General features: G+C 44.2%; 1 protein-coding gene across 1 annotated transcript; it reads left to right on the top strand.

The window, feature by feature from the left end:
- The first annotated feature begins 15,637 nt into the window (after window positions 1-15,637).
- Window positions 15,638-62,999, top strand: LOC146871935 (translational activator of cytochrome c oxidase 1-like). The gene is made up of 3 exons (XM_085599797.1): window positions 15,638-15,957; window positions 26,407-26,513; window positions 62,862-62,999. Exons 1-3 carry the CDS (start codon window positions 15,657-15,659, stop codon window positions 62,997-62,999), a joined length of 546 nt encoding a protein of 181 aa, XP_085455923.1. The 5' UTR covers window positions 15,638-15,656.
- The last annotated feature ends 9,090 nt before the right edge of the window (window positions 63,000-72,089 follow it).

Raw genomic sequence — 72,089 nt, 5'->3', positions numbered from 1 at the left:
CATTGGGTAATAACTACGCAGATGAAGTTGTTCGATTTTGTGCGGAACAGGGATGCGTATTCACTGAAAAGGCATGTCGAGGGAGGTCAAGAAAGAACCGATCTCAACGTGATGTTAGCCATGGCTGATACATGGGAAGAACTGAAACGGTTGCAGGATGAAGTTTCCGATCAATAACGGGATAGTTGGGTGCGAGCTGGATGTGAGAAGGGAGATGTGGATGTATGGATTTCGCATGATGGAAGAGCTGTGTTACCGGAATGTCTGTTGAATCCAATGGCAAGATTGATACATGGTGCTGTACATCTTGTTAGAGATGCGATGGTGCGAGTGTTTCATCAAACATGGTACAATCCGAAGTTTCGTGAAGTAGCTGAGGCTGTGTGTCAGAGATGTGTTGCGTGTCAACAAATGAATGTAGGGAAAAGGACGGCTGTCACGCAGAGTCATATTGGGAGGTCAGGTTGGCCTTTCAACAGAATGCAGTTGGATTTCATTGAAATACCAAGGTGCAATGGGTTGAGGTACATATTAGTTGTAGTATGTGTCTTCTAGATGGGTGGAGGCTTACCCAACACGTAGGTGTGACACACTCAGAGTAGCCAAGTTACTACTGAGAGAGCTTATCCCAAGGTTAGGTTTCCCGACCTCTTTTGAGTCAGACAGAGGAACGCATTTCCATAGTGAGATCATGAAATTGCTTTGTGCTGCCCTGAATGTAGACCAAAGGTTGCATTGCAGTTATCGACCAGAGGCTTCTGGGATTGTGGAACAAGTTAATGGGACTTTAAAAGCCCGGATGGCAAAAGGGTGTTCTTCGACATCTTTGAAATGGCCAGACGCATTACCCTTGGTTCTCATGAGTCTCCGTAGTGTGCCTGATAGGAGGACTGGATTGTCGCCTCATGAGATCCTCAGGGGGAGAGCGATGCGTTAGCCAGCAATACCAGCCACTCCTTTGATTAACATCACTGATGATTTGATTCTCGACTACTGTAAAGGCCTGGCTGACGTCCGTTCTGTGTCTCAGCAGGTGCAAGCAGCAGCTGTTCCAGCTGCAAGTGACCTGTGCCACGACTTGTGCCCAGGGCATTGGGTACTTGTGCGTAAACACGTGAGGAAGAGTTGCCTGGATGCCCGTTGGCGTGGGCCGTACCAGATAATCTTGGTTACGAATACAGCAGTGAAGTGTGGGGGATTGCCGAACTGGGTGCATGCCTCCCATACCCGCAGAGTTCCAGCACCCTTGGAAGATACAGCCCCTCTCGTGAATGAAGATCCAGCTGAGGTGGCAGAGCCATCTGAGAGGGCAAGTCAAGCTGTGAGGGTTGCTGACGCAGTTGGTTGTGCACTAGACCGAGCTGAAAGGGGATGTGTAAGTCGAAGTCCCGAATTTGACTCAGACGAAGAAAGTGTTGCTGTGGGTGGAGTAGAGTCAAATTCTGCTGAAGAAGGAAGTAGTGCACAGAGTACTCAAAGGGAGAGCAGGAGTGCCACAGAAGCAAAAAGGGTTTGGCCCGTGAGTCATAGACGGGTAAACTTACGAGTGGCACCGGGACAAGATCTTGCCCCAGTTTCCGAAGCGTCTGAATCAGAGCAGAGTGACGAAGAGCAAGCTCAAGGTGGTCTGAGAAAGTCGAGGAGAGCAAGAGTGCCGTGTCGCAGGTACGCCTCACCAGAGTGGACATACGCTGTGACTGATGCCAGGCATACCGAGCACGGGGAGGCTGAAATCCTTGACACTGGTCAGCAGTTCTCCAAACCTGAAGAGAGAAGCGTTGCTGAAAATACCAGGATTGGAGATCGATGGGATATTGACCCTCAATATTCCGAGTCCACCGCTTCTGAGTAAAGTTTGTGAACTGATTTTGGAAACTTTAGTCTTTCCGACTTTTGTTGTTATACCAGAACCTCAGGAGTTGATGACACTTCGAATTGAAATCTTGCAGGGGGTCCTAGAGCTGTTGGGACCGAATCATGTCCTGGACTGATGGTGAACTTGTGTTGTATAAGTCTGAAAGAAGATAACCTAGGCCCGAGTGGAAGAAGAATAAATTTAGGGATTTTCCGTTGGAGAAAACGAAAGAGGGCTAGGGAAGTCTTTTCTGGACCGTGTAAATAGGGAACTGAAACTTGTTAGGGGTTTTCCAGCTTCAAAGTGGTGATTGAACTGGGTTGACAAGAAATTTTGGATGAGAAAGAGACTTTTACCTGTTGCCATCGAACTGAACTCTGAGAACTTTACGAAGATGGCAGAAGCTGGAAATACTCATCGTAGAGCTAAACTAATGATAGGTACACTTTTTGGGGTAGTGATAGCTGCTATAGTTGCGATAGTTGTAGCCTCATATATAGTGTCACACGAGCAGGAGGGGGAGGTACACGGGACACCTACACCTACCACTTCCAGCCAAAAAGGGGTTACTATAGGAGCTCAAAGAGCTTTGACACTTGAAGAGAGTCGTAGACTTCATGTAGACCTGTCTAGAGGTGATTTCAAGCTTAATGCTTATGTGAAGCTGTTGTATGAGTATGTTGACGCGATGGATGCGAAGGATTGCTATGTGTGTATGCAGTTGCCTTCTTCTGTAGACGAGGGTATTAGATACCATCACCTTCCACTAACATATGGGATTTCTTGCAGCTTATTGCTTAGCCTGTTCTATGAGAGGAAACAGTTCGAGTATTTCTTCTCAAACTATGATGCAGTACTTCCTGAAGTTCCGGCATATAAGCATTTGAATAAGTATGATTATTATAAGTCAGAGGACAGACTTCGGACTTATTTCATACTGACTACGAGTTTAGATACAGCTTATGCTCATTGACATAATTTGACGTGCTTATTGTCGGAAACTGAAAAGAAGTTTATTGGCCAGATTGAGGATAGATATAGAAAACTAACCCAGAAACGAAACACAGGAGAGAGTCCAGTAGATTGGACTGAGGAGGAGAGATTACACAGATCCAAGGGAAGCTATGGACCCATAGCATTAGATCAAGTACAGAAGGGGAATTTGTGCATAGGACGTCCTCAGACCTATTATGACAAAGTTCCAGTGGAACATAGTACGTGTGACCATACCTTTACTATGGAAGATTCTGCTAAGAACTTTTTGTAGGGCCCGATGCAAGTGATTCCAACAGTGTATTTTGTATGCGGAAAGAATGCTTGCGTGAGATTGCCTGTGAATTGGTATGGTACATACTACTTGGCTATCATTTTTCCGAAGGTATACCATACAGAAGATTTAAATTTGTTAGAGACCGGACATCATTCTAAAGTGCGAAGAGCTACGAGTGCAGATGCAGTGATTGGTGATGTCTTTGGAGCAATGATACCCAGTTTGGGCGTGGTCTTGAATGACGTGAAAATAAGAAAGCTGGCGACTGTGGTTGATGAATTGTCAATGAACACGGCGAGGTCATTGTTGTTGGTTGATGGAGAGATGTTATCGATAAGAACGATGGTTTTGCAAAATTGTCTTGCTTTAGACGTGTTATTGGCTAAAGAGGGCAGTCTCTGTAAATTGCTGAAGGTCCAGGAATGCTGTACGTATATTCCAGACAAAAGCAAGAATCTGGAGAAATATATAGACAACATTACAACGATTCACCAGGAGATTGTGGAGTTGACTGAAGAGAATGTGTGGGAAAAGATTGGTAAAGGATTTGGTCGTATTGGAAGTTGATTTGCAAACTTGGGAAAAGGGTTCCTCGGATTTGTGCTGAAGCCACTGGTTATCGTTGTGGTTTGTGTGATCTGTTTGTGGGGACTTATTAGAGCCTGTAAATGGTACAGGGGAAATAAGGTTGAGAGAGCTCTCAGGGTGAATGAGAGAAGAATGGCGAGACTGCAGGACAGTCAATATCAGATCCTTAAAAGGATGGAGGGGTTCCGACAGAGTAGAATGGCAACAAGCACTGTTTAGGTCGGTTCTTTCTCCAAAGGGAATGAAGTTGTGATGGTGTGATGATAATTGTCATCAAAGGGGGGAACTGATAGAGCGCCATGTGATTCTGAGATTTGTAGGGGTGCATCATATTCACTGTTAGTCGGCACCCGCATATAATCGATGTATGTCTAGAAGCGTCATAGAATTGTATTTGCTAAAATTATTTAACATAGAAGTGTTAGACATGTAATAACGTTTGCGAAGTTTAACGTTGCAAGTTATTGTGAATGTATTTGGAATAATGTAGATGATTAGGTTTCACAATCAATGTAATGGATTAAATGTGTGCTACATTGGAATTAAAAAGTAGGTTGCTTATTTACAAGATGATTATGTTGAATTAATGCTTAGAATGTGATTTTGTAGTATGTCTAAATTTGTTAGGCCTAACTGCATATGTAGAAGAGAAGGCCCGTTCATTTCTTATTTTAGCTATATTTTACAGGCTGACAGGGATTTTTTGGTTAAGGCTTGAGTTGCCGTGAAATGTAAAACTTCAAGATGTGAAGAGCTTTCCTTTTCGTTCCCATGTTTCTGTTGCAGGTGCAAGGACATTTAGCTCGTTGGTGAGAATAAGTCTTTGTTTTAGGAGTTGAGATACGGCGAGAAGCCTACAGGGGCGTGCATTGGAATGTGCAACTGTAACTCTTAGTATGGAAGGTGCCTGGGACCCAAGGTCAAGTTAACGGACGATGGAATATGGACAGCTCTGGATGGAAATTTACCGGAGGAAGACCTGGTTGAAGAGGTGTGCCGAAGGGTGTGTTCTGCGATTTTAGGGTTTTGTATTAGGGACAGACTCCCGTGGGTTGAGCAGATGAGGTTTAGGCGGGAAGCTAGAAGGAGCATCGAAGATCGAGCTCTCACTAAGTGAAGACTTCTTAGGAAGTTTCACTTCTGACACCTTTTCCATGATTCTCTTGTTTGGGAGGGAATGCTAAGTAGGGATGCCATTTTAGAATAGAGTAGGGACAGAAATGTTTTGCCTAATGATTCCTAAGATCGATATCAGCATAACTATTTTTTATTTGATGCTTTTAGAATCTGTAATTCTTTTTATTTTTAGTCTAATGCGAATTCTTTGTAGGCTAGCTTTTGTGTTAGTGCCCATTTATCTTTTGTGCCTCATATTGAGGTGCCTTTATGTTCAGAAGTTTTTGCTCATAATAAAATCTCTGAAATTTTAGATCCTGAGTCCTTTGTCCTTTAATGATGTCAACTTGCGGTTGTTACATCCTGATAATTGTGTTTACTCCCTCTACGCTATTTGGCAAGTAAAAAGATTCAGTCGACCTGAGAGGGTTCTTGTAGATAATTGGTTAGACAAGAATCCAGCCTTATCACATGCACTCTCCTGAGTCCTACCTCTGTGCATGATCAAACTCTTATTTTTATTTTTAATAGACCATTTCTGCAACAAAAAAATGCCTAAACACCAAAAACTGTGTTGAGAACTGACAATATGTAAGGAATGGTAGCACTTATTTCACATGTTTTGTCAGGGGCTATTCACATAATGCTTATGGGAGGGGTGTTTATAGAGACTTTGCTACTGGTCAGAACACGTGTGAGCAGTTTAATAATAATTATACATAAGGATGTGTTAGTAAAGACTCCTAAAAATTAAAGAGTACACAAGAAGTCTGTTGTGATTTCAATGGGTAAAGGGTATGTCCAGGGCTTTAAGTGGGTTGAAAAAGCAGGGGGGGGGGGGTGGGTGGTCACTCAAAGGGGCGAAACCAATGTAAAAAAGTGTGTGCTTAAAAAGGTGAAAATCTGTTGCCTAACTGGCATTTTGCTGCCTCTTTCTGTTATTGTACCCAAATAAGGAATAGAACTGGCATGCACTTAAAACAAGTCCAGACTATTGGCTTCATCAATGGTTGTTAGCTGCAATAGATGAATACGTAACACTGACTTTATGGTAAATAATGGTGAAAATGCTTCAGTTGTATAATTTTTATACTGTGAAATTACTATACCATGCCATTCGAAACGTTAAAAAAAACTATTTGTAAAATACTTACTTTTATTTGTTATGGGCTTGGGAAAATGTCTAGAAGCTGGTAATACTTGGCAGCAGCTGCCCATGCAGCAGCATTAATCACTGCAGACCTGTTAAATGTAGAGCCTACACTCTGCCCTTCACACCTCCTGCCCTGCTGTGGATCCCCATGGCCTACACTTTCAGATCACTGGCAGGTGATCGTATCTTCTGGCATCTGCATAGCAAAGTCTCTCCAGGCAGCCCTGCCAAGTTCCACGTATCAGGGGTGAGGCTAATGCATTTTAGTGTGGTGGCCTGCATTACCTCACTAAAATGCAAATTCGCACCTTTATAGCTCCTCTCACACCACTGGCGCTGACATGCAGACACAAGTGGGATGGAGCGCTGCCCAAGCGCTTCAGGAAGAGCAACTGTGCGCTGCTCTGACGCAGTGTGCGACTGCAGCACTAGTACTAAGGCTTGGATTGGGATTAAAAATCGGCCAGGGCACGCTAAGAAAAAGTGGCCCACATTTGCAAATTGCCTTTCCGCAAAACACTGCTTCATTGAAGTTTTATCAAAAGAAGTGGAGGGGGTCTTTGACAGAGGCATGTTTTCTTAACTTTACTTAGAAAAAATAATGCGCAAAAGAAAATGTCACTCATAATTTCAGTGAAATTATGAAAATGTCACACATAGCAATTTGAAGCTTTGGCAGCTGTGTCCAGGGTTACATCAAAGGCTGGTGATGGCTGGTAGTGCCGTCGAGTGAAGATTTATTTTCACTTGAAGTGTGATGGCAAAAATTAAGAGCTGCTTTTTAGAACTGCCGGTGCTTGGCACTGGCAGGACCCAGCCCACTTAAAGCCCTGGGTATCCCAACGAGGAGACTATCTTAATCTACATGTACTTTAAGAGGGCCCAGCTAATCCTGGAAAACTTGAGACCCACCCTCTGTCCAGCCTAGTTTTCTATTTCTGGGCAAGAGCTTCTGGATAGTAATTAAAAGAAAACTGCACTCCATACCATGAACAGAAATAGACTGGGGAGGATTGCAAAGGCAGTGATTACTTTGGGATATATCTTTTTATTTGAGAGGGCTCTTTTAAGCTCCTGCTTTTTTGAACTGCTTTCCCATCAGTTACATTATGTATGTGTTCTGACAGAGTCACAGTGGGAACTGGTCATCAAAATCAGTTTTATTAATAGAATTTAGGCATGATTGCAAAAGCCCATTGTTGCCCAGTGTACCTTCTCCTACTATATGTATATTAAATAGACTTTAGAATTATTTTTAAATGTTTTCTGACGGTTATTTTTGTAAAATTTGAGAGTTTCATCTTTGGGCTGGTTTTTGGGCTAATACTGCTCTGCGTTGGGCTTAATTTGGGCTTGAACTTGGGTAGGTTTGGGCTTGGGACGGGTCTCAAAATCTGGCAACACTGACGCTGATACACCGGAAGATAATGTCCTCGGAACTCCAGCACTCGGCCTGAGGCGAGCCCGGGTGTGCATGCAATGAACGCCAGGAATCCTGTAGCTTAGTTCCAATTTTGATTTCTGTTGGAAGGTGATTAAAGATAGTGAATCTCATCGCCCAACTGCTTAGTTCCCACCAAGAATCCCTCTACGAGGGGGTTTAAAGAGTAGGTTAGGTCTGTAGTAAAGGCGAAGGTCAGTTTCGCAGCGTAAGGTCATAAGTGATCATGCTCTGTGTTGCATAGTATTATCAGGACTTCGGGGGCATGGTGCAGATTAATTCAAGGGTGCGCTAGAAAGAGGGGAACACCTCGGGCGACACCTTGTAGGGGACATAACCATTGTCATTCTATCACCATGGTTTACAGATAGATCGCCAAAGAACCGAGCCGGAGGAGTGACGGAGGCCACCGGTCCGTGCAATTGTCTGGAGCAGTGAGTGTTGATGATGGGCCCAGCTGTGGGGGGGGGCAGGGTTGGGGGCCGGCGTGATGACAAGCCACTGTGGAATGTTTCCATTTTAAACGTTCTTCTTTCCAGGCAGTGGAACCGCCGCTAGTTAGACAGTCGTTCAGTGCAGGAGCAAGTCACGTGGATTCTTTGAGGTAAAGAAAACATGCCACTAACCCCCCCCCCACTCCGCCCTTACCCACCTCACCCGCAGTCAGCAATCCCTCCCAAATCCCCCCTGGTTAGGGACCACGCTGGGTGACATAACTGTGGTTTTATTCACAGCGAGGAGGCCCCGGGCGGGGATGCCTTGAGGCGGATACTCAGAGGTGACTTAATGGTTGTCCATTTTTATCACCAAGGTTCACCGACAGTTCACACACCACGATCAGGAGGACGATCAAGAGGCCAAGCTAACGCCGGAAGCAGTTAGTTGTTGGGCGGGGCTCAGCAGTGGCAGGGGAGGCAGGGCAAGGGTGATACCAAGCAACTTGGAAGGTTCGCACTAATAGTTGTTCTTTCCAGGAAAGGGGAACAGACGATCGCTAGACGGTCGCTCCAGCCAGGGGCAAGTCACAGCAGAATCGTTTGAGGTAAACAAAAACACCCCTCGTTTACACCGCCACCCCCGACTTTTGTCCTGACCACCAAGTCCCTCCACAATCGCATTGCCTCCGGGGAGTGACCGGTAAGGCGGATAAGTGCTTAACCTGTGTTTTTATTTACAGCATAGAGAAGCCACCCCCCTTCACTTGCCTGCAAACACAGACATCGCACCCCCCCACAAGGTCAACCGATAACAGACATCTGAAATCAACATTAGATGCGTTGACAGGCTAGGGTGAGCCAGGAAACAAAGACTGAAGTAAGTACAGGCGAGCGCAAGGGGGAGGGTCTCTGATAGAACAGAGCTGTGGGGAAGGGTTGAACCCGCGGGTCAGCGGTAAGGCCCAGGGGGTCATATATTCGTGATCCTTTTTCTCTGCAGGACCAGAGTAGAGGTTTCTGCACTACGAACCACAGGCATGGATAGCCAGGGATTCCTTCCCCTCCTGTTTTCCTAAATCACCACAGTGGAAGAGTCACAGCCGGCACGTCGCAGGAAGCCATCTGGGCAGACTTTTGGGAAATGACGAAGGCTAGAGGAGTCTCCTGGGCCTAAGAGATGCTTGACGCCCGTGAACAAGCAGACTCTGGTGTAGTGGAGGATGTGCCTGCTGCGGCTCGCTTTGTTCGCCCTAAGTTGGCAGGGTATGCCCAGACGTGGGTCCCTTGCTCACTTTGCCACTGGATTCAAGATAGCCTGGCTGATGAGGGTTATGAACCCAAAACCGGTCCCAGGATGCTTGTTTCTGGTCCAGGGAAGACATGGCTTGGCAGTTTGGGCTGGACTGTTACCATGAGCACAGGGTCAGACTGATTTGCATATGGCCATGTCTGAACTGGGGTGGTGGAGTGAGCTAAAGAATGATAATGGATTAAACCCAGATCAGTTGACTGGGGGTGAGTGTTTGCTTTGCTCAAACGCTCCGTCCATCATCCCCTTTGGTATCGCTTTGTTCACCATAAGTTGGCAGGGTATGCCCAGACGTGGGTCCCTTGCTCACTTTGCCACTGGATTCAAGATAGCCTGGCTGATGAGGGTTATGAACCCGAAACCGGTCCCAGGATGCTTGTTTCCGGTCCAGGGAAGACATGGCTTGGCAGTTCGGGCTGGACTGTTCCCATGAGGCACAGGGTCAGACTGATTTGCATATGGCCATGTCTGAACTGGGGTGGTGGAGTGAGCTAAAGAATGATGATGGATTAAACCCAGATCAGTTGACTGGGGTGAGTGTTTGATTTGCTCAAACTCTCCGTCCATCATCCCCTTTGGTATCGCTTTGCTGCGGCTACAGCAGGGCCAGTTGAGGCAGCAACCGGGAGGTTGAAGCGTGCCCGCCGGCCGACTAACAAGGAGTTTCCGGGAGAGCAGCCAGTCCAGAAGGTCAGGGTGATTTTTCCCCCCCATGAGCAGCAGTGCCTGCGGTCATCCCGGCTGGCCCGCCACCACCGATCACAGTTAGCGACACAAACTCTGATAAATTCGGTAAGATGATGGACTCTATGTTGAGCATCTTGGATGACTTTAAATCGCGCTTTGTGAATACAGTACATACACCCACGCCTGTGGCTGAGGCTCCTAAGGGGCAGAGTGCACCGTCCATTGTGCAAGTGTGGGGAGAAGTGGCTGGCAACGCGTGTGCTCAGGAATTACCGGGCTCAGCAGCCGCCGGAGCGGCAGCAGGGTTACAACAGGGATACACAGCGCAAACGGCTATAGAGCGCGACATAGTGAGGCCCCAGCCGGGAGCGGCAATACAACCACAAGCGCGCTACCACTGGCTGCACCCATCTTACAGCGACTAGCAGTCCCCCCCCCCCCCTCTCCCAGTCCCAGTCTGACAGACAAAGCTGCCCCGCCATCAGCTAAATCCTTAGACGCTCCCCAGCCAGCGGCACCGGCAGAGGCAGACAAGGTAGGCACAGTGACAGCTGTGCCGCTCGTCACAGTAGCACCGCTAAAATCTGGTCACTGCTCTCTGGCTTGGGCAGTACCGTTGGCGGCTAAGGAAGGTATCTGGAGACGGGAATTTGTGGACATCTTTACCTTGCTGATGCACGGGGTCGAGGGCCAAGACACTAGGAAAATGGGAGGGAAGGACGAAGATAAAAGGTAAAATTCCAGACGTGGCCAGAGAAGACAATTAAGAACTGGGGGGGATGCTTTCGCTATTTTGGCAGCAATGGTGTCTGAGAAATTTCCAGAACAGGCTCCTGCAATGTGGCAGTATTCTCGCATAATCCATGACAAAGCCGAATAAACAGGGGGCATCGGGTGGTACAACTACGATCGCGAATTCTGCAATAGAATGGCAATGTGTCCATACCTGAGCTGGGACCAAAAGGAAATCCAGCTCTGGGTGGAGCACATGGGGAAGTTTACGGCAGACATCAAGGAGGCCACAAAAAATCAGAAGGGCCAAGGAAATTATAAGGGACAGAAGCAAGTGGTGAAGCGTCCTTTCAAACAGTCCTTTCGTGGAGGCCGGGGGGGCGGCCATCAGGGAACGGGGGCAAATGATTTAACCCAAACTCTTGCAGATTGTACAACACAGGGTCCTGCTCATGGGGAAAGGCTTGCAAGTTTGGGCACATTTGCAGCAAGTGTGGCGCCGGTCACCCTGCAGCGTCATGCAGCAACAAGGCAGCTGCCAGTAAGCCAGACAAGTAACAAGAGTGATAGAGCGGTCCCCTCCCGTCCCACCCTACTGCCTCCAGTCCCTCTCTCCACCAGTGGCCCAGTTCCCCCCTCATCGTCAGCCACTACTCAAGTTAAGGTTTCCTCTGGAAAGGGCCCCTCACCGATTCGCATTGACACCCTCATCCCCATGCCCAGGGCGTACCCCAACACAAAGGACAGCAGGATTCTGGCATAGGGTTTCATAGATGGTTTCAAGATCCCATACCAAGGGCCACTAGTTTGCAGGGATGCAGACAACCTGAGGTCACCCAGGGAGCTTCCACACGTGGTGCATGATAAGATCATGAAGGAGAAGGTTTTGGGAAGGGTAGCAGGGCCATTTGACACCCCCCCTGGAAAATGTTCTGGGGTGGTCCCCAAAAAGCAACCCGGGTTTTTCCGCCTCATACATCACTTGTCTTACCCAGAAGGCAATTCAGTTAATCACTGGCTGGAGGACGGAACATGCTCCGTTTCGTACTGTTCATTTGACATGGCTGTGGTCATGGTCAGGAGAGCAGGGAAGGGGGGCATGGATGGCCAAGGCTGACATAGTCAGCCTTCCGCCTGCTCCCAGTACACCCAGAGAGTCACCATCTGCTGGCTTTAAGTGGCAGAGCACATTTTATTTTTACAAGTGCATGCCGATGGGTTGCGTGGTTTTCTGCGCTTACTTTGAGGCATTCAGCAGTTTCTTACAGTGGGCACTCATCTGGTCTTAAAACACAGGGGACGATTTCCTCTTCATTGGGAAAGCAGGGACCCAGGACTGCAGCATAGCACTGCATCACTTCCAGGAGCTGGCAGGGTGCTTGGGGGTTCCTTTGCGCTGGGGAAAACCGAGGGTCCGCACAGGTCCTCACTTTCCTGGGCCCTGGGCATCGAGATGGACACGGTCAAGGGCGTGTCCAGGCTCCCTGCTGGGAAGGTGCAGGCATTGCAGCTGGATATCCAGGCACTCCTGGGCAAGGACAAAGTCCCCCTGGGTGTCATTCGGAGCCTCTTGGGGAAGCTGAACTTTGCAGCCAGGGTAGTCCCAGCGGGCAGAGTCTTCGCAAGGAGACAAGCAAGGGCCACAGCCAATGTACGAAAAAAGCATCACATGGTGAGATTACTGAGGGGTTTAAAGGAGGACCTCCTCATGTGGCATGAGTTTCTACTGAGTTTCAATGGTACAGACATTTGGAGATCCCTCTGGGCTGGTAGCCCAGATATTTGTCTCTTCACAGATGCGTCCGGCAGGGAGGGCTTTGGCGCTATAATGGACTGCGAATAGTGCGCGCAAAAGTGGCCCAATGCTTGGTGTAAAAAGAACATAACAGCAAAAATAACGGTACTAGAACTGTTCCCCATCGTCATCGCACTTCATCTGTGGCCAGATGCACTGTCAGCCAGGAGGGTGGTATTCTGGTCTGACAACATGGCGGTGGTACAAGCCATCAATGGGCAGACAGCCAAATGCCCTCTGGTGCTGTGCCTGTTAAGAGAGCTGATCAGGGTCTGAATGCGCTGCAATGTAGAGTTTAGGGCAAGACGCATTGAGGGGGTAAAGAATGTAGTGGCTGACGCTCTCTCTCGATTTCAGTGGCTCCGTTTCCGGGAGGCCTGGCCACGAGCAACAGCGACGATGACCCCTTTCCCTGCGCAGCTATGGCGACTTCTGCAATGGAACAGGAACTAAGAACGATGGGCGAAAAGTCTCTGGCTCTAGGGACCAGGAAAAGATACAGAAATCAGCTCTCCACTTTCCAGAACATTTCACTGAAACTGGGCCAAGCAGCGCATCCCTTAGAGCAATGGGTGCAGGGCTTCGTACTCTGGGCTAAAAGGCAGGAGAAGAGTCATTCGTGGGTGCAGGGCATTTGTCTGTAGTAACCCATGACGCCAAGTTGAGAGGAGAGCAAGATCCCACTAAGTCCTTCTTGATCAGGGCGGCATTAAAAGGGTGGGCCAGGGAATTGGTGAAAGTCTCCGATACCAGGGCCCCCATTGATTTTCACACACTCCAGGCCATGCTGGATGTAGTAGAACAGGTTTCCCTTTTGCAGTTTGAGGCTCGACTCTTTGCGGCAGCGTTCTGCCTCGCGTTCTTTGGGGCATTCAGAATTAGCGAACTGGTGGCTAGGGCAAAAGCCGACCAGTCAGGAGACGCATTATGCAGCCACGATGTAAGAGTGTCACTTAGGCTGGTGATCCACCTCAGGAGGTCTAAAACTGACCAAGCTGGGAAGGGGACGGACATAGTACTAATGCCACTGGGGGACCACAGATACTGCCCCGATTCTAGAGTCAAAAATTACTTGGCGATCCGCCCCAATGTCCCGGGTTACTTTCTAATTCATGTGGATCAGGTGCCTCTCTCAAAATTTCAAATAGACAAGGTCATGTGTGCTTGCCTCATGCGTGCAGGCCTTGCCCGCCCTGACCAGAAGTATTCGAATCACTCATTTCGGATTGGGGCGGCCACTGCAGCGTTTAAGGCGGGCATGTGACAGGAAAGCATAAAGAAAGTGGGACGCTGGGAATCCTGTTGCTTTAAGCGCTACATTCGTCATTGAGTGGGATAGGTAATGTAAGCTGGACCTGCGCCCCACCCCCCCACCCCCTCTCCCCCCACGGTGACAAGGGGCAGTTGTAAATATTGTGTGCAGTGAATTACAGTGACATATCCAGGCATCATGTGTATAATATGTGTGCAGTGAAGATGAACAGCATAACATGTAGTGCATTGTGGAAGCACGAAAAAGTATTAAAATAAGTGTGTGAAAATGGCATCCGTTTATTTTGCCAGGATTCCAAGTGTGGGTGATCGGCCACTCGTTCGTCGCCAGACTGGCCCAGTGGGCTGCACGCAGGAAATGGATGCAAGGGTTCCCACACACCAAGTTGGTCTGGTGAGGTTTTCCCCGGCATGAGATGGACCAGCCTACTGAACAGGCTAGAACAGGGCATGTCTGGGTGGGAAGGCTTTCCCAACATCTTGATAATCCACTTGGGGGGGCAACGATCTCACCACTATGGGCAGGGGTGCTCTCCTACAGGCAATGAAGACTGACTTGGGGTAGATTAGCAAGCACATGGGCCAATGCGAGCTTTTTTGGTCTGAAATAGTGCCACGCTTGTCTTGGCACGGGGCCAAGTCTAATGAAGCAGTGGAGCATTCCTGCAAAAGGGTTAACAATGCGATGCGCAAGTTCACAGACCAAAGAGGTTTTTGGTTCATCAGACGAGCTGATCCAAATGAAGGTGAGAGGCTATTTTGATGCCGATAAGGTTCACTTGTCACAGGTTGGAATGGACCTGTTCCTCTTGGGCATGCAAGAGACACTGGAAGGAGCCGGGTGCAAGTGAAGAAAGTGCTGTTTGGTTGGTGGGGGGCTCTTTAGGCGACGGGGGCCGCCTCCAGAGCTGTGGCGGAGTTACAGGGCGATCTGGAAGCAGTTTGGGTACAGAAGGATACCTCTGCAAGAGCACAATAGGGGTGCCAGAATCAAATCCCAGGAGCCTCATGGGAGGGTCCTGGAACAATGACGTCGGCGCCCCGTTAGTCCTTCGGGTGGTTGTGGGCCTGAACAACCGGGGGCTTGCCTTGCTACGCTCTACCCTGAAAGGGCCGTGAGTAATAAGGGACCAATGTGTCATCGGATCCAGTAAGGGGATCACCCCTATAAGGGTAGCGCTGATTGGGTTTTCCACAGTGCTTGGCTCATCAGGCGGGCAGGGCAGCATAGTTTGGTACAGCTGCCTGCCCTTGGATCGCCCGTAAGATAACCCACCGTATTTGCATACTTTTGTATGGAATAAACCTGCAGCAATATTTTCTCCAAACTGTGTTGTGTATTTATTCATGTATGCCTATTCTGCTGTGGTGTGGGTGGGGTCTTGCGCCTATAATGGAACTAAGAGAGCCGAGTGTGAAGCGGTCTCCTAAAGAGTAGCAGATTATCTGTGTGGCTGTCAACGATAACATTTAGTTTGTGACTGAATACCAGCTAGCAACGCGTGGCAGTGAAGCAGGCTGTGCTGTGACACGTGGGAAGTAGACTCCGACTGTTGACACGCGATCCAATTCCATGTTTGGCTACCAATTTCAGCGTTATCTGTTTTTTAACCTGCGTTTATCCACGTGATGCAAATCGCAGGCCCTTGTGTACAAAGGGGGAATGTTAGCCTCAAAGTTAATAATGGAAGTGCGGGAATGAGAGACACCTACATCTGTGCGACAGTGAGAGAACTCTAGTCGTGTGTCTGTAGCTGAAGAGAGGCCGGTGTGTGACAGAGGGCTAGCTGTGTGATGTGGTTCAAGTGCTTGTTTTAGTCTGTGTATTATTAGACTAAACAGTCACTGGCAATGCAATTTCTTTGCAAATCATGGCATGGTCTTCAGCTTTTATTAGAATAACTACGAAGTAGTGAAATAAAATGGCATCCTTCGATTTACTGTTGACTGCCTTGAATATTACTTGTTCTTTTTCCAGAAGGAACATAAAATCTGATCAATATGGCTGCTGCTGTTGGCATCGCAATGCTTCGCTCACAATATAGAAGAATATTATTGGCCCGCGTCCTGGGCGTGCAGGAACCTCTCAGTATTTATGGCTCTAAACCCCTGTTCTGCCATGTATCAACTATCATCGTGGGTTCTTCCGAGTTTTCACCTTGTGCTTCCATCCACACAACCCCTGCCTTCCCTGCAGGACACAATAAGTGGTTGAAGGTGAAACATGTCAAGGGGACGAAAGATGAAGCAAGAGCAACCATGTTCGCTAAGCTTTCCATGAAGATTAAGTTTGCAGTGAAAGGTAGGAATACATCACGTGCATGGGTTGAGTCTCGGTGTGGGCCAAGAACCTAGGTTGTGCCCTGGGAGTTTGTGTGCCCTGGGAAATAACAGTAACAGAAGTAAGTGAGGTGGGCTATGTGAGCTGAGATATTGGTTGCCTTTGCACAGCATGTCAATAGTGAAGTTGTATTAAAATTGGTAATTGTCACGAGGTTCTCCTTGGTTTGGGTGGAAAGTGACTTACAACCAATACAATACAATGCCCTATTAAGGTTTGTTTGTGATTTTAAGGACTGAATCCAAGCAGTTCAATGATTTGAAAAGTCTGAAAATGTTTCACAGGCTAGTTTTTTTAGACATTTGTAAAGCACAAGACACCTAATAGATGAGTTGAGTGTGATGAACTAGTGGAGAGAAATGATGTAGGAAATAGGCAAAAACACAAAGATTCTAATGAAGCAGTTTCGTAGATGTCCCATAAGTCGTGAGGCACTGTGTTCCAGAGAAATGTACCTCTAACTGCAAATCTTCTACCACCATTGGAAGAGGATTTGATGGGCAAAGGAGTTTAAGAATGTATTTCCTGAGCAAACTTTTCTCATGCTCTTGTGGGGAGTGATGAAATCTGAAATACACAGAAGCTTGGTGGTGTATTGCTTTTACTCTGCTAATGGGAACTCTTAGCGAGAAACTCCATCCTACTGACAATTGGGCAGGACATGGTGTTATTTATTCAAGATTGGAAGACAAGTCGTAGTTAAGTTCTGAAGCTTTGTTGAACGTGAGGCCAATGTTGCAGTGACCGTTGTGAATGCAGATATGGAAGCCAGCACCTGAGACTTGAAGGCTGTCCTCCAGGATGTTGCGTGTAGATAGTAAGAGTGAAGGGAGAGCAGAAGCCTATGCTACAAAGCGTGTTCTTTAGCATAGTCTTGTAAAATGTCAGAGACTAGACTTCTTAGATTGAAAAGAACAGATAGAGCACAGTTTTGACTTGTAGTGAAGGTTGATATATTTTTTTTTTCCATGTTTATTATCTGAGGCTTATCAGTGTGAGGATTAATGTGCCCAGCTAAAGAAGTTGCAAATGTATTCTTTTACAGCCCTTAAAAAGGATGGAGTAAGATTTCAGGAATGACAAGTGAAGGATTGTGTTTTTGCCTGGTGGATGGCGGATAGTGGCAAAATTAAGGCGAGGTATTTTTAAGACGTGGTTTCTCAAGACTAGAAGATCTAATCAGCTATGAGTAGTGCCAGTGATGGCGTGTACGTGAATGGGATGATTTGATAAAATACTGCAAGGTCTGATCTAGATTAGTTTGTTCAGAGCTTATTACAGGTTTAGTTATCATGAGACGTTCAAGTTGGGGGCCATAGGCATTAGCAAACACAATGAGATGATGGACGGAGCGCTGAAACTTTTCAGACACTCACCCCCCTTCGCAGATCTGGGTTAAATCCAACATTGTTCTTTAGCTCACTTCGCCACCTCAGTTCGGACCCCAACTATAAGCAAATCAGTATTGACCTTGTGCCTCATGGGAACAGTCCACCCCGAACTGCCAAGCCAGGCACTCCCTGAACCAGAAAAAGCATCCTGGGACCGGTTTCGGGATAACACCCCTCATCAGCATGGTTAGCTTGAATCCAGTGGCAAAGTGAGCAAGGGACTCACGTCTGGGCATACCCTGCGAACTTAGGGCGAACAAAGCAAACACAAGGAGTTGATGAACGGAGCGCTGGAACTGCCAAGCCAGGTCCTCCCTGAACCGGAAACAAACATCCAGGGACCGGTTTCGGGGTAACACCCCTCATCAGCCAGGCTAGCTTGAATCCAGTGGCAAAGTGAGCAAGGGACCAGTCACAAATCTGGGTTGAATCCATAATCGTTCTTTAGCTCACTTCGCCACATCAGTTTGGACCCAACTATATGCAAATCCGTCTTGAGGTGGTGAAGCGAGCTGTGACTGGGGGTGAGTGTCTAAAAAGTTTCACCGCTCCGACCATCATCTCCTTGTGTTGACCAGAGGCATTATCTAACCAGTTATCAACTCCTGAGTAGCGCCTCCCCTCGGATTACCTAGTCACCTCTCCTAGAAACCTGGGGACTTGTCTCGAGTAACTATAAAATGCAAACTGTACATACGTGTCCTCTATCCTTTTATATATCCTGCACCCTGCCCCTCTTTACCTTTGTATATTATTGTGATTCCAAGGCTATTTTACATTTCTATGATTCCTGTAAAGTGCTCTGGTCAAGTTTGCGCTCTATAAAACACATAAATAAATCATAAATAAATAAAGGATCACTGTATTATAGGCCTTTCAAATGATAGATTGTGGATAAGTGTCTTGTGCTTTTAGCTGATCTGTTGCTGAGGTAAGCTAAGGTGAATGGGTTTGTTTTGAACTTAGGGGAAAGGAATAGAGGGAAAGGTAGAATGTTGATGGAGTCCAGGGTGTTGGTCTCCTAAGTGATTGATTATTTGTTGCGGTGTAAATGGAGGTGTTACATATATCCATATTTTTTGTGGACGGATCTCTGGACAAAGGATTGGTGGGCTGTGCACCTACCCGAGACCGGACCACCACTGCAAACAACATCCATGTAGGAACTTATCGGTAGACTATGTATCCGGCAAATAAGTTTTATTCAGAACATATTTTCCCAGAGCACAAGCACAGCAAAGATTCCACAGTCAAAGCCTTCTGCTTCAAAGACTACATTAAATTCAACCACCCCGTCCTCACGAAGCCACCATTAGGCGCTAAGCCCACTAGGGGTTCAAAACACATTGACCACCTTGAGAGGCACTGGACCATACAGAGCCAAAATACTAGTGATAAGTGAAGAACCTAAAAGAACAATTCATTGAAGGTCTCTCTATTAAAAACATATACATTTGAGATCACTAGTGTTCATGCCTCATAATGAAGAGAGTAAAAATAACTTTACTACACTGATAGCAAAGTTCCTTGTTCCGTAAAATCAGAAAAAAATTTTTTTAGATCTTTTCACAGAATCCAATTTATTCAGACCAAGTTTTGACAAAAGATTGTTTGACAGAACATAATGAGATAGTGTGACCTGGACAATAGATAGAATCTAATAGAAGTATGAAAAGATTCCATACTAGATGCATGAATAATGACTGATTATTGACAATTCAACTAGCAAAATATATAACAGGTGGATGAACCATACTAGTTTATATGCATATTGGATTTCCTTCCATGTTTTTAATGAGCCATTACTCTGATTGCTATATATGGACAAATAAAAAACAGCAAAAGACACACAATTTATGGGCGGAATGCAGAACAAATCAAAACATTCGCCCCCAGTCAAGAGATCTGGGTTAAATCCATCATTCTTTTGCTCACCATGCCACCCCAGTTTAGACCTCGCCATATGCAAATTGGTCTTGACCCTGTGCCTCATGGGAACAGTCCAGCCCGAACTGCCAAGCCAGGTACTCCGTGGACCGGAAACAAGCATCCTAGGACCGATTCCGGGGTTTCACCCCTCTTCAGCCAGGAGAGCTTGATTCCAGTGGCACAGTGAGCCCAGGAGCCACGTCTGGGCATACCTGGCGCACTTAGGGCGAGAAAGCAAAAGACACACAATTGATGGATGGAATGCAGAACAAATCAAAACATTCACCCCCAGTCAAGCGATCTGGGTTAAATCCATCATTCTTTTGCTCATCATGCCACCCCAGTTTAGGCCTGGCCATATGCAAATCAGTCTTGACCCTGTGCCTCATGGGAACAGTCAAGCCCGAACTGCCAAACCAGCTCCTCCCTGGACCGGAAACAACCATCTTAGGACCGGTTTCGGGGTTTCACCCCTCTACAATTGATGAACGGAATGCAGAACAAATCAAAACATTCACCCCCAGTCAAGAGATCTGGGTTAAATCCATCATTCTTTTGCTCACCATGCCACCCCAAAAAACAGGTCATTTGCCAATTCCATAAGCTAGGAGTATGCCAGAAGAGTGGGGCAATAGAATAGCTATCCCCAGTATATGAACATCTTCACAAGTGAATCGCCTCATTATTGCCATAAAAAATGAAGAATGCAGGTAAAAACTATGAACACGTATTTAAGCCGATAAACCAGACCCATCCACACCCTCCACAACGGGCTTAGTGTGCCACTTAATTCCACAGAAGGGTATATCTCCGAATATTGTGGGCAAAAATATTGATTTACCTAATTATGAAGTACCAAAATATCATGAACGTCCGTATATGTAGGTAAGTATAGATTTACTATTCTTAACTCCACATACCTCGACGATGTATGTATACGTATCATAGATATACACAATAGATATGTGGAGTTAAGTGAAGTAAACCTATACTACTTATATATACTTACCTTCATAATCTTTTGGAACTCGATATTTAGGTTACTATATTTTTGTATATCAATATTTTGCCTGTGAGATTCTGGTAGTATACCTGAACAGAGCCTTCAGCCCACCCCATAATTTCAGAATACCCATATTCCACACTAAACTTCTTGGCGACATTCCACTTAGGCCAGTCTGAGGATACGATTAACAACACTGTACATGTAGAAAATAAATATGTAATGCCCGCCAAGCGCCATAATTAAAATAACCTATTTATTTCAACAAGGATCAGCCCAGAAAGTATTGGTAACGTTATTTACTGTTTTTGCATTTATTTAAACAAAAGCAAACAGTCAACTGCTAAGGGAACACTCCATGTACAATTTAAAAAACAAATTGATCGTTTCAAGTCCTGGAGAGAAGGAGGATGCTAGTGCTTAATGATCTTTCATGGTGGTGATTGAAGGCATTACAAGGGAGTATAGGGTATCTTACAAGGAACTCTTTAAAAAAAATGTTTTATTAAGTCCGTGAATGTTGCAGCTGGGAGTAAAAGAGGCAGCAATAAGTTGAAACCGTCAGTCTTGAAACACTGAGGTCCTGATTGACAAACTGCATTTTGTAGTATGCAAGGTAGTTCCACTTATTACAAAATGCAATTCACAAACCTACGAGTGGAAATCTCCACCACTCCTATCTTTTCTATGGAGAGAGCCTCACACATGTATGTTTACTATTTAGTAGTAAGTGAGGGAGTAACAGGGGAAGTGGCTGGGAAATGGGAAATACTTATTCCCATACACAAAGCAGTAAGCCCATTGCAGTTCACAAACTGCACTTCTAAAGTTACAGCAGCCAAAAATGACCCAAAGCATTATTTTAATTTAATGTTACAAACGTTATATATAAATAAAGACAAATATTATGATACTTTATTTTAATTTAAAATACTGTTAGAAATGGGGATCTCTAGTTGGCAAGGGCTTGCACCTTTGTCCAAATAGGGACCCTTCTTCTTAGTCAGGATAAGGGAGTTACACTCCTAACATAACCCCTGCTCACCCCCTTGGTAGCTTGGCACGAGCAGTCTAGCTTATCTTAGAGACAGTGTGTGAAGCATTGCACATAACCCACAGTAATACAGTGTAAGCACTACAAAAGGACACCACACCAGTTTAGAAAAATAGCCAATATTTTTATATACATTAAGAGAAGACCAAAAACGATTAAAAATAACCACAATACAGTACCTAAAAATCTACAGTTGTCAAAATAAGCTTTAAAAACAGTTCCTTGATGTCGATAGCTCCGTCCGGGGCTATCAGGACATCGTGAGCAAACAAATCCAAACAGTTCTGGCTGACCGCGGCGTCGCGGGCCAGCTACGGTGTCGGGAAGACCCGCAAACAGTACCTTTCAGAAATGCAGGGCGCCGGCGACCTCTTCGTTGCGTTTCCGAAAACACGGCGTCCGCAGGCGTCGGTTCCGGAGGTCGGTGCAGGAGTCGTCGGGGGCCCTCGAAGTCACACATGTTGTAGGTTGATCTCCTCTCTGTTGGGATCAGGAACGCTGGCGTTGGCAGGCATCAGGTGCTGTGGTGCGAAGTGCAGTGGTGCGGCGTACGGTGCCCTCAGGTCGCAGTGTGAGCAGCGGCTCAGTGGTGGCATTGGATGGCGTCGTCGGTGAGACCAGGGTCGTGGTGCGAGATGAAGGGGGTGCTCATCACAGTGCTGGCAGTTCACGGTGCAAGCAGCGGCGTCGTCGTTGCTGAAGCACTGTTGTCGGCTGACGAACTGGAGTTGATGGCACTGGCGTCGGTAGGCTAAGGCTGCGGTGTGGGATGAGGGCGGTGCGTCATGTAATGTTGCGAGTGGTGCCCTCGAACCATGGTGCAAGCAGCGGCGTCTATTTCGGCGTGGAGCGTCGTCGTCGGGGATACCAAGGTGTCGTCGTGAAGCAGTGCGGAGTGTGGTGCCCACAGGCCACGGTGTGAGCAGCGGCTCGGTGGCGACATCAGCAGGCATCGTCAGTGAGACCAGGGTCGCGGTGCCCTCTGCATTGCCAAGGCATCGTCGTGAAGCGAGGCGGAGTGTGGTGTCCACCGGTCGCAGTGTGAGCAGCGGCTCCGTGGCAGTGTCAGCAGGCATTGCCGGTGAGACTAAGGTTGCGGCGGTGCCCTCTGCGGTGCCATCAGGACACGGAGTTGGCATCGGCATCATAGACGCCGTCGAGTTGCTTTTCCTCTGTTGCAGCACAAACCACACAGTCCCCAGTGCTGCAGGCAGAAGAGCTTGAAGTCTTTGTTGTTCCTGAGACTTCTTGAACAGGGGGCAAGCTCTACCTCAAGCCCTTGGAGAAACTCACAAAGCAGATTGCAGAAAGTTCAGTCCAGTCCTTTCACTGCCCAAGACAGAAGCTGCCACTGCAGGCCAACACAGCAAAGTTCACAGCAACGTGGTAGGTCCTCCTCACAGCTTCTCCAGCTCTTCTTCTTGGCAGTCTTCTTGATCCCAAAGAGTTCTAAAGTTCAGGGGTCTGGGCCCCAATATTTATATCCCAAAATCCTTTGATCTCTTAGGCAGAGAGTGTCTGTGCCCAGCCAGAACTAGTTCTGCCTTCTCTTGTGTGATTTCCTGGCAGGAGGTGGAGACGGCATTGTCAGAGGCAGACCAGGCCCTTTGAGGTGCAAGGAAATCTCTTCCCTCTTCCCCCATCGCAGCCCAGGTCTATTCAGCCCTTTCCGTACCTACCTAGACTATCTGGAGCCACTCCTGCTCCCCGGCCTTCTGTCATCCAAAACCCAGAAAGGCAATCCACATTCCAGCAGAGGCACACGGGATGACTCGGCAAGAATATACCTACTTTCTAAAAGTGGTATTTTCAAACACAGAATGTAAAAATCAGCTGCACTAAAAGATGCATCTTTAGATTCTGAGTTTAGGCATACAAAATTTTATTTTCCTACCTAGTTCCCAGGGCCAGTTATGTTTATAAGATGTTATAAACAAACTTCCCATTCTGTCCAATGGCGATCAGGTAGCCATGCAATAGTGAAAAAATAAAATAGGCTGTAATTCACTATCAGGACATGCCACGCACACCAGGGCATGTCCTACCTTTCACATACACTGCACCCTGCCCACAGGGGTACCTCGGGCCTACCTTAGGGGTGACTAACATGTAGAAAAGGGAAGGTTTAGGGCCTGGCAAGTGGGGGCACTTGCCAGGTCGACATGGCAGTTACAAACTGCGCTCAGACTCTGCAATGGCAGGTCTGTGTTACCTTTTTAGGGCTACTCACGTGGGTGGCACAATCAGTGCTGCAGACCCACTAGTAGCATTTGATTTACAGGCCCTGGCACATGCATTGCACTTTACTAGGGACTAACAAGTAAATCAAATATCCAATCATGGAAATACCACTCCATAACACAATTTACCACAGGAGCATTTGCACTTTACCACTGATCAGCTGTGAGAAAAGTGTGCAGAAACACTACGCCAGCAAAAACTGAGTAAAAACCGGAAGGGCAGAAAGCGAAAACTCAGGAAACACGCCAAAAGATGCCAAGTCTAACAAATACATATACTTTATTTTTTTTAAATAATTACATTAAGTTCATTACATTGTTCTGGAAAAAAGAAAGCGAATGAGTTTGAAATTCCTGTGATATGGTACTAACCAAAAAGGATCAGCCTTGAGCAGTCTTCTATATTTGTAATTATCATTAATGGCCTAGATGCACAAATGCAGCGAGTTAAAGAAGACAGCCATTAAAACTGTAATGTCTGTCAAGGTTTATGGAAAAATGTCACTGAAAGCCCCAGGTTGCTTTCAGATCACCACTGGAATGTGGAACAATGATTTTGTCAACATGTAAGGAAAGGTATTCCAGGTCGTTACTAGGTCTTGTGTGTGATGCATGTGGACTCAGCTGGACCCTCTTATCAACCTCAAGCCAGGGCGCTAAAACCCAAGGCAAAAGAGATGGACTAATGCTGTGGCGTCTATGGAATCAAATAGGCAGCTGCATTCTGTGCCTTTTGCATTCTAACAGCAGTCCCATGTCTAAATTGTACACATATTAAAGCTTCGTGTCAACCAGTACAGCAAGACTTAACTTTAATGTACTGAAAGGCCACGTTTTGGGACGTGTTTGAACTGCAACCTTAACTTGAGCTGTCGTTCTGACTAAATCACAGATGGGATCATAGCCCTCAATTTACCGTGATACCGTTTTTGGCCGATTATAGCACATCCAACAATCTACAGCATTGGATGCACAATAGGAACAAGGACATCTGTGAGCCAATCCCCCAGTCATCCCAGCTTTACTATTGATAACTTTGATATAGCACAGGGGTGTGCACATAAGTGAGCTCTAAAATCTGCTCTGCTTACTTGAAACTGAACAAGTCACCATTTTACTTAGCACTGTGAACGATATTGAGTGCTAAATAAATGTATAAACTGGTACCAAGCCATTAATGGAATGTGTTTGTGAGCATGGTTAAGTACCTTTGATGCACGAAAACGTAACTCTTTAGAATATACATTTAGGGGCAGATTTACAAGCCCATTGCGCCACTTTTACGTCACTTTTAACATGGAAAAAGTGACGCAAAAGTGGCACAAGGGCTTGTAAATCTGCCTCTTAGTTTGCATCTTCCGAATTAGTTTAGAGCAAATCCAGATATTGCAGCCAGGGCGCATTGACTTTCAGAGGCTCAAAGTGATTTATATTATGCGTTATCTACTTCAGATCCCATCACAATTAAGCCATAGTCTAACCTCGGCTCCATTTTTCTTGATAATTACTAGGTTTGATTTTTGTTCACCATAAGAGTGACTGTAGTTTTTTTGTAAATTTAATTAGTTGTGTGGAGCTGCCAGTAGTTTCATTAAGATCAGCACTCCACCGACAGTTTGTATAAGATAGGCAGTAGTGCCATTGTGACTTGCTCGTCTCCTTCAGACCAGACCTTGAAAAATCATACAAAAGTTACCAGTCCTGCTGGTCAATTGATCTGAATAATTTACTCGACCTAACTGTAATGCTCTTGACCCATAAACTAATCTCAAATTGTAAGATCCTGGGCAAATATTTAGTTTTATCAAGCCGCCTTTGTCTTCATTATCTCATATGAGAGCACCTTGAAATATGTGAGTTCAGTATGTCTTCTGTACAAAAAACTCTTTTATTAGGCTAATTTTTTTTCTTCATGTAAATCTAACTCCCATATAGGGTAGACATGACCCTTGACGTTCTCTTCGTTCATTAACCGCATTGGCATCAGGGCGAGGCAGCATGTTTCTCAGTTCTTGTTAAAAAATTCTCCCTTTTGATAAATGTATTACTAAAGCATGATGAGGTAGCACACTGTCATTTGCAGTCAGCACATTTCCCATTGAAATGGCCACAACATTTCACACTGACATGAAGTTTTACTATTAAAACGAAATAGTGTACAAACGATAATGTTTGGAAATCGCGTTTCTGAAAATATGTATCATTTGCATATCACCAAGTAAACATCTGATTTGTTTTGATCCTATTAAAATCTTTTCTTCCATCAGACTTCTGAATTACAAAAAAAAGGCTTTCCTATTTGCTGATATATTTTGAAATATTTGTATTGTTCATTTACAAGCTATTTAAGCATGCTGTCTGTTAGAGAAAAACTGACCTCCTACAGCCTTTCCTTTGACGATGATTGGAAGACAGTTCACTTTACAAAATCCTCTAACTTTGCAGTCAGAGTAATAAAAATAAACACCAATCTCCAGGATAAAAAAGGGCCGCCATTTGTAACAAGACAGAAGCTGATATTTGACCTCTGTCTTTGAATGCATAGCATTTGTGAGAAGATAAAAAACAGATTTAAAGGCATCTTTATTGCTCATGCCCCTTCTGAATGAACAGAACACCTGTTGGTTACCAGCTCAAGCTCTCTAACCAAAACTGGCCAGTAGGCCCTAAAAACAGCTTACCCTTATAAAACCTGACTTGCCAAAGTAAGTGGGCAGTTGTTTTTTTCAAGACCCAACATTGCATTTTTTTAAGAGTGACAGTAGTTTGATTAAAGTATACTTTTTCTTGCAGAAGCCGGCTCAAACCCAGAATTTAATGCGAGTTTGTCACAACTTTTGGAACAATGTCGAGGCAAGAATATGCCAAAATCTTCAGTGGAGGCAGCGATTAAAGGAGCGGTGTGTAGTAAAAATGATCATTTTCTTTTCTTACTCAGCTGTGATTTACGTATTCCTGAGTTTCTTCTCTTCCCTTTTAAGATTCACGTTGTATGTATCCTTGTACTTTTTTATAACCATGCGCACTGTCAAGTCTCCATAAATATTAAGGTATTTAATAGAAGCTCTTGATCTAATACTAGAGTGACCTATGTTACAGTACCACTTTCTAGTATACTTTACACTTGCAGGGGTATATTAGCAAGGGAAATATCGCCGCTTTAGCGGGACCTTTTCCTGCTAAAGCGGCGATAATTCTATCGCCCTATCAGCAAGCTGTCGCTAACCGCAGTTAGCGTCCGCTTTCTGAAGAAAGCGACCGGTTTGGGTGCCGCTTTGCATGTCAGCGATATTTATCGCTAATGACATGCAAAGTAGGCGTTCCCGACCAACAGACCTGGTAAACAGCCGCTAACAGGCCTATCGCCTATTAGCAAGGAGGCCCTGGCCCCGGTTAGCGATGTGAAAAGTCGCGCTAACCGGGGTCATCGCCGGTTTTTTAACACCTGCTATTTTCCTGACTTATCCATACCTAACATGGGGGGTGGATTATACTGATACGACCACAGGGTTGTTTCAGTAAGGTTTTCCCCCTTCCCCATGCAACATCGCTGGTTTTGTCGCGATGTTGGCCCTTCCCTCCCGCTATCGCTGGAATATTTATTGCCATAGCGCTAATTGTTGCTAATACAGCATTAGCGTGGCGATATATTCCAGCGATAGCTGGCGATAAAAAATGTTGCGCTAAGCACGCTCTGCGATATTTATTGCAGTTTGTTGCTAATATGACCCGTAGTCTTTTCAATAGCCTTCTTAAGCATATGTTGAAACCACTTTTAGAGTTCTTGGCTTGGTAAGAAGTATTTGGTTAAAAAAATAAATGTGCAGTTTTGCAAACCTTGGACCAGTAACATTAGTCAAACTAGAGCAAATGTAATGATCATTTGACAGTAGGTATGTGATAGATTGTATCCCTTTTTTATTTTTGGAAATTAGTTGCAAATGGCGAAATTCAAAGCACATTGGATCAGTTGCCTGGGTCTAAAACAGATACGATTCATAATCGACTTTACAAGGGGTAAGATACTGACTCAAGAATGCTTGTTGTTCAATAAATTGTGTTTAGTCTTTTTTTCAGTTGTTAATGCATATCTTCTTTTTATGCTAGTGCGCAGTAATCCTTTTGGTTTTGTTCACCATTTTGGGGTACAGCTCAGAGGGTACCATAGTGCTCTCATGAAAAGGGTTGGAATGGAGTTTGCGGAATGTCCATTCAGTGGCTATTGCTATGCTGATCAGAATAGGGTTATACTGCTTTAATTCTGTATTACTTATTGAACTTGTGGGATTTCTGTGTTGTATTCAGTTTTGGATGTAAAAATTCATCATTGTTTTAATCTGACTGTCAGCTGCGCTTCAATTTTCCCCTGGTATTTTCTGTTATAATAAACACATCTAGAAAGAAGTCATGCTTACTGTTTTGTGTATTTTATTAAACAGTAATTCCCTCAACTTTTCAAGCTTTAGCTGCCTTGCATATTCAATAATTGCCATGTTGGCAAGGTATCTTGTCAGAAAATGGGAAAGTGATAATAAAATCACCTCAAAAACTGGGAAACAGTGTAGTGTTGTCTAATCCAAAAACATCCAGTATGTAGGAGTGAAACGTAGCAACCACTATTATGTTACTGTTTAAGTGTCATATGTATGCACCTGTTCCCTTAGCCGGCATTGTATAGGAAATAAAAAACATAACCTAACTGTAGCCAACTTTTAAGTTAGCCATGGTCAACTGTTTCTCTGCTTGCGATCGCTGCTCTTGCGTATAACTACATTGGTCTTTTCCACTGCCTGTAACAGAGGCTATCTGCGAAGCTGTTGTGATGCCAGCTATCTTCTGCAATGCCTGTGATGCTGTCCATTTACTAACCAGGCCAGACGTCTACTCACCTTACTTGATCAGGGCATAAGTGTGTTCTCCCAAATCCACAAAGTAGATCTGAGTAGCAGTAAATGAAACAGGGGAGTTCTCCTCTTGCTCATGCTGAGTGGAGAAATTAGTGTTTCTGCTCACTATAAATCTCTGGTGACATTTCACATCTGGTTGTCTTCTAAACACTTGTATTTCTGTGTGTTGAGCATAGTGGGGACTAGAGTAGATGCATAGTTAGTAGGGGTCAGTTTAGAACCATATCCAAAGTGAGATTGTTTGATACATTAGAAGAATACATAGCTTGCACATACGTGTGTACTGCCAAGCAAATATTTTGTGAGACATGGATACTATACTACAAAGCACCTGATGTCCTGATTATTAATATCTATGCAAGGGGACTGCCGGGTGGCAGGGGATCCAACGTAGTTACCCTCCTCGATAGCTTCTTAGAAAGCCTGCGGGGAAGTTGTAACTTGATAGTAGCAGGCGACTTTAACTGCTCCTTTGAGCCATTGGACATTGGACTATGATGATGGTAACATTCGTGCAGAGGAGGATGCACAGTGGAATATCCCGCAATTAGATTTATGCCCCATCAAAAAATGGACCGAGGCCGCACTACAGTTAAATGGGTTGTGTCTGGAAAGGGACTGAGGGCAGCTAATGGGAGGTCGCAGTCTGACAGAATGGGTGCTCATACCTTTAACAATGGTTTGAGAAGCAGCCGCATAGATTACATATTTCTTAAAGTAGAATTCTGGACATCCATTTTGGATATGTCGGTGCAGGAGCGGATCGAAAGTGACCATAACCCGCTGGTACTACTATTGCAGGTACCAGGTTTATCTAATTTTATTAATAGTGCTGCCGAGTATGTAACAGCAGAGGTCATGCTCACAAATGACATGAGGAGAGTTAGATGGGCTAGGATCATTGACAATGATGGGGGTCTGGAACAGATGAAGGTAATGGTTGCTTGCTCGATAACCACTCTCCATAATTGTGATACCCAGGAGGACATTAATTCTGTTGTCCTCCAGGTTCACAATGATCTGTTTAAGAAATTAAAAAACGTTTTCATCAAAACTAACAAACCTAGGAAAAAATACTGCGTAAAGGCAGCTTCCTGGTATAACAAATCTTGTAGAGAGGCCTATAAGTTATTATCAAGGGCCATTAGCTCAAAAGTTATGGGTGATATCAAAAAGGCAAGGGCCAGGTATAAGAAAACCCAACTACAAGCAAAGAAGGACTGGGATGAGACTCCTTGGCAAGATCTGCTTGCAGCCAATAAAGGGAAAAACATGGTCCAATTTTGGCAGCTTGTAAAATGAGGCAGTGGTGAATCAACTCCGATACCAATTAATCATGTCGCTCCCAAACTGTGGGCTTCATTTTATGAGGCGCAGTTTACTGCCAATAATTGTAGCGCCGATTTACCCCAATGGCCTACTCCAACCACCACTCTATGTTTTACCAGTCTCGAGGTCGAATCTGTATTGCAATCGATCCCGAGAGGTAGGGCCCCAGGTCCTGACTGTATACCGGCGGACTTGTTCGTGTATGACAAAGAATACTGGGTAACCTACATAAAGATACTTTCAATGCTATAGTCAGTGGTGCTCCTATTCCCGACACATGGTCAGGTGCTGTAATTTTACCTGTATATAAAAAGGGAGATTGTTCACTACCAGGCAACTATAGGCCAATAAGCCTTATACACTCTATTCAGAAGGTTGTTGCCAGGTTAGTTTTAGGTAGAATTCAGGCCTGGATAGAAGAGACAGATATCCTGACACCATTGCAGGCGGGGTTCCGACCTCATACTAGTACCATAGACCAGGTTTTTAGGTTTGTGCTTATCTATTGGCGGGCAATTATTATTGGAGGGGGCTCAATCTATGCAGCTTTTATTGACCATAAATTCGCATTCGATTTAGTTCCTTGTACCAAAATGTGGAGAGCTTTTATGGATATGGAGATGCCATTGGAAATGATGGCCATTTTAGTAAAACAGCACGATTCAAATTACGCACAGGTTCGCTGGGGAATGCAGGGGAATGTCACAGATAGGTTCCCTGTTTCTAAGGGGGCTCAACAAGGGTGCGTTTTAGCACCAACCCGGTTTTCTTTATTCATTAACAGGGTTGTCCAGTACTTTTCCACTCACCCTACAGATGCTCCAACACTAGCTGGTATGAAGATACCTCTGCTCATGTTCGCGGATGATATCTTGATAATATCACAGACTCAAAAGGGTTTGCAGGCTGCTTTGTCCCGTTTCAAGGTGTTTTGCCGCAACCATGAGCTAGTGGTAAATGTGGAGAAAACAAAGTTTATGGTGCTCCACAAACATAAGGCTATAAAAGGGAAAGTGTATATGAACAACGTCCCCTTGGATCAGACCGATGTATTTATATACCTGGGGATAACACTAGGTAGGAAATTAAATTGGAAGCCCCAGATTGATATGCTGGTCCTCAAACATGTACAATTAGCTGGTGTATTGATAAAAGAGCAGAGGCTCTCGCAGACCAAGCCTATTGCCCCAGCCCTAAAGATCTACAATTCTAAAATCAGTACCTCAATACTATATGGTGCTGATCTTTGGGGCTTTGAGGACCTATCATCTTTGGCACTAGCACAAAATAAATTTGTGAGAACATTAAAAGGCCTCCCGCAATCTACACCACTCACCCCCTTATACCTAGATTTGGGTTGCTACAATATAGAGGACTTAGCCCGTTTTAGACCCATAGCATTCTTGAGAAGGCTTTGGACTACTCCTGAGCTTTCACTGTATACCAAGGCTCTCTCTGAAGTTAGGGCGTTGGGTTGCTTACGTAAGATCTCCTGGTTAAACAACATAAACCCACCTTGATTAATATGGGTATGAGCATTTTATGGGAGGACCCAGCTTACAAGTTATTTCCATCGAAAAAGGACTTTAAGGCAGCATACTGGAATATGGTTAAAACCAAGCGCTTTACATCCTTCACGAGGTCCACTCTGGTATGGGAATTTTTGGAGTTTAAACATGAGATTAAGTTTGAAACCTATTGGGACCTCATCACCAGACCGAATGACAGGAAGTTGTACCACCAGTTTAGGGTGGGTTCACTTCCTATAAAAGCACTTACTAGTAGATGGCACCCCCCAACGGATGACAAATGTTTTTATGTCCAGCCCAAACTGAGACACTAGCACACATTTTGTTTGTTTGCCCAGCTTACAAGTCACTTAGGAACAAATGGCTCAAACCTATTTGTATGAACCTGGGCACAAGATTAGCTATGGAGACCGTAAGGATTCTAAAGAGAAACACTCAGGAATCCTTTGTGATTGCCGTGGCAAAGTTTGTGACCTGGATGTGGGTCATCCGAGCTAATAAGATGAGGGTACATTAATTTTGCCAGTCTTTTTGTATGAGGTTTCAGACATTATGGTCTGGTGTCGTTTGTTTAGGTTTTGGTAATCGTTAACCAGGAAATGACTTACTGTCTGTCCCTTGCTGAAATTTGGGCCCAGTAGTATTGACAAAAGACAGGAAGTATTTGTTTGTCACTTATTCCTCGTTTTTAAGTATTTTATACATCCTTATCAAACCATTTTAATTACGTTTTAACACTATGTGTTTTACATCATTGTGGATTTATCGTAATCATGTTCTTTTAATACCTGTTTATATAATTGCGTTTTTTTTTAAAAAAAAGTCTAGATGGACGTGGAAATATAGGAAAGCTCTTGTATTATGAATTTTCCAAGTCATTTTTAATTGTAGATGTATTTTGTCTTTTATGATTGCGACAATCGAAATAAAGACTATATTGATTGATTGACTACAAAGCATCAGTATCCAGAATTACACAAAGAAGTGATAATCGTCAACCCACACAAGATAGATGCAAATAAATATCTACACATTAAATAAATGTGACTAAATATCTGCAACAGGCACACACACACTTGTTATATCAATGTTTCTTTGAGAATATACACAAATAATTTGCAGCCACAAACGCAACATCATTCCATACACACACACACCTGCATACATTTCTGGTACTCCACATAAATGCATATTTGTCAATAGACAGGAGCACACCGATCACAAACATAGCAAAAAGGATGAAAGAAGCAAGGCAGTTATAATACATCACTTCTTGCTTCTGTTCTACCAAACGTCCAAAACAAAACAAAATAGATCAAATCCACTTAGGTATCTTCATTGACTCTAGCTGTTTAGGGAGCATGGAGAGTCATCCATACTTCCACCTAATCCACACCATCACTAGTCACAGTAGCAGATGACATCACACACTATGACTCGTTTTACCACTTCGAGTGCAATTGACCCATACAGGTACCACAGATACGTATAGTTAATATATTTTACTAGATCGATAATAAGACACCCTTGTTGTGTACAGTGGCAACGTTTGAAATCTCTGTGCTGGCATCTCTTAAGCATTGTCTGTATGTAAAAATAGAAACGTACTCGCTTCAGGCCACTTTACATAACTGTCTGAGTGGCTGATGTTTATTGGACTTTGACTGTAAATTTTTACACGCACATCATTTTTTAAACAGCATGGGGAATCTTTGCCACAGCTCCACCCTGTTACTTGTACATAATGATTGGCCAAATTTTCTTAATTCCATACGGATTGTGAAATAATAACTTGTGTTGCATCTAAAAGCATCTCGCTTCATCAGTTTACCCCTTCCCCTCATGTTTCCATCACCCTGACTTCCATAAGTCTCCTCTTACCTCCCCCAGTCTTTCGACTACATCTTTCATAATCAAGAATCCCTCACATAGAACTCTATCTCGAACTCCTTTGACTCTACCTCCTCTCCTCAGCTACTGCAGCAGTCATCCTTGAGATCCTCCTTTCTTTTGAACCATTCCAGATAGCTTTCTCTTTCGTAGTGACGCATATCAAAGTTTTTGACCTATCTAACGAAATAACTGGTTTTGATAATCGCTGCATTTTGGCTACGATGGCTTCATATATTCTTTCTCCTGTTTAATTCACGCAGTATGTCCTGGCAACCACTACCCAATACAATTAGTGCGTTGTTAGACATCTTGATGATATTTCCCCTCTATAAAGGAAAACAAAAAGATCCAAAACTTCCTGTGTTGGCCTCCAAAACTATATTAGGAAAGAAAATCTCCCTTACTTGTTCAGTCAAATACCGAGATGCCATGACTGCGGAACTCAAGTTGAATTTCTAGGCTTTATTGCTGTAAGTGACCTTGATCCATTGGTCGCCTAAAGTAAGTAACCAGATTCCATATAAAATGTAGAATGTAAAGGTTTATTGTAACCTTCGGCGCCCATGACACAGCATAGCTATATACATCTTCTTCTCCTAACGTCCTGGCAGCAACTGACATACTGGTTACTGCTAGAACCTTAGGAACATTCTTGTAGCCCCTTCACATTCTACTTTCTGCACATTCTAACATTCCTATAGCAACATTTTATACGTTCCTTCCCCCTTACAACAAAACAAATAACATTTTTAGTATAATACATAATCTCTAAATTTGCTTGGTACTCTTGTCTCCTGTGAATGAGAAAATGCATTGCTGGAATCCGTATTGGCAGGTGTTACCGGCAGTTGAAGATCAGCACCACGACTATCCATTACTTCTTGTGGTTGCAACTAGATAGATAGATAATGAACTTTATTCGATATGTATAAAAACAATATCATAAAAGTACATACATATAAAAATCCAATAAAAACAGATTAAAATTTCATTCAAATTGTAACATGATTAAGATCAGAATAAAAAGTATGAATACAGTCAAAGCAACAAGATACAGATCCGCTTAAGTCTGCATTGCATATCCTTAGCCTCATCGTCATTTTCAGGTAGGATGAGATGGCTGCCAGGGCTAAAGGTGGTTCCAAGATTTTTAACTTTTGATAAGCCAGTTTGCAAGAGCATAATCCCCATGATTTAAGCAACGGTTTTAAGAAAATTATCCTTGGGAGTTGATAAAATCTACAGAATAGGATGCAGTGAATATTGGATTGAGTCGAAAGGCCATCACATGGGCATTTCGGTAAGTCACTGGACCAACAATTTGAGTTGGGAAAAGTTAAAAGTCTAAAAAAAGTGTTGGTACGAAAGCGGGTCAGGAGCATGCGAGTAAACGGTGATGGTTCTAAGAGTAGGTATTGCTGTATACCGCTCGTAGTGATCAGATGTTGATAGTCTGCAGTTGTACTCTTCTGTTTTTCTTGGGACCATCGTTGGCAGCTCAAGTGATTTAGAACAAGTCCCTTTAGCTTGGCTTTTGCAATGTTACCAAGGGTTAAAGGATCGTTAAAAAATTCAGGATGCCCTATGTCAATGGATAACCTCTTGACATAATTCAACCATTTGATGTTTTTGACCTCTTTCAGTTTTAGACAGTCTGTAATAATTTCCCTATTAAAAGGTGTCTCTTCGTTGGTCCAGACTTTATGCCATAATATGAGTGGGGAAGAATTAATGGTATCCGCAATGTATGTGAGGCCCAATTCAGTATGCACCATATAAGTAGAAGTGCCAGGAGGTACAGCCAGAAGGTAACGTAAAAAAGCATTCTCAAGGCGTTGGATGTGCTCAGCGGGTTCAATCCCCCAAATCCCCGATCCATAGGTACCAGTTGAAATGCACTTCGCCCGGTAAATCTGAAGTAAGGGGCTAATTGGGCGACCCCCTAATTTTTTGGAAAAGTTGGTCAGTGCTCCTATGGCTTTAGATAGTGCTAACCCTCTGGCTTGGGCCGCGGCTCGCCAAGTGCCCCTCTTATTGAAGGTAATGCCCAAATAAGGGAAACTATCAATGTTAATTAATTTTTTGCCATTCAGAAAAATGGTACATGTTTTTTGCCGATCCCTAGGCTGCAGGACATGGTGTAGGTTTTAGAGGTGTTGACATTTAAGCCTCTATTTGACATGAAGTCAGTAAATTCAGTGACTGCCCTTTGTAGCCCCATGCGGGTCTGGGACATAATTGCAGCATCGTCTGCGTAGAGCAAGATGGGAATAGGTTTACCATTAATTGTGGGGTAATCGTGGAAAGTTCTATTCAGATGAAAGCTGACAGAGTTGATATAAAGGGTAAAAAGTAAGGGGGCTAGTATACAACCCTGTCTAACACCTCGTCTGATAAAAAATTTGTCGGAACATTCTCCATTATTACCATATCTCACGCGGGCAGATGCGTCCCTATACAGCTCTTTAATGAATGATATAATGAGAGGATCTAAGCCAATCTCTGCAAGGGATTCCCATAGCTGCATGTGGTCAACACAATCAAATGCAGAACTGAGGTCTACAAAAGTTATAAAGAGGTTTCCTTTTTGTGCCTGGGTATATTTGGCTATTATTAGGGTCAGGTTTAGGCCCTGTTCTATAGTACCCTTGCCTTGTCTGAAGCCATATTGCAGGTCAGAGATAATATCTTGAGTGCTTAGCCAATCATGTATTCTATTTAAAATAATTCGCCCAGCTACCTTCATAAGGGAGTCTAAGAGTGAAATTGGGCGGTAATTGGCAGGATTGTCCCTTGCGCCTTTTTTAAAGATCGGGACGACAATTGCCTCTGGCCAGGTGGAAATAAAACCGGTGGTATTCAAAGAGTTCAGTACGTTGGTAAGCAGTGGGGCCCATAAGTCAGGTTGTGACTTAAAAACATCTATTGGGACGCAGTCTGGACCTGGGGCTTTCCCGGAGGGGCTGTCTTTTAAGGCCATTAATACCTCGGCGTGGTCAAAGAAAATATTTAAAGGGAAGGGGGTGGTGATGATTGAGTTAGGAGGGGAGTTGGGGTCATTTTCCCACTCAGATGATCGATTATCCGAATCGATAGGGTTATATCATGTACTAAAATGTTTAACCCAGGTTTCTGGGGTAATAGCTGAGTCCAAAATCGGTAGCTGAGAGGGTCGAAAAAAGGGGGCGTTGACTGCCCTCCAAAAAGCAGTGTTATCCCTCTTCCCAGAGGCTTCCACAAGAGCTGACCAGGCCTGCGACTTCAGCTGGTTTTGTCTTGCCTGACGCTGGATACGATAGTTGTGTCTGGCTTGCTGGACCTCTGCACGATTTCTAGGGTTAGACTTCAAAGCTGCTTTCAAAAGTCGCAGGGCTTTGGAACAATCCCTGTTGAACCAGCCGTGGGTGAGTGGGGTAGTTTTATTTGGAGCACGTGCAAGCAGAGTTTTAATTTCAGACAAACTTACAGAGAAAGAATCTGTTATTGTCTGCGAATTTTCTGTAGGTGACAAACAAATTTGGATATGGTCGTAAACATTATTAACCAGAGTATTTAGAAAAGTAAGGGGGACCACTTTGTCCCATTTGAGAAAAAGGCCCATAGTGGTTCCCAACTGCAGGGGAGGAGAGTAAAGGGGATTTTGCCTGGCCTTGTCATTAGTGTGCGAGGTTAACTTAAAAGTTACCTCGATCGGATAGTGATCACTAATAGCAGTATCAAGGGTCTCCCAGGTGAGTATCGACCCTGAGTACCTAGAAGAGATAAGTGAGTAATCAATCGTGGTATGGCAGCCTCTCCCATTGTAGGTGGGTTTAAAGCACTTAGGTGGAAGACATAGGTCATTGACGAAAGATAGATTAAAATGGGATGTTAGGCCATTTAGAAGGTCTCTCAGTTTGGTATGACGAAAATGGCTGGGAGAATCATCCATATCAGTTGTCAAGCCACTGATGCCTTTAATACTCTGAGGACATAGAGAGCAGTTAAAATCGCCTACCAAGATGATTAAGGTGTCAGAGTTAGTTTGGGACTCTATTTTAATTAGGTCGGATTTTAATCCATTAAGGACCAAGTCCAGGTGTGAGTTTGGGATGTTATTATAGAAGTTGGCCAGGACGATGTTTTTAAAAAGGCCACCGGTCAAACTAATTAACTGATAATTTGAAGACCCTGTGATATAAGTTGGTTTAAGGCGACATTCTACAGAAATGTAGGTCATGAGTCCTCCCTTGTTTCTACCATGAAAGCTGGGAGAAGCTGGGGTGTGAAAAGTCTGATACCCTAGGAGATGGAGCTCTGTGGTAGTCCAAGTTTCCTGCAGGCAGATGATACTATATCGGGAAACAATTTGGATCCATGCGGCATTAGTCAATTTGTCGAGGAGTCCTGCCACGTTCCAAGACAAAAGGCTATCACCCTGCAGGGGCTCATCCATACCAATATTACCATTCATAGGGTCAGTTACAGCCTCAGCAATTTCTGAAGAGTGCGGTGAAATTTTTGGAAAAAGAGTATATCTGTGGGCCGGATAAGTGAGAGGAAGGTTGGTAATCAAACAGTCTGGAGATGGCATTGACTCTAAAGATGAAGAGTCAGGGACGATGTCAAGAGTTGACTTCCACCCCATATTGTCAGTGGCCAATGTGTTGTTCTTGGGATTGAAGTTATCTGATGGTAGAATAGATGACGAGGTACGCATGGTAGAAGGATTGTCAACCAGGGGTCCAGGATTGAGAAGTCAATCCTGTTCGTCCAAACCTGAAAGAGTGGCGTATCTGTTTGAGGTTGGGATAATGAAATGAGATTGCTCAGTGATGACCCTCGCTGGTGAATATGATGACAAAAGAGAGCGGGGATAAAAATAGCTTAAGTCGACCGTTGAAATTCCCAAACCCCTACCTGGAGTATACCAATCCACTATGTGGGATAGCACCCTACGATCTCGGAAGTTAATTATAATAACATCACCCTGTATGTCCTTGGGTATGGGGCCCAACCATTTCAGTCTCCTGACATGTAATATTTCGCCATTAATTTCAGGGGGGAGTGGTCTGTTTTGAGTCAGCCAGTGTACTACTTTGTTCTTGAGTTCCTGGTATCTCTCCGTTTTACCCTGAGCAAGCGCAGGGACACCAATAAGAGTCACTACGTAGAGAGCCGCTTCGGGGGGCAAGTCAATGTAAGAACTTTTATCCAATTTATAGTCTGGGGGGGGCTGCCAATTAATGTTATTACTCGGAGGCGCTACTGGGTTCGAAGTTTGATCTTCTCTTGAGAGCCTATTGGCTGTGAATTGTTTCTCTGGTATAGGCAGGGAAACTTGTATCTTCTTTATATGATTAAGTGTGTTTGACTGAGTAGTTATTTGAGTGGTAGGGGGGGACGTGGTAGGCACAGTGGGGTTTTTACATAAATGAGAATTCAAATCATTATTTAATGTAATGAAGGAAGCATGAGATGCTTCCAGACATGTTAGCTGTGTTGCAATGTTCTTAACTCTCTCTATTAAGGGTGAGAGTAAAGATCTTACCAAGTGCTCTATATCGGTCAATAGGTTGGAAAAAGGAGAAATAGGAGGCTGTGTCGGGAGTGCAGAAGGCCTGATTCGTGTAGGAGTCGATATTGACTGGGGCGGGGGTTTGGGCACATCCTGGTGGCAGTCTTTTCTCCTTTTTTTTATTGGAGCAGTGAGAATATTTTTTGCTGTAGTCTTGGGGCAAGAGGCTCTAGTTTTAGTAGCTTTTCTCTTAAGTGTCTTAACAGTATGAGTGTGAGTTAGATCCACACAGGGAATGCCCGTTAAAGGTTGTAAGTTGGGGGGACGTATATCGGGTTCAATTACGGTGGGCGCTATGTCTATTGGATCACAAGATTGCGCGAGGATCCCATCGTCGTTGATTAAATCAGGATCAGGAGTCCTAGATGGCGGTGAGGGAACCTGTTGAATGGGACCCAAGGAAGAACGCTTCTGAAAAACAGGGTCCAATTATAGGCGGCGTTCCGTAATGGCAATCTCTTGTTCCAAAACGGAAGCAGCCCTGGTAATAAAATGGTCTAGGGTCCCCCTAACTGAGCCCCCTACCAGGGAGAGCCTTGGTTTTGTAGAATGCGTGGTCATGTTAATTTGTTATGTGGAGATGAAACGCTAATAAAAAGGAAAGCCAATGCTAACATGCAATGGAAATAATATGGCACATAAAACTAAAGGACGGTCAATGGCTATAAGAGACAGCTCCCCTTATACCCACAATAAGGCAATGAAAGTAACAATCACCTTGCTCTGGAACAACTTGTAGCGTTTGAGTAGCCTACATCAGGGGGGGTGGCCCAGCCCAGCCTCAGTCGGCCTTGGACGGCCGTAGACGGCCCGCCCTTTGCCCGGGCTTACCCCGGCGTGTCCCGCTGCGCGTCCCGCGAAGCGGGAGGCGCGAGGTCTTGTTGAAGTCCGCCGCCGGTTTGAAGGAGAGGGGCTGCTGATTGTAACACTGCCCCCAGCTGCTTCTGGTCCAGGTAGTTCTGCGGTGGTCAGGTCAGACTGCTTCGCTCACCATACGCTGCGCGTCCCGCGAAGCGGGAGGCGCAACGTCTTTTTGAAGTCCGCCGCCGGTTTGAAAGGGAGGGGCTGCTGATTGTAACACTGCCCCAGCTGCTTCTGGTCCAGGTAGTTCTGCGGTGGTCAGGTCAGACTGCTTCGCTCACCATACGCTGTTCCAGGTAGCGTTGGAGCCGGCTCGTCGCTGCTGCGTGCCCCGCTCCTCCAAGGCGGCCTGCTCCCTTTTGCCCAGTTCACTGAGGCTGGGCGAACTCATGAATTTCAACCTGAGTTCTCATCAGAGGAGGAGCCTCCCTCCTTCCTCCCCCAGGTAATATAGCCTGATACCGCCAACCACATCCAGTAACTGTACAAAAGTCCCTGCTAAACGTATCCCAAAAAAGGTGGGAAAAAACAAAAATCTTTACGAAGGTCGTGCAGAGTGATGTTCGCAGCAGAGGTGGTCAAAATGTAGAACGGACAATAGTAGCCCCTTCACATTCTACTTTCTGCACATTCTAACATTCCTATAGCAACATTTTATACGTTCCTTCCCCCTTACAACAAAACAAATAACATTTTTAGTATAATACATAATCTCTAAATTTGCTTGGTACTCTTGTCTCCTGTGAACGAGAAAATGCATTGCTGGAATCCGTATTGGCAGGTGTTACCGGCAGTTGAAGATCAGCACCACGACTATCCATTACTTCTTGTGGTTGCAACTAAGTTTGTCAGTCAGATTCGGTCTCTGCCTGTCTCCTATTTTTGATAATATCAGCCTGTGTGGGAGAAATATTTTTTACCAATTGTCTTCTATTCCACCAACCTTTCCCTTGTAATAAAATGGACCCTTTTGTGACTTTTACAATTTGGACTAGTACAGAAAACTTGGATTGCCTCTCTTGACTTTTCTATGATTTGTAACTAAAGCCCAATCTCCTGTATTGAAATCCTTTCATAGGAATGAAGTTTCTGGTCAAAGTACTCTTTCATCTCAGCTTGTTTCAATGCAACTGAACGTGAAATGCTTTCAGTAATCTTTGACCAGTGCCTGCTTTACTATTCAACCAACTCGGAAATAGGCGCGTGTGAACCTTGTGACCTCTCAATAAAGTGAAAGGTACTTCATCTGTAGTGCTGTGAGGAGTAATATTATAATTCCACACATTGTCATTCAAAAACTTTCTCACATCTTGGCATTAGGTGGGAGCTGTTTGTTTTCCCTCTTTCAGAATTCTGTTGGCTCGGTCTACTAAACCATTAGAACACGGTAAATACAAAGCAAAGTTGTGATATCCAATGTCTTAATATTTAAAAAAATGTTTTTTTACGCTCGGATACAAGGTGAGTCTCATTATCAGTTACAATTTCTTTCATAGACCTCTCTAACTTGAACACATTTTTCAAGAATGTAATGGCAGCATTAGTACTGAGTGACTCAATAAACGAATGATAAATCCACTTTGGGTGATAATCTGTTATGAAAATGAGATATTTCATGTTAGAAGGAAATGAGAAGTCTAAACCAATTGTATCCCATGCACAAGAAGAAAACGGAACCGGTTGTAAAGGAGCTTCCTGTTTAATTCTTTTACGTTTTGGATATTCCTGGGTGTCCTTGATGAGCTAATGTTATCAGCTCATGCCTCAAATCTTTTGGTGGAACGTATACCTCCCCTCGCATAAGCATACTGCTCTTAAAGCATCTCAGGTGTGTCCATCACCGTATTGGAGGCAAGGACTAGTAATAATTGGGTCTTACTCGCTGGCTTGCAGTGCGCCTATTATTGTGAATAACATTTGTATTTTTTTATTTTTATTGAGCAGAGCTGTCAAGAAGCATCCAATATTTACACTTAACAAATACTTCAAACTTTGACCAAAATACAAAAATCTTTGTTCATTAATCATTGATTACCGATAGCATCAGCCAAAAAAAAAAAAAAAAGAAAACAACAACAAATTAACAATCAAAAAAATACTCCCAAACCTGCAAACATTTCTTAATTGCCCCCACCCGTTTGGCATAGGCTTCTTCGAACCGCTTAGTTCGTTTCATCTTCATCAACCATTTCTCAAACAAAGGTATTTCCGATGATCTCCAGTTTTGTAAAATTAATGAACGAGCAACCAACATAACAATAGCAAGAAAGACCCTCAGTTTTCGATAGTATAACCTCCCTAGTAGCTATCCCGAACAAAGCAGCTTCTGCTGAGGGTTTGTACGTTCTTTTAATCGCCCTGCTGAAATATGCAAATATTTTTTCCCAAAACATTATCAGCTTGGGGCAAGAAAAAAAATATGCTGGCATCCCCCTTCCGCTAGAGTACCACAGCGAAAACAGCTATTTGCCACTGCTGGATATATTTTATTTTATGCTTCTGGGGTATAATATGCCATCCAGTGGGCAAGAAATGCCATTCTTTTATAGTTAGCGGCTCTCAAAATCTTGTTTCCTGTGGTTGAAATCTTTTGCCATTCTTGATAAGAAAAAACACATTGTGTTTGAACAGCGACTTTCTCCAGCATCTTTAAAACCAATGGAGATTCGTCTTGAGAGTTCATTAAATGATACCAATTGCCCACTCCAGACAGTTTCGATATATATAATGCAGAAGCAATTCTTCCTGGGTGGGATATTAAATATAAGATTGTATTTTTTCAAAAAATGAATAATTTGAATAAATTCAAAAAAAGGTTTATTGGGACCATGGCTCCTGGCCTGTACTTCTTCCCAAATAATCATCCTGCCCTGAATACCAAATTGATTAACTGTCCCCAAGCCATAATCATTCCATTTCTTCAATTGAGTAGAGTGAATATATAAGCCTAGATCTCGACACTCGGTTAATTTTAATGAAAAAAAAACAGAGAAATCTTTTTGTTTAGAAAAAAAATGTCTACTAACGTTTTATATCTAGTTCTCTTTGGGAGTTTGGATGTCTTTAAAAAAGTAGGAAGTTGAGTTCCGGCTTCCTGAATCATTTTGTTGACAAAGAAATTGTCGACCTGATGCGGTTTAGACAATAAACTTGCTACATAATCATAAAATTATGAATCCTAATATAAACGAATATTTGGCAGTGCCAAACCACCCAAACTGAGTATCTAATTGCAGAATTGGCAACTTAAATCTAGCTGTCCTTTTATTCCATACAAATGACCTAATCATTGAATCGATCCCTTTAAAAAAACTAGCGTTGACCTTAATCGGAATATTAGTAAAAAGAAATATCAACAGAGGTAGAATAGACATCTTAATCAGTGCCACACGTCCTATTAAAGTTAGAGGAAGATTGGTCCATTTTTCCAGCAATTTCTGAATCTTTTATACTGGCTGCTTCATAATTATTCTTAACTAACTCCCCATAATAGCCTGTAACGTAAATTCCCAAATACCGTATGGGATCGGTCTTAGATGCCTGTTTTAAATCTTATGGGAGGAATTCAGTCCCAGTGTTTAACATTAAAATTTCAGTTTTACAGGGTTTAATTTTTTATAACCCCATATTTGTTCGAATTTCCTAAATTCTGCCATTGTTGACTGCAGATTTAATTTTTCTGGAGCTAAGTACAGAATAGCATCATCGGCAAAAAGTTTTAATTTCGCCATTCCTTCGATCGGGGCTCTAATATTCCTATTAGCTTGTAATCTAATTGCAAGAGGTTCAATAAAAAAAAGTAAATAAAAGGGGTGCTAAGGGGCAAACCTGCCCGGTCCCACGATTTATATCTATTAATCCTGATTGGGCCCCATTAACTATTATCTGTGCCTGTGCCCCAAGGTAGATGTTTTTAAGCATAGCTATTACTGAAGACGGGATTCCAAACCTAAAAAGTGCATAAAATAACAAGTCCCAATTAACTAAATCAAAAGCTTTTTCTGCATCTACCATCATGATACAGGCAGGTGTCTTATTGATATTTAAAATAATCAAGAGCTTGAATAAAAAAACGGGTGTTGGTCGTCATCATGCGACCTGCTATAAACCCCGTTTGATCACCGTGGATTACTTCCTTGGCTGCGGAGGTGAATCGCTGGGCCCAAATCTTCATAAAAATTTTATAGTCGGCGTTTAGTTGACTAATGGGTCGATAAGAATTCAAATTATTAGACAGTTTGCCCTTTTTTATTAATTTAATTACTATCGCTCTTTTCAATTCTGAAGATACCGACACGCCAGTTTTAATATGATCAAATAATTTTTCCAAAAATGAGGTCAACTCCTTCGCAAAAAATTTATAAAATTTGGTCGGGATTCCATCCTCGCCACAAGCTTTTGCTTCGGCCAAAGATTTAATAACTGACGATATCTCGGCTTCTGTAATTCTCTTCTGCAGTAACATAGCTACACTCTGAGATATTGTAGGTAATTGGAGTGAAGCGAAATACTCCTGAATCATTTCCGGATTAACTGGATATTTGGTGGTATATACTTGTTGAAAATGATCAACAAAAATTCAAGGAATGTTAGCTCTGTCAGTTACTAATGTATTTGTTTTGGGAATCTATTATTTCTATGATACAGGCGGATTCTTGTCGAGCTCTAGTTGACCAAGCTAGCATCTTTCCAACCATTTGGCTTTTTTCATACACCTTCTGCAAATATGTCTGAGAGCTATTTATTTCTTCTAGGACAAAAAATTCTCTTAATGACTTCCTGGCCTGATCCAGCTGAGCCCGATATATGGAGCCAACGAGTTTAGAAGCACAAACCAACGACTGCTGAAGCTGTGTGATTTGTCCTAAACGTTCCCTAGTTTTCCTGGCGGAAGCAGCTATCATCTGCCCGCGGGCTGCAGCCTTAAAACCACCCCAGACAGAAAGCATTTCAGCTGTCCCTTCATTAATTGTAAAATAATCTAGTAACCAGAGTCTAAAGTCTTCAAGCCAAACTGGATCTTGAAGAAGGCGATCCATCTGCCACTTGGACCTGCTCTTTTTAGAAGAACCCATTTCTATACCAACCTGAACATAAGAATGATCAGAAAAAGCATTCACACCAATGTCTGCATCTCTAAGAGACAATGAGCGTGACAACAATAAGAAATCAATTCGGGATGCAGTTTGATGTTGGTGAGAAGAGCAAGTATGTTGACGAACAGTCTGATTAAGCAAACGCCATGCATCAATTAGCTGAAGATCTTCTACCAAAGCCTCAAAAACCTTCTTAGTTTTAGGTTTCAGTCGTTTTTTTCCTCTATTCAAAGTATCCGTTTTCAAGTCATGAATATAATTAAAATCGCCCTTGTAGGACCGGGGGTCACCAGGCCCTATGGGGGTAGCGTGGCGCGAGCAGGTAGGCATCCAAAGGCTTACGTGTAAAGTGACCATACATCTCACACATCCACTGAGACAGGAAACGCACGCAATAATTGACACCACACAGTAGGTTGAATAAAACCAATCAGTTTTATCTAGATCAACATTAGGATCAAAAGCATTTCATTAGGAATAGATTGGCAGTTCATTAAAACATCAAAACCTGGCATTGAATCAAAGCGCGACACCTGGTGATCCTGGGGAGCGTCAAATACAGCGTTTACGCCAAGCGCGGCACATAGCAATTCATTAGCGCTTCAAAACATGGCACTTAAGCATAGCGCTACACATAGCAAATCAATAGTGCTCCAAAACACGGCACTTAAGCATAGCGCTGCACATAGCCAATCAATAGCGCTGCAAAACATGGCATTTAAGCATAGCGCTGCACATAGCCAATCAATAGCGCTGCAACACACGGCATTTAAACCTAGCGCTGCACATAGCAAATCAATAGCGCTTCAAAACATGGCAGTACATTGAAGCCTGACACATGGCATTACATTGGTGCATTAAACCTTGCAGGTCATTGAAGCCCTAAACATTGTAAATCACTGGAGCGCTAAACATCACGGTTCACTGAGGCGCTCAATGGGTAATCTCAGTAGAGCATCAAGCCCTACAAGTCTTTACAGCGCTCAACTGGCATGGACTTCAAGCGCTACACCTGGTACAAAGTCAAAGCGCTACTCTAACACATCTAATGGAGCAACGCGCTACTCATGGCAATTAATCATAGCGCTTAATCCATTAGTCGAAGCGCTAAATAGGGCAAGGGTTCCAAGCTTTAAGTTGGGCATTTCCTTCCGAGCATTCCCCCTGGGTGGAAGTCAGATGTTCGACACGTGTTTGGCACGGCCGCCGGCCAGGTGGGGGTACACCGTCTCACCTTCTTCCCTCAAATGCCTTAGGAAGGATGTCCGCCATCGGCCGGTGTCGGGCCCTGTTCTGAGGGATGTGGGGCCAACCGACGTGATGGGGGATCCACCCTGGGGGAGGGGCGTGCTCCGGGCTCCACGGGGCCTCCCGCCCACGTCCCCGGGGGGGGGTTACCTTGAGCTTCGGCCTCAGCTAGGCCCTTGCGCCGGTCCCGCCATCGAGAGGGGCTCCCTCCTTCACGCGAGCCTTCGGCAGGGGAGGCACGCCCGCAACCACCAATCCTAGCGCAGCCTGTGGGGGCGCGGCCTCCACAATCTCTCCCCAGACAGCGGGGCGGCGTTGAGCAGTCCGCCCCCATCACGTGTTGGTGGGTGATGGCTTCAAGGCCTAGCGCGGCCTTCTTTAATCTACGGCGGCCCTCTTCCAGTTACGGCCTGCGTCGCGCGGCCGTCTTTGGTCACGGCGGGGCCCCGGTCTTCCCCGCGGGCCCCCGTGGATGTCAGGGGACAAGCTACTCGGCCCCGGGCCGCAGCGGTGAGTGACGGGAAGGTACCCCAACAGGGGTGGGGGAAAGCAAGTCTCTGGCTGTCCTCTGGGGGCAATTCGACCGATGCCCAGCGCTCCCTACGCCCACAGGGGGAGCGCTACAGCTCAGGGCAGGTTGAAGGGGCAGGCTCCACGACAGTGACACGTGGGTGAAGGGTGGGGGGGATCCCAGGTGGGGCCAGGGAGCGTGGGGGTGTCACTGCGCTGTTACCTGGCTGATCCCTCAGCAGTTCTGTGGTAAAGTTAGTAGATTTTCTTGGCGCTTGTTGGTTCTGGCGCCCTTGGCGGGTTTGTTCCTTGGGGGGGGTGGGGGGGGGTAGATTGAGTTGGTGACTAGGTAGTTCTTAGTCAGGCTTGGTAGGTGGTTCCTGGGTTCCCCTCCCGCTGGGCCAGATCAGTGGGCTAGTTCAGGATCCCTCACTCAACTTAAAAGGCAGCACCTAAGCCCTGTCACTTTCAGTGGCATAGGTCCCTGACTAGGCCCTACCGCCTAAAACTCCTGCGTAGGTTCCCCCAGGTCTGCGTCGCCCCAACTGACTAAAGATGTTCCCTCCTTTCCTTAAGTATCCCTAGGTCAGGTGACCACCCTCTTAGGCGGCAAAAGTAAACCCCACCCTTCTTCTAGAAGGTTCCAGCAAGTTCCAGGAGCTGCCCCACTCTAGCTATAGGACAAAAAGGCAGGCTGGTGTCGCAACAATGTTGTAGGGTCCCAGCCAGCTCCTGGCAACTAAGGTGCTACTAAAAAGGCCACTCCGCAGTAGCAGGGGCCTGTGGCAGCCATATTGGGGGAAGAGAGCACCTGCACCTTAACACTGATTAGCAATGGAAAGGTGCTCGGAGACCTAAGGCCAACGAAAAAGAGAGTGGAAAAAATGAGGCAAGGGCAAAAACACAGGGAAAGACCACCCTAGGGCTGACTGGTCTAACAGCCCTCAAACACAATTTGCCCCGAGACCCCGATGAGGAGTTTGTAGAGTGTACGTAATGCAAATACGTCGTCAGTTATTGGACCATAATAACTTACTAAATTCAGAAGCTGTCCATTTAACGAGACCTGTACCCAAATCCACCTCCCCTGCGGATCCCTTTGTTCCTGGAGAAACATCCAATCAAATTCCCGAGAGAAATAAATAGCAACCCCCCGCATTGTGACACCCGCAGAAGCAATAAAAACTCAAACATTCCTGGAATATAACATTTTGGGTTTTCAGAAGAGATTCCTGAAAAAAAAGATTTTGAGGCTTTAGAGTAACTAGCCACCTGATCAATCCACCGTATTTACGTCTGTTCAATATTCCATTAACAGATAGAATCTGGCATTTACAGGATAAACTCATTCTAACAGATAGACAAGGAAAAAAGAGAAGCATTATAAAAAACAATATAAGCTGCAGTTCTATACTCAGTTGATTACTACACCATTTAGCACTTTCCTGAACGCACCTGCTCATTTTTTCTGTTAGCCCAAACCACCCTAACCCTCCCTCAACGACACCCCAATAACCATCCTACCCTTAGGAAATGCGGCTAGCCCCGCTATCCACATACTCCCCCCGCCCCCCCAGTGGTCGTGCTGGTGCCCTGATATTGCACCAAAAAGTGACCTCCCCCCCCCCCCCTTCCCCACAAACCGAATCCTCAAGATCAAGACTCTGCAAAGTCCTAGAATCCACTATTCAAATATTCAAAAAGAAGTTTTAAGAAGGAACATCAACTCTAAATGCTAATCTTCTAGTTTAGACATAGAATAGCATTATAGAATAACAAGACAAAGGACCAAAAGAAAACCCCAATTATTTTCCGACTGAAATTGCCTTAAGCAACTCCTGTGCTTCTTCAAAGCAAGTAAAGAAATGTTAGAAGAGACAGCAGCTCTAATTACTTATCTTCTAGTTTAAACATGAAATAAGATTATAGAATCACAAAACAAAAGACAAAAAACCCAATTATTTTCCGACTGAAATTGCCTTGAGCAGCTCCTGCGCTTCTTCAATTCGAGTGAACAAATGAAACTTCCCCTGCACGAGGACTTTGAGTTTGGATTGTTGCGCAATAGAAGCTTGTGCCCCTAGACCTTTAAACAGATACAATAACTTAAATTCTTTGCTCCTTCTTGCCGCTGCCGCAGACATGTCAGAAAAAATTCTACATTTGGCTCCATTTTCGGTTTCAAACTGTCTCATCTGGATTGCCTTAGACAGAACTTTTTCCTTTATGCGATAATCTGCAAAATTCACAAGTAACGTGCGAGGGAACTTCTCATTGGGAGGAAGATGAGCAGGAACCCGATGGGCCCTAGTTAATGTTAAGTCACTGGAAAACTCGGGAATCACTGCCTTCTTCATAAAGGATTCGACCCACTTGAGTATCAGCCCCTTCAAGCCGCTCCGGAACGCCCACTATCCGAAAATTAGAGCGACGTGAAAAATTCTCAAGTTCTTCAATCTTGTTCTCCATGATTGTTTTTTCCCGAGAGACTGAGTCTACTTGCTGAAGAATACCATTCATTTGATCCCCAAGGGAGGAAATCCTGGATTCAGCCTCGTGAACACAGATGGGGAGACTAGCAACTGCTTCCTCTATCTTTCCCAGTCGCTGCTGTATAGTTACAATTTCAATCTGTTGTTTTTTCCTCATGTCCCGGATTTCTTCCTGGATCATATTTAACATAGTTTTTATATCCATGTGGTATGAAGCAACCTTCTCATCTTGGAATACAAAATCACATTCTTTAGTTCCTTGCTGTAGCTCATTATTATCTGCACTGAATGCGGGATCTAATAAAATAATACCACTTTCCAGAGGAAATTTAGTCTTTGAAAGAGCTGAAAGCATTTGGTGACTTTGCGGAGCGTGCTGGTCTTGCTCATCTAACTGACCCTGTACCTGGGTCAGGATGGAACCATTAGATTGGATTAGAGAGTTATTTATGCTGGTAGGGAAGAGAGAGGGCGGAGACTGAGGAAGCGGGGTCGCGACTGCCATCGCCACAGTCAAAGCAGTAGGTTGAAGTAGGACCAAAGGACCCAAAGCTGGCAGAAATTCTTCTACCTGTACCTGTGGCGCCTGTCTGCCTGGGAGAGACGCCCCTGGTGACGAGGAGGAAAGTGGGCCCGGAAACGGTACTGGCTCTAGCGCTACTGCTTGCGTTGTTGAGACTCCTGTTGCCACCAGAATATTTTGCTCGAGAGGATCTCGGCTAGGTTTGCCTGTTGACGTAATGGGAAGTAGGATCTTTTTGACAAAAAGAGGGAAATCTCGAGCATTTTTTTGCTCCTGATTTGGGCAAGGTCCAATACTCCCTGGCAGAGTAACCACATTTTTATCCTTTGAGATTGATTCTGGAGCCTCCATCAAACGTATCTCTTTTAAAGAGAAATCATCGGTTTCTGAGCTCTGAGAGCTGAAGGAGGACTCGCCACGATGCATTTTGCTTCCTGCTTTTATTAAAGTCTGGTTCAGCTTGGCTTTTGCTGAGCGTGTTTTATTTTTTGCGGCAATCGCAGCATCCGCTTAGGCTGCCGCAGCGGCCAGCTTCGCTGCTTCTTCATTGTGTATCTTGAGCTCTCAACACCAACTTATTAGTCACCAAACGGAGATCTATACGAGTCTCTAGCCAAGTCTCTCGCTGTCTCTAATCTGCACTCCCCTCCTGCCAGAGTTAGAATTAGCTCCTTTAGCAGCCTCCCAGCTCTTCCAGCTTGTTCCCAGGGTTTTTTCCCCCTTTTTTTTTTTATCCGTTTACCAGTGTTTTTAAAGGCAGAGAAAAAACCCCCCAAAAACCCCCCCAAAAAACCTTTAGCTTGCTTTATTTCGCCACCTCAGCTTTTAGCGGGCTAAAAATTCAATCAAAGCAAGTCTTTTTGCAAGTCTCTAACAGAGTCTTAAGCCATCAATTTAATAGGACTCACCGCTCTCCCAACGCTCTCCTCCTGGCCATGTTATATTAGCCACCAGCTCTCACGGCGTTGTCCCGGCGTTTTTCTGCGTTTTACCAGGTTTTAAAATGGATATTAATGTGAAGAACATTGTCTCAATAATATTAAATACTGAAGATATTTGTAAAATCATTTCGTGTGCCTGTCACCGGAAGTGCAGGCCGACAAAACTTTATGCCTTAGAACGGAAGATTCAACCTGAAAACGAACTTTAATTGCACGCTCCGACACTTGGGCCTGCCACAATGCCCAAAGCAAGATACCTGAGTTTGGCATGGTTACGGAGAAATGCAGCTTGTAAGCAGAAGCGTCTATGACATCAACGAAGGTACAGCACAAAGGGTGAGCGTATTCCTAGAGGTAATCGCACGCCGATAAGGTCGATGCACGCAGTTAAATAAAAGCGGCCCACCAATTACTCACTAGCGATGCAAAAGTACTAACAAACGGCACTGGTGCCGCTTCCAGCACGATGTGTGCAGGCAAATACCAAGCTCAGCATGCCCAAACCTTGAGTTGGCTCAGAAAACAGTTGATCCTCACAGTGTTGCAAAATGCTTGCGAAGTCAGTGGGCATAACGACTACAGCTTCAAATAATCGCCAATATGAAGTAAGAAGCCAGACTCCATATACATTTTAGATTGTAAAGGTTTATTGTAACCTTCAGCAGCCACAGCGCAGCCCTATATGTCCTCTACTCCTAACGTCCTCGCAGCAACTGACATACTGGTTACTGCTAGAACCTTAAGAACGTTCTCCTCTCCCGTTCACATTCTACGTTCTATACTTTCTACATTCTAATTTTCCGATCATAACATCTTACCCCAACGCCTTATGATATTAAATGGCAAGAGGATATATAGGGACCGTAGACAATGATGCGAATGGAGAGGCACCTGGTGTCTTGATGATCTCTGCTTATCTCCATTACATCCAACTAAGTTACGAACACAAGGTCTATTTCATTCCGGAAAAGCTTTGGCGACAGGGCAGGAGACCTGGTCTGGGCTGCACTTGTCCTGAGAGGAGGGGAATGTTTCTACATATGGTTTGGGTATGCCCAGTTCTTAGTTGCTGCTGGGGACAGGTGGAGGGTGTTCTGAGGGCTTTACCCCAAGATGGTGCTACTGGTGTCGCTAGAGATAGGAGGGCCTTGAAGCAGCTGCTTGTTAGGTCTCGCCTAGCAGCGCACATGCGCTGCTTTGCGAGACTTATTGTAAGGGCTTCAAAAAGCTCACCACACACGCTCGTGGGTGTGTGGCCTATTGCTTGGGGTTACCCGCACAGCGCCATATGTTTTGAATTATAATTCAAAACATATGGCCTGGTGCTCGCTCTCGCACGCACCACTCATGGGACGCTGCATTCCTTGAATTCCTTATTTCCTTTGATTAGCCAAACAGCACTCAGCGCTGCTTTATATTTTGCTGTTGCTGCAGCAGTGCTTTCCACTTTATGAAATATTGCCTTTTACACTGTTATATTTTGTTGTATTTGTTAAGTAATTAGGATTTGCATGTGCGCGTTTTCAGACAGAGGCGATGTTATTGATGTAGTGCCGAAGGTCTTTCATGAGATGAAGGGGTTAGTACAGGGGAGGAAGTTCAAATGGAAAACACACGCCCTGTGGGGTTTCTTTGGTAGAATAGGAATGTTCTGTGGTCATACAGCTGCTCTTTCTCCCTTTTTATTTGCAACCTTTCGACAACCTTGATTTTTTAAGTGTTATGGGAGCGTGTGTGCGCTTTGAAAAGTGTTTTATTTGACTTTGAAGTAGAAGAGCAATGCATTGTTAGCAAATGCAGCATGCTTCCACCTTTTGTGCTAAAACAATTAATACATTTGTAAAACGTATCCACACTCTTTTTACAATAAATATGAAAGTTTGCTTAGATGATGTGAATATGCACTTGTAATAGTTGCAAAACGTTTGGGTTCAGTATGTGCCCATTTTCTGCGGAATGCTATATTATTGATGTAGTGGCCCAGTTGTTTTTTTATATTGCAGCTAAAGGGAGTGTAAGCACAGGAGAGGAAGACTTAAAATTAAAAACACCCATCTTGGTGGGTGTTTGCACTGGTATGGGAAGGCATGGCCAAAGCCAATATCTCTGGCTAAACACTTATAAAGTCTCAAAAGCGAGACCTATTGGCTATGCCAATGCTTGTTTTTGGTATGGGGCTGCATTGTGACTAAGTAGGACATAGCGCGCAAGTGGATTGCCAGGGAATCCCTGTACCTACAAGAAGGACAGAGAGGAATGGATCACTGTGCTCTCTTTGAGCGGAAGGTCTACTCGGCCAGGAGGTGCCCACACAAGCATGAGAAAGTCTGGGGTTCATGGTAGGCATACTTGAATAGTGCCTTATTTACGGGAGATTGGAGATACAATAATGAAGCTGCTTCAACATAAAGCTGCTTTACTCTACGCCCTGTGCACCATCCTAAACGACTACAGCGATCTATGTTTGCTCCTAGGAGACCAAGACTGGATGGAGTTTAATTATAAATGAATAAAAATCAGTGTAAAAAATTATATTGCCAGATGTGAAGAATTTAGCAGTTTCTTTTAAGAGAATGTTAAATCCATTGAATGTTTTTGCCTCTGCTTACAAAATATTCAACGGCAACCAGAAATCCAGGAAGGCATAGCTTCAATTTAAATTAATATCCAGAATGATTCATTGAAAACTATAGCTAAGGTGAGTCTCTCGAACACGTCACAGGTCCTGCTCTGTATGATTTCACGAAAGATGTAAGTTACTACCTTGGCTTTCACACTGTTTTACCAATCTTATGAACTCCTCTCTTGTGATCAGTTTTTCTCCGATTACATTAAAATCGGTCACATCTCTCTCTCCCGTTCAGGAAAACCTTCAGATGATGCTGGAGACGGTAAGACACTTATGGTTTGTTTCATGGCTTCATTTCCTTGTCGAGGTCACTGAAAGTGGTGTAAACTCACTACTACTTAAACAGCATATCTGTGAGAATGAATGTTTGGGCGATTCCAGAATGGGTTATACTGACAAGACTATCTTGCTCCCGATTTCTGATGATGTGTTAGGCATGCTTCAATGATAACCAACCACGTGCAATTAAACCTACTGTTAACTCAAATTGACTATTTTTTTCCATGCACTCCAACATTCCAAATCATCTTGGATTGCCTCTTGCGTCATCCTTGATTGCTGAATGGTAATCAATGATAGTGCAAAATTGCCAGGCATTGCTAGAAACAATGACATTGCTGTATTACTTACCTGTCTCTTAGTTTCTGCTCTGTAATTGCTCTCACCGTAACATTTTGGCAACCATGCTTTTATCCAGTCTCTCTCCTGTATTTCCTTCTATTAGTATCACCCCTTTTGTTTTTGTTCTTTATATTTGTAAGTAGGATATATTGGATGCAGTACCCTCATTTAAATATATTGGAATACCTTATCACTGTATACCACAACTGTGTTTTCCATTATACAGCACTGTGACATCTTTGGTCCATGTTCTCCCTGTAGAAAACGTCAAAAATAAATATATCAGTGATGTGTAGCCAGACTCAATACATAGTAAACCACTTTAGCTACAGCTGTGTCTCTCATGTAGCATGTTACTTTTTCTCATCAAATGCTCCGCCCATTGGGACCAGTTGACAAAGAGGCATTTTTGAGTACATTGAGTAGAGCTCCTCTAGTACTCACCAGTGCAGTTCTCAGACGTATAGGTAGAGACCTCTGCCTACGCCCGTCCGATTTCTTATGTGCAAGTTCTTTGCCACAATTAGGGAGAACTCCACACAAGTAGGTATACTTTTTGTGTAAACGTATGAACATCCGGGAGAAGTGACTGGAAAATGGGTAATGTCTACTTAAAAGCGGTAGGAGTTAGGGGAAAATAAAAGGATGCAAGGAGGGACATATACATACAAAACGAGACATACAAAACAGTAAGTCATATGCAGTTCACAATTACCTATGTTTATTCGAGCAGTGCTGCAGCCTATATAATCTAAACCTACTCCAGCCAAGCCTTGGTGTAAGTCACGCTCCACCTAGGACCATTCACAAGTACTGCAGACAAAGTACTTGAAGATTAATATGCGCCAGGGACACTGCCAACACATAAGCAAACGTACAAAAACAATAAATATGAAATGCACCTAGAAATCCTAGAAAAAATTCAACATCGTCCTAAAGAACTCACACAAACAGAAACACCTTGTATAAGAAGAAAATTAAACGTATAACATTGAAATCATTCAAACTAAGTAGACTTCCAACATGCACACGTTATGACATACAGGAATAAAAAAATAACGGACCTACAATTTCAAATGCATCCTCAGAATGAAACATCATGTGACATGGGCCATTGCTGAACACGTCAATTCGTACAGCATAACAACACACGTCTTAAGGACATGCTCACAGCCACTCATTGACACTCACTTAGCACACATCACTAGAGCATTTAAAGCCATACTCGTGTATAAACTTACCTTAGTAGGCAACACATCTACAATTACATAGCACATACTGCCCACCTTCATATATCACGCCAATCCCATAGTTAAAGTTTGAAAAACTATACTGTCTACACGTAGAAATACCCCTATGTAAGATAAGTTACATCCACACCATGAAACCGTTACACGTGTAAGTGATGTGGGATTACCAATAGTGTGTCACCCATCACTGCAGGCATGTTTTCTCCTACGGCCTCATCCTTTTTTACAATTTTTCCTGCCCCACATAGAACTATGTGCTGGTGTGAAGTTCTATGGAAGCTACATAACGGAAAAAAATGTATGGCCTTTCCTGAGCTGACCGATGCAACATGCCTGCGGTTCTAGGCACCGTTTGTCAAGCTAGGAAATGCTGGAAGCGGATCTCCTTTTTTATTTAGCTGGAGGCTCCTCAGCTGCAGCATGGTTGTAAGTCAATGCATATACAAAGTCCACATTTTCATCTGTGGATTGCAAGTGTCATGTCTACTGCTCACTGGGTCTTCTCATGTGGTTCTATGGTGTCGTGTGCAAAGTATAATTACGAGGATGTAGTTGTAACCTTTGTCTGAATCTGTCTCTTAACTAAGTACATGCATTAAATATTGTTGTATCATGTTGGTACACAGGAGCTTGATCATGATAGATCATTGTAGATTCCGAGACTGTCCATGTCACTTTCCACGTGTCCAAATGATAGCTTTCTAGCACGTTGTATTGCTAAATACAAGAGACCTAAGGCCATGTCTACTTGACTCATGACAGACACAAATCAGAGACGGTATGAATAGAACATATCAGTTATTGTGACATTGTAATACAAAAGTGCCATTGTTAACTCAGGAACAAACAATGTACGCTTCAAAGCAGCAGCCCTTACATGTTCAGAAATAGCCATGCTTGCTGCACCCATCTGTCTTCCCTTGTTGCTCTCTGAATCATGCCTACGTTCCAGTGTGCCATCATGAGTGAATGGGTGGATGATACGGTTTGTGTAACTAAAGCCATGACATGTCCAAAGGCTACTTTGTTTTTGTAGATCCATGACAAATGTATTTGTTCGAGGGGTTAGTGTCATGTGCAGTTGCTGCTCTTTCGTTACTCCTTAGACAAACAGACAATACAATGCTTGGGACAGGGGAGTGGGGTATTTGATAAGAGTGGCTGTTGCAATTATGATATTTTCTCCTGTTATGCGCATGAAGCAGTGGATAAATGTACCATGAGGCTTCTGTTCTCTCAGTATTCATTTTCATCTGGCGGCAGGATATCAGTGCCCACAGGACAGGGCCGCAAGACATATTGTATGTTAACTTAAAGATACAAATGACAACTCAACAGAGACAATTTGAATAAAATGTTGGCATATATGGAACCTTTTACGCCCTATTTGCCCGTGAACATGTGTTGGAATAGTGTTTTACCTGGGAGTTCTACAAACCATTGGTGCTGAATGGACCCTCTGACGTCAGCTGCTGTCCAATGCTGCCTAAAGGTGGCTGTAGACAAACCACCTCAGCCACTGAGCAGGCACCAAACTGGAGTATCACCACAGAGGAGGAGGGAGAGGATACACATAGGGGGAGTGTCTCTGCCTGGATAGTGTCATGCTCATAAGCCAAGTGACTATGTGGAGACATGGACACCACATGCCTGTCATCTTGGCCTGAATCCGCCCCACCCCTAATGACCAGGACTCCTTGCCACCTCTCCTCCTTCTGAGAGTGCCTGCCAGAAAGAATAGTGGCTGGTGCTGGAACTTGCCTTGGACAACTGGGACCCCTTTTGTATCTCTCCACGTCCGATATCACAGTTCGTCATGCTGTCTAATTTTCAGGAAGTCAAGAGGCTGGTCAGCAGGCACTCAAGAGGTCTTGCAGAGGTGGTGGAGACAACACAATCATCAAGAGGCGTAGACTGCTCATCGTCAAAGTCTGCTGCCTACTGTGCTCATTGGCAATTCCATCCACCTTCAAACCCACCCTACCCTCTGCTGCTGTTTGAGCTCCAGCGCGTCTTTCCACTCTGCACACTAAACTTCCAGAGTGTCTGCAGTGCCTTAGGAAGTGTCCGGATCTGCCCTTGACTCCACAATGCCTGTACCAGAGGAGATGAACCTGGTCTAGGTCTTGGACATTGAGGATGGCCAGAAACTCTTGCCCTCAACCCAAGACTGCAGTGATAACATCTTACCTGGGTTGGGAGAGTGACTTGCAGATTTATGTGGACAATTTGGATTTTTTGTTGCCATTTGGATCTTAGGGATTTTTGGCCATTCACTTGAATATTTTGATTGATTTATTTCATTCTGCCCATTGGCCTGCGTACATAGACGTACCCCATGACTTTCCTGAAATGTTTTTATATGTTACACACCCTCTTCAAAACGACTGTCTCTCCCTGGACTGCAGCTCTATTTTGGTTATTTCTCACACCATCCCACCTGTGAAAGGTACACATACAAGCTCTTAAGATAATCCTAAAATCCATAGCTATTTTATTTTTGTAAATAGACCATGTAGATATATCTTTATTTTGTAAAACGTAGTATCTAGGGGTGTGATGTGTGATGATGGGGTAGTGGCTGGTGGATAAACATGTCGGTTTTAGTTCCTTTCCACACTTCCAGGAGGGTCATTAGTATCCTCTCTCTTGCAACAACGGGAGTACATTGGAATCAGGAGATGGGAACTGGCCAGTTGGTGGACCCTGAAGATGGTTGTTGTCAACTAGTAAACTGCCCTGCTGGTTGTGATGGGGCCCTGCGAGGAAGATCCTATATGAGATGCATAACCTTCTCATGACATCTTGCCTTCCTTTCCCTTAAAACATAGATATGTTCCTGGTGAAACTCACAAAAGTGGTGAAGCCTGTTGTCAAGGTTGTCCAAGACCCACGTCTGTCTCTTTAGAATCCTTGGGAGGACTTGCTAGTGGGTCGCAGTCTACCTCAGTTGGGTAGACATATACTTTATATATCCTTGTTTGCAAATTCCACACTGAGTACTGTTATATATCTGTCTGAGATGACCACCCTGTTGTTCTCTATGTTGAGGATTGACATCAGAGGGGTTGTGGGATGAAAAGTGATAGACCTGGCTCACATGGGGGTTCTTCCTGTGAGAAGGTGGAGAGAAGATATCAGTCACACCTGGTTGAAAGAGTGATACAGGGGAGGCAAATGTGGTACCTGCAGGCTCAGGAGTGGTTGCCGATGAGTACTGCTAAGCTGGAACTCACATCTGTGGCTTTTTTGTCGATTCCTGGTGTGATAAATTGGGTTGTTGGTTGAGGGGGGTAAAATACTACTCGATCAACAGCCATAATCCTTGTCAGGGTGTACCACAAGAATATCACTAAATTAACCAGTGCTTAATCCTCTGATAGCTTGACACAAAAGCAGTCTTAACTTGGAAGCAATGTGTAAACTATTTATGATGCACACACACAGTAATACAATGAAAACAATGCAAGAAAACCCCCCACATCAATTTAGTAAAATATAATAAATTATTTGATACCAAAACTACAAAAATCCCATCAATAGAGCAGGAGATATGCAGTTTTAAAGGTTTCAGATAATTAAATCACAAAGTTCCACTCGTGGCTATCTGGTTGTGCATACCACATGAAAGTCACAAGTAGCAGAGACAGCATCGCTGATGGTCGTTGCTGTATCACGAGGGGCAGGCCGGGCATCGCAGACTGTCATAGCTGTAGCACGAAGATCCTGTTGTATGTTGCAGGGGGGTTCATTGTTTGGTGATTCGCATTGGCAGTCACTTCGAGCTGTCAATGCTTTAGTACAGAGTGCCTATCCCGTGTTGCTGGTCGTTGTTGGCAGTCTCTGTAGTGTGTGGAGTAGGACTCACCAGAGCATGTAATGGTGGTTGCCGCAGGCACTAATATAATGGTGCAAACTGGCCCGTTTGTGGTCCTCTAGTGCCTAAAACCTCAGGATTGCTCCGTTTCTTTTAAGCGAAGCTCAACTGATGCAACACCAAGGGTCTGGAACCTGTGAGGCACAACTTGGGGATCAGTAACTCACTCCAGCAGAGTCCAGGTGCAGCTGGGCAGTTGCTGAGAGGCCTCTGGAACTTGTTGTTGCCCTGAATCTCAAAACAGGGTCAGTCAGCTGAGCCCTGGAGTCACTTCAGCCTGAGATGTAGGATGCAGGGGCAGTCCAGTACTGACCAATGCTGCATGAAGGTGGCTTTCCATGTCCCCTTTGATACAGAAGCTGAATAAAAGAATAATGAAAAGCTCAGTGTGACTGAGGACGAATATGTAACTTGTCTCATGGCTAATACATTTCAAAGGGGGATGCGTCTTATTCCTTTCATATGGACAAATCGATAAATGAAGCAAGATATTTTCGAGCTTAGAAAGGAGATTAGTGAGATGGGAATGCATGTACATGGCAGTAGATGTACTAGGGGCAGACCTGCCATACGAACCCAATGGTAGAGGGCCAAATTGTTGCTTGCAGGGTGCCCACTGATCTGGTATGATGGGTGGGCAGAAATTTGGACACCATGGGACGTCGTGTCACTGCAGCTGTGGAGAGAGGCACGTACAAAGTAAGTTACTCATTGATTAAACATCTATAGAGTTTTGTCCTGGGAGATAGCTACAGGGAGAATGGTGTCAGAGGCAAACATTGATGTGGCATGAGAGAGTGGTAGGTTCTGTGACGACGAAAGACATATCATTCGATGATTGGCTGCAGTGGGGGTATTGAGTAGGTGACAGGAGACGTTTCTTTATATTTACAGTGAAGTAGAAAAAAGGAAGGATATATGTTGTGCACTAATTACACAGACATCAAACATGGCCACACAGGCAGTACAGCAGCAGCAGTGGTGGTGGAGGTAGGTGGCCGAAGGGTTGGCAAGAAACGACCTGCAAAGGAAACAAGCATTGGCATAGCTTTTGGGACCTCATAAGTATTTAGTTATGCAGCACAATATCCTCGGTGCAACGACATTAACTGTTGCATGGCTAAACAGTTATAAGGTCCCAAAGGCGAGACCTATTGGCTATGCCAATGCCCTGGTCTTGTGTTCACATGGGGTCGGAGGAAGTCGACATGGGGTGCAGGGTGGAGTTTTGTGTTCCCATGGGGTGGGGAGAGGTGGGAGGAAGCTCACATGGTGTGCAGGGTGGAGAGTCTTGTGTTCACATGGGGTGGGAGGAAGCCGACATGGGGTGCAGGGTCTTGTTCACATGCAAGGTTATAAAGAAGAGCTCCGACACTGGAGCAGAGTTGCTCAGCAGAGCAACAGATGAGGTGCTGCCCCCTCCTGCCAGGGCTCTGAAACTGCGGCCGTCCGGTGACTGTGATGTGGGATGGGACTCCTGGGAGAGGCGCTAATAGGTAATGGAAGGGTGTGGTGGGGCGGAGCCATGAGGTCACGTATGTAGATATTCGGCAGTATAAACTTGGCTCGCTAGCATTTTTGTTTTGAGAGCCTTTCGTTCCTTCACTTCACATAAACAGTCTCCATAAATGGAAGCCTTGCTGCCCTCGGAGTGCACACTACGTAAATATTAACACTACGGACAGGAGGGATGGCTGCCCAGCAGCTGACAGCAGGCGCAGGCATTGGAGTGAACGAGCCCAGGCACTGGAGTGCATGAGCACAGGCACTGGAGTGCACGAGCGCAGGCACTGAAGTGCACGAGTGCAGGCCCTGGAGGGAATGAACGCAGGCACTGGACTGCATGATGGCAGGCACTGTAGGGTATAAGCGCAGGCATTGGAGTGAATTAGTAAGCATTTGTGGCATGTGAGCAGAAAATAAAAAAAAGCATGCGAGTGGTGCGCGCACCCGACAGCAAAAGTGAAAGTGATTGCGATGGGCGCGCACCATGACGAGAGAGGAAAGCCAGGTGGCGCCTCTGTTCGTCATTGTGCGCTTAACCGCACGCTCTATGCCACCACAAAAGCTGTGGTAGGACTTTTGAAAGCCCACTCACTAAATGTCTCATCAGAGAAGCGCATGCGCTGGCTCAGACGAGACCTAAAAATGACTTGAGGGGGATAAGCAGATGTGATCCCTAATCACATAACTGTGTGAAGAGGATACATTTATGGTAGTATTGAGCTATGAAAAACAAAGACTGACAAGAGGTTGGTTGTAACTGCAATGTAGAGGTGATCACGATAGTAGGGATGCATTGTGAAGGCGGTCCTGGTTGAGCCCTTGCTACAGGAGGGGTTTTTGCGGCTGCAGCTGTTGACTGTAATGCAACTAACATGAAGACTGTAGAAAGGAAAGTTAGAAGATATCAAGGGTAGTATGTTCACTCTTAAATGTACCAAGCGAGTAGGGGTTGTGGTGGGGATGAGTGAGTGAATTGTGATTAGTGCTTACATGTCAAGGGAGATGGAGATTTGCATAGAGATGTTTTTTGTTTCTTTCCTCACTTGACAGGATTCCCCGGGGTAGTTCGAGGTGCATGGTGGAGAGGACACTCTCGTCAAGGGGGTTGAGATGGAATGGAATTTGTGTCCACCGCTAGAAAGAGATTTTGCCACCTGTATTCTGGCATATGTTTCCTTCAGCCAAGTCTTGCTATTTCTTGATAGGATTACCCCAGTGCTTATATGGATTCCCAATATATTCGTCCTGCCTGTGAGGTCCTACCATAAGGCCACATCCTCCGCTCCACTGAGGGTGTACTGAAGCAGACTATGTAGTCGCCTGTAGTGGTCCTCTACAAAGTTAACTACAAGTTATGATTCCTCCTCAGTTCCTCTTCCTCTTGACTAGGGTGGTGTGGACTATGGTGGCTGTATGTTGTGTTTAGCACCATTTTGCATGGCAGCACAGAGGGAAGAGGGCAGAGGCCAGGGTGTGGCTTCTATGTATGCTCTTTAAAGACATTCTGACGTGTTTGGGTTTCAAAATCTAGGTAAAGCATAGCTGGTTTTTTTCTTATCTCGCTTGACAGGATTCCTTGCGGCAGGTCGAGGTGCATGGTGGAGAGGACACTCTCCTCAAGGGGGTTGAGATGGAATGGAATTTGTTTCCACCACTAGACAGAGACTTTGCCAACTGTATTCTGGCATACGTTTCCTTCACCAAAGTCCTGCTATTTCTTCTTAGGATTTCCCCAGTCCTTAAATACATTCCCAATACATACACCCTGCCTGGGAGCTCCTGCCACAAGGCCACACCCTCTGCTCCAATGAGGGTGTACTGAAGCAGACCATGTAATCCCCTGTCGTGGTCCTCTACAAATGTAACTACAATTTCTAATTCGTCCTTAGTTTCTCTTTCTCTGCCTAGGGGGGTCTGGACCATGGTGGCTGTATGTTGTGTTTAGCATCATGTTGTATGGCAGCACAATGGGAAGAGGCAGAGGCCAGGGTGTGGCTTCTCCGTCTGAGCTTCCATGTTAGTATTTGTCAATTGTGTGATTATTTTCGTTTTCCTCAGGTGGTTACTGATTTCCTATTCATTTAATTTCGTAGTCTTGAATAGCATAGGTGGAGATCTCCACCTACACCACGCGGGACTAGGTTAATCAGCATATGCCTGTACAATTACTAGTATTAAATCCATGGTTATATTTTGAGTCATACATATCCCCATCCCCTCATATAAATGGGTGGGGACATGCACTTGTACTACTTTATACTCTTGGAAGGCAAATGTGGGGTAGTTTTATTAAAATTATTTAAAACTAGGCTGGCCTGTCTTCTGCAGGATGGGGGTTTTCCATTTGGCATATGTAGCTTTTTCTCTTGGTGATTAGCATTAATAATCCACTAATGTCTCTATGACCCCATTTAAATTCTGTACCCAGTTTGGCCATCCTTGAGATCTAAACGTTAGCTAATGCTGGCTTCTCTTTCAGGAAAAGGGGAAAAGCTCCTCCTATGTATTGTATGAGGGGCGAGGCCCTGGAGGCTCTGTCCTGCTTATCGAGGCGATCACTGACAACAGTAAGAGAGCCCACCAGGAAATCAAGTACATCATGAACAGGAATGGGTAAGTTGTTTATGTGTGGTTTTGTTTTCTATAGGGTTGTCGAAGTTAAAATGAATACCTGTCTCTAGAAATGGGACTGGTAAGCACCTTGCTTGTTGTGGAGATAAATAGAAAGCGAGAGACATAGCAAAAATAATGCAGAGAACTGGATGATGAGGACATTTGTGTCTTATTCTGTCAGCATCTTACTCAATCCTTGCTCAATTTACTGAACATATTTTCAGGCCTCTGCTAATAATGAGATTTATCCTGTTTGACTGTAACTGAATCCAAATTGAAGATAGACAGCCGGTGCATGAATTAAATATGCATATTTGTGATCTTGTACAAAAATAAATACTAATTCAGATTGTTCACCATAGCGATGCATTGGTAGGCAACTGTAGCTTGGTTTCATGGTCAGGCAAAATCTGTAAAGGTATTCTAGAATGTTCTATGTATAAAAACCAATGTGAAATATGGGAGCCTAGTTGATTGTAATACAGAATGAAATAATTAATTACTTGAACCTAACTCCTTAGAATTTAATTGAATTGAAGGATGCACAGGGGGTGCCAGATATTAAAACAAATATTTTGTGGTACAGGCCAAATCGATACTGGTAATGTACAGGGGTGATCTCATTTATAAATAAAAATGTGAAAGTGTATAAGCATAGTTGATTTTCATTTAAAGAAGAGTATACTTATTTATTTGAATATAATTGCACAAGCATAGAAATGGCTTGAGATGAGTATTGCATATTTGATAACTTATTTCACAATCTTTGTTTGGATCAAACAAAATTAACAAGGATTTTTTAAGTAAATGTTGTTGGTATGAATTACAGTGTACAAAAGTGTGAGCCAAGGTAATTGTGAGATAAGAAAAGGAGGATTATTTATTGGACTTAGTTGTGCAGGTGACATACAGTGCCAGACATCATGAAAAATATTGCAAGGCTCAGATAAACATCCTCCAAGTCCTCTATTGTACTTGATTGTGTATATTGTTTGTGAGCAGTTGTGGTATTCATTTGCTAAATGAGTTGTTTCTGTTTTTTAATCTTACTCTTTTAAAAAACTTGAGTGGGCACATTAGGTTCTAGGTCTCTGAAAAAATATAAAGTCAAGCTAAAAACACCTTTTGTGTACAAAATGGACATATATTGATAAACTTACCTACATTTGTCACTTTTGAATATTTGAATGTTTTATTTCATAGTAGTTAATCTGCATTTCCTTTTTGGTCAAACAGGCCATTTTAGAACACAGTCATTAATAGTTAAAACATAAAATCAATTTAAATGGATTTAGAAAAGAGCGAACTACATCATTTCTTCTCTTGGAACCCAGCTTCCGCTCCAATCGCTTACTTACTATATCTTGCCATTGACTGGGTACAATGCTCCACTGCCTTGCTGCCTTTCAGGTATGTTTGGGCTATACATATACATAAATCTATAAATGCAGAATTTTCCTTAATACTGAAGCAAGAAAAAATGTTGAAACAAACCGCTGCTTATCCCTTGCCAAGTGAAACTTTGGTCTAATACCTACTGTTTTAAAATATTAAAATGATGTTCCCATCAATTCAAAACATTAGCTATACAATCATAGTAGTATATAATGCAGAGGGTAGATTTAATAAGATTGTACAGTTTATTTCCATCTACAACTGCCGCCCCTTACTGAACTACTGACATTCTTTACTCAGCTGTATACATGAACTATACAAAACAATTTTGATTTATGTTATTTTTTAAATCACATAAGTTTTGATGATACAAAATATAGGGGTAAGTGATTTACAGTACAAGCTGCACAAATAGCACTGCCTATTTTCTCTAGGAATGCTTTGCCACGACCATATGGTATCAAGTGAAGACAATCTCCTAAAACCGTAGCATGCTTTCACATTTGTAGAGCATACAAATAGTATTCCAATTTCGTCTCCAAAAATCTTAGTCATTAAACTTCATTATTTTATTTTTTCACAAGCTCTAAGTCATTGGCAAGACTTTGGTATTGAATGACTGTTTTGATATTCACTTTTTCTGCGTGTGACAACTTATCATTATGCCATAGGACAATATAGTACACTTAGTAAGCAATACATTAATTAATAAAAAGGATGGAACTGCCATTATGGAGTTCAGAAACTACTAGGAGTTCACATTAGCACAGCCAGCATACTTGGTCCTGACTCCTTGAAACCTTGGAAAAGGAAGGTTTGTGCATTTGCATTTTTACAGGAAAAAGCCTGCATCATCGGTTCAACTGGGAACCCTTCAAAGCATTACTTAAAGCCAGTCCTTGCCCAGGGTTTCATTTGCTTTAACTGCCCAGTTTACAGTTGGAGTTAAACGTAGCCCAAATTAACAATAGTGCTTAATAAGTTTGAATAGACCAATGAGGTACATTTGCGTAGCCTGATAGTGTTGTTTGACAAATGTAAAAAACAAGAGTTAAATGTTTTTGTTTTTTTCCTTGGGGGTTGACCTGCATTTTGGTTTTGCACTATATTGTTTTCATGTATGTGGCTTATTAATCTGTCATCACTGGGAGACACTCCTTGTGTTGCATGCTCTAATTTCTTGTGTGCAATAAAAGCAAATTATAATGAAATGTCACAACGATCAAGTGTTTACTCAGCAAAATTAGTTATGTTTGTCTTTTTAACAATAAATATGAAAGAATGTTCTGACATTTTATTTGTCATTTAAACATTATAAGCTAGTTGTGATCAGGCCAATAAATACAAGGTTATGAGCATACATCAACAATGAAAGGTGCTTATACCCCTCGCGGGGAGGAAAGCAAATAATCTGATGCTGTGTATTAGTAGGGGTGGGCGGAATTTGCGTAATCGCGTTACGCAAATCTCCACGAAACGGTAAAAAATCTCCGTGAACACGCAGAAATTCCGCGAACACGCGGAATTGCTTGTTCGCGATGCTTTTTTCCTGTTCGCAATCGCTGTTTGCGTGCTCGGGGAGAAACATCTCGCGAACACGCATTTTGAGAACGCGAACAAGCAAAAAATTTCGCGAAGTCGCGGAAAGCAGAATTTTAGGCAATTTTGTGTTCTCCGCGGAACGCGAAATTCCGCAAATTCCGCGAGCGGAACGAAATTTACCACCCAGGCCAAAGAACAACTAGAGCGCTAACAGTCCTACTTATGATAAACGTATGGCACACCTGAAGCCATCTTGCTTGGATTAAAGTGGTAACTCTTAAAACATTTAATTTAAAAAGGAACAAAATGAGGGGGTTCATTTTTCCATAAAAAGTATGATTAGTGCTGCAGAAAGAAAAATTAGGGCACATTTTGAGTGACTTCTCAAATCCTCTTCTATTTCATTAAAAAAATTCTGACATGCAGACTGAAACATGCACTTTCAATACCAGCAGCAGTTTTCCCTGGTGAGCAGTAGCTTTACTACAGTGATCTAATGAGCAAAAAGAGTGCTAACATTCTGAATTTATGGCAAATGTGTGACACATCTGAATGCCTTTGGAATCAAAGTAAAAAACTGAAAGTATTTCCTACTGAGGAGACTGCAGTAAATGAGGAAATTAGGAAACTTCATAACAAATAAGTCTGCCAAGATGGCCACCAGAGACAAAAGAGCCCAAATGTAGCCCAAATATCACCCAGATGTAGCCCAAGTATAGCCCAATGGCAGAATGTCCCAGAGTGTTCTTAAAAACAACTAGTGCGCTTACTGTCTTACTTATGACAAAAGTATGGCACACCTGAAGCCATCTTGATTGGAATAAACTGGTAACACTTAAAACATTTAATTTAAAAAGGAACACAATGAGGGGGTTCATTTTGCCATAGAAATTATGATTAATGCTGAAGAAAGAAAATGAGGGCACATTTTGAGTGACTTCTCAAATCCTCTTCTATTTCATTAAAAAATTCTGACATGCAGACTGAAACATGCACTTTTAATACCAGGAGCAGACTTCCATGGTGAACAGTAGTTTTACTACAGTGATCTAATGAGCAACTAGAGTGCTAACATTCAGAATTTATGGCAAATGTGTGACATATCTGAATACCTTCATGATGGAATCAAAGTAAAAAACTGAAAGCATTTCCTACTGAGGAGACTGCAGTACAGGAGGAAATTAGGAAACTTCATAACAAATAAATCTCCCAAGATGGCCACCGGAGACAAAAGAGCCCAAATGTAGCCCAAAATCACCCAGATGTAGCCCAAATATAGCCCAATGACAGAAGTGTGCAAAACACTTATTATTTTGTGTTTTTGCAGTGTTATATAGTGCAGACTTGTCAGGTATTGGAGTGCTTTACATGAGCATTGGTTACATCACACAAGAACAAATTCATTTTGGTTGTAGTCATGGGGAGACTAAGTGATTTGACCAGAATCACAGAATGTCGAGCTGAAGCAGAAACTCCAACCTGGTTCCCCAGTTGCAAAGTCTGCAGTTCTGGAAGTAACACCACATCCTCTCCCCTAAGTGCAACATTTAATCAAGTGGTCAACTGGATAAAAAAACATAAAGGTAACAAATAATTTAAAAGTGCTTTCTCGCTATTTGAAAACTCAGAAAATATGTCCTTATTTTAGTCTTTTAGAGCACTAAGCATAATTTTGATGCCAATAAGACCCTCTCATATATGTAATTTCTAAAGGAAATGCTCTAGGTATTACAGTTTTGATTACATCAAGATGACGTCAGGCGTTCCACACTTTTGTAATAAATATAGAATGTTAGCAATCTAGTTGTTCATTAGGATACTGTTGAGAGGCAGAGGCCAGGGGCACGGACTCTGAAAATTGAAGGCATGTAGGAGGGTGCAAAGGCAACAATTTAACCACACTGAGCAGGCAGGAAGGGCCGTGGCAGGACAACAGACTATGGAGGGCAGTGGAAAGGGGGGCAGGGGCAACAAACCAACAATACAGGACTTGCAAGAGAGGCTGTGGCAATGTGATAGACCATTGTGGGCAGAAGGAAGAGGCAATGGTAGTACAACCATACATGCCAACAGACCCGATTCAGCCAGGAAACGTCCAATGTTTTTAAGCTCAAATGGGCTTTATTTTATCTGTCTCCTGTCTACAATCTCCTCTTTTTCAATATAACTCAAAGGGGAAAATCAATACCCCAGTTTTTTTTCAAAATCTCCCTCTTACCAAGTTCAAAATGTTCGCAAGTATGGTACATTGGATCATGGAAGGAAATGGGGTAGGGACATGGACTTGGATAACAGAGGACAGGAGGGACATGGAGAGGTGCACCAAACTGACCCTGCAGGGCAGGCATCAGAGTTTGCAGCAGCACAACACACCACACAGGGCATGCGGGACGGGAGTGCAGCACAACAATCCATAGAAAGCAAGAGGGAGGGGACAGGACCATGCACATGGACAACAGAGAACAGAGGGGCAAGAGGCAGGACCATAATGGACAGACAGGAGAGAAAGCTGCAGCATAACAGACCATAAAGGGCAGGAGGGATGGATCAGGGGCATTACAATGGAACAGACAAGCCAGGAGGGAGGGAGTAGGGGTCTGCACATGTACACAGAGGGCTGGGGGCAAGGGGGCAGGGCAGGAGCAGCAAGATAGCCATGGAGGTCAGGCAGGATTGGCACTAGAAGCAAGACACACCATGAAGAGCAACAGTGAGACTGTGATGGCATACACACAGACCATGGAGGGAAGGTGGGAGGGGTTCAGGGGCAGCTAACTGACCACACAGGGAAGGTGGGAGGGGCCATGGCAGCACAGAAGACCATGCATGGCAAGTGGGAGGGTTAGTGGTAGCACAATGGCTATGATGGGCAAGAAGGAGGGTGCAGGGGCATGCACAAAGGACGATGGAGGATAGAAGGGAGGGTCAGGACCTGTGCACAGACAAGAAAGTTCAGGGGAAGGGGCCTCACAACAGACCGCACGGGGCAGGCAGAAGGAGCAGTTGCAGCACAACAGACCAGGGAGGGCAGAAGGGTGTGGCAGTACAATGGACCATGTAGGACAGGAGGAAGAGGATAGGGGCATGGCATGTGGACAGGCAGGGTGGAGGTGGCAGGGACAGGTTACAGTCATCTGACAATGCTAGGCAGGTGGGAGGGGAGTGGCAGCTCAACAGAACACTCAGAGTAGATAGGAGTGGCAGGTCCATGGAACATGGTGGGCAAAAAGGATGGAGCAGGGGCATACACAAAGACATCGGAGGGCAGGGGGAAAGAGAATAGGGGCAGCAAGCTAAGCACAGAGTTTAAGCAGGAGGTCAATGATGGGGCATAGAATTGGGCAATGGAGGGCAGGAGGAGTGGACTGGTACATCATACTAAATTCAGGGCAGTGGCAGCACATCAGACCATGCATGGCAGGAGGGAGGAGGCTAGTCCATGGATTCACACAACAGAGGATAGGGAGAAGGGGGATGGGGCAGCAAGCTAACTGTTCAGAGAAGGCGGGTATTAGGAACTTTATTGTTTTTAAAACGTGTCTGTGCGAACTACTTAAAATATGAACAAGTATGCAGCATAATCTCACTTTTAGTCAGGAAGAAGAGGACGTTTGTGACTGTGACTCCGGGCTCACTTGGCAGAAACACCCCCTGACCCTCCACCCCCTATCGCAAAATGTAATGCCCGTGAAAAGGGTAGGTGAACACAGTGTTATATAGAACAGAGTCTTGAGAGCACGATTGAAAATGAAAACTAGATATAGTGTATGGTATAAACTATGCACCAAAAAGTGTGATATAAGATGAACCGGGCATGAAATATAATATGCAATACATTGTGCGCAATGACAGATTCATTGGAGAGCGCGAGATAGCACAGGCACTAACGCGTGCTATGCGATATGCGCCTTGGAGTGTAATATGCACAGGGCAGTGTTGTGTAACCTAACTAAAGTTGGAATATAAAATATGTGCTGGGGAGTGTAACGTTGCATATGCACTGTGACAAAGATATGGATCCCAGATTGTAATATGTATGGCATAGCCCTGTGCGTTATAACATAGGCATCGAGGAAGGCACGTTAGATGGGGCAATATAACCCGTGCAAAGACAAGTGTGGCATGACATATTCACGGGGTGGTGTTACAGTGCACATGGGCTAGAGAGTGTCATAGCATATGCACTAGCTAGTGGAATACAACACAGAGGTGTGTGGCACTCAGCAGGCAATGGTGGGTGTAACACAGCATTGGGCTCTGCCAGGAGCACGCTGTGACTCTCAAGTGATGTTCGTCCCCTTTCCAGAGAGTAAAATAAAAAGTATTACACATCCGGCAGTGGATGTGTGTTTTATTAACCGTGAGGGGGGTTTCTTGCATAGTTTTGGTCGAATTTTTGTCGAATCCCCTTTGAATGGCTTGGGGTGCATGTGTATTAAATGTGCCCGTCAATAGCTACCCATGTTTGTATAAATAAACGATAAGGGTGTCTACCGGGATTAGGCACGGTAGGGCATCAGACATGTCAGAGCTTCACTAGTGGTGTAAATACATTCCACGTGGATTCATTGTATGCATAGTCGCCTTTTAATGAATATCACGCAAATCGTCATGGTGATAGGTACGTACGGTTTGTCCAGCATGTCCTAGGTGTGTCTATAAATATATATTTTTTTTAAATAATAAAAAACAGTGGCCGGCCCTGGGGATTGGGGTCAAAAAAATATAATTAGGAGACAGGCCCTGGGGGATGGGGTCATCAGGGCCAATAAATTAGAATAAGAAGGGGAACCACACAGCCCCCCTTCTTAAAAAATTAAAATAAATAAAAGACTGGCATCGTGCCGGAGGCCACACCCCCTCCTTGCAGCACTCTGCAAACGTGCCCCCTGGCGAGTTGTAAGTTGGGGAATTAATTCCTCTTCAATACTGAGGGTCCCTGAGGGCCAACTAGCCCAACAGGCATCTCCAGTATGCACCAGGGAGCTGCGCTGCAGACAGGTGTTCTGAGGCTAAGCCCCTTTTTACACCTCTCTGCAACGCAGCTCTGTGGTGCTTACTGGAGGTACCTAGTGGTCTAGTTTGAAACTAGGGACCCTTAGGATTCAAGGGGACTTAATCTCTCAACTTAGAACAGCCACAGGGCGCGTTTACGCAGTGATGAAGGGAGGGGACGGGGCCTGAGGTGACGTGTGCAAACACGCACTATGGCACGTTTTAAATTGGGGATATAATTTTCCTTCAATACTGAGGGCCCCTGGGGGCTAACTAGCCCACCAAGTGCTTCCAGTAAGCGCCACTGAGCTGCATTGCAGAGAGGTGGTCCAGGCCGTGCCACTTTTTACACCTCTCTGCAACACAGCTCTGTGGCACTTACTGGAGGTACCTAGTGGGCTAGTTGGACCCTAGGGACCCTCAAATGAACTTAATCTCCCAACTAAAAACGGACACAGGGCGTGTTTACACAGTGGTGAAGGGAGGTGACGGGGCCTGAGTTAACTTGTGCAAAAACGCCCTGTGGCCTGTTTTAAGAGGTAGTTTTAATCCTCCTGCCCTATTATCTACTAGGGGCTTACAGAGGAGGTCATGCTAATCACAGGGGGACCCCAACGCATAATGTTCCCTAGTGTATGTAGGTGTTTTCACTGTATTCTAAGTGTCTTTTAACATAGCACTGGCTCTAGGACTGGTTAGTCAGACTCAGTTACCACCAGTATCCGTCTGAAAAAGTTGAGGGTACAGGATGATTTTGCAACAAGGCTTTTTTCTGCTCGTCTTTTTGTTCTTTCTGCACGTTATCCTTCTTCCTGCACTTTTCTTCGTCTTTGAGGACTTCTGTTGCTTCTTTCTGCACTTTTTTTTCTCTTTCTGTGCATTTTTTCTTCTTTCTTCACATGTCCTATCTCTGTAGGCATAGTTAGAAATTAGCATTTAAAAAACCTTTGAAATTCACAGAAAAAAACATAGGTTTCAGGCACGTTATAGTTAGGAATTAGTATTTAAAAAACCTCAGAAATTCACTGAAAAAACCATAGGTTTCAGGGGTGTTATAGTTAGCTGGACTTTTCACTTGTACAAAACCATTGAAATTCCCCCGTTATAGTTAGTTCAGCTAACTATAACTCGCGCGCCCGCAATGCACTGCTGATGACGTCAC

The sequence above is a fragment of the Triturus cristatus genome, chromosome 1_1 (genome assembly GCF_964204655.1).
Source record: "Triturus cristatus chromosome 1_1, aTriCri1.1, whole genome shotgun sequence".
NCBI lineage: Eukaryota > Metazoa > Chordata > Amphibia > Caudata > Salamandridae > Triturus > Triturus cristatus.
This window is presented reverse-complemented; position numbering and strand designations above follow the sequence as displayed.

Coding starts and splice junctions, on each gene's coding strand:
- LOC146871935 (XM_085599797.1), top strand. CDS start 15,657: ATGGCTGCTGCTGTTGGCATCGCAATGCTTCGCTCACAATATAGAAGA. Junction 15,958..26,406: donor GATTAAGTTTGCAGTGAAAG/GTAGGAATACAT, acceptor TTTTTCTTGCAG/AAGCCGGCTCAAACCCAGAA. Junction 26,514..62,861: donor AGGCAGCGATTAAAGGAGCG/GTGTGTAGTAAA, acceptor CTTCTCTTTCAG/GAAAAGGGGAAAAGCTCCTC.